Genomic DNA, 72,089 nt, shown 5'->3' with positions numbered 1-72,089 from the left:
AATGTAACTCTTTATTTGAATTACCTGGCAAAGGCTAATTTCTGTCCATAAAAAGGTTTGAATGTTTGGGAAACAAGAAATCAAAATTTAAAGTGCCTTGATTTGATTTTATGCTTTATGTTACTCAAAATGCAAGAAGAATAAATGCAACGGGAAGGAAGGGAGATAAAAGCAAAAGGGCAAACTGCAGCCTTCTTCCATGTAAATGAGTTATTTTTCTTAATGAGTACTGCTCCTGCAAGTAATTAGCTGAATATGGAATCTGAATGAATGAATAATGCTAAATAAAATAAAAATTGACCCCAGTCCACAGCTGTTTATTGAAGTGAACCCAGTATGAACCTCTCTATGGCTGTGGTCTCTCACGCAAAGTGAAATGAATCACCAGTTCAGCTCAGCTAATTCAAACCAAAAATGCAATACTTGATTCAATTATCAGACTGTTTCAGGAGAAAATTATTTTTCTTGTGTTTTCCACTGCATTTGCATATATAGCTTAAAGATAATGTATTCACAGACACATCTCTTTATATATTTTCCATAATTTTCATACAATCAGAGTAAATATTTGAGGAAAAAATTACCCAGAGCTTATCTACATTTTATTATTTGTCATTTCTTTGCATTGAAAGGAAAATGCTCCCTATAGTTTGTTTTCAGTTCTTCTTACATTCATTCATACACTCATTAATTCACTCATTCAAAATCATTTACTAACTTCTTACTACGTTCTAGGTATCTGGATTGCTTCCAAGTGCAACAAATGAATAAAGTATAGATGTAGTGAAATAATTTATCGATATAATTAACTTATATGCTAAAGGATTGCTCTATTTTTTTCCCTTTTCCACTTTGTAGGCAGTAGCCAGACTCAGAGTATTTCCTTGCCTGGGGGATTTTTATTGGCCAGAGGTAAAATAGTAGGTGCTTCTTTTTCAAATTAAAATGGCACCATTCTGTGGGATGTAATTTGTCAGATTACAGTATATATTGCATCTATCAGTAAGGCCTAATCAGGAGACAGAAAGACAGAAACAACATAGTAATTTGAACTGGGAAATTTTAATACAAGTTATAATGACAATTTTTTTTTTTTTTGAGACAGAGTCTCCATCACCAAACTTGGAGGGCAGTGGCACAATCATGGCTCACTGCAGGCTCAAGGGCCCACGCCATCCTCCCACATCAGCCTTCCAAGTAACTGGGACTACAGCTACACAACCATCCCTGGCTAATTTTTGGCACTTTTTGTAGCAATGGGGTTTCACCACATTGCCCAGGCTGGTCTTGAACTCCTGGACTTAAGCAATCCACCTGCCTTGGCCTACTAAAGTTCTGGGAGATTACAGGAGTGAGCCACCACGCCTGGTCAAAAAATAATTATTAACTATAACAATGGAGTGACTATAAAGGAGAAAAGACAACTCTCAAATAGAGGTCAGCAAATTTTTTTTCTGTAAAGAGTCCGATAGTACGGAGCATATGCTTTCTGGACAATTGGGTCTCTGATGCAACTATTCGTTTCTGCCATTACAGCATCAAAGCAGCTAGAGACAAATTATAAATCAGTGTGCACAGCTGTATTCCAATACGTCTTTATTTACAAATTCCAACAGGTGGTGTTGAGGGCCCCTGTTCCAAAGAATTCCCTGAGACCCAAGAAGGGAATAACTTGCCAAGGGGGCCATCTTCCTGAGGCTGGGATTTAAACCTATTCCAGAAGATGTGTTTGGAGCATAATGGATGGTGGAGCCACTGGCTGCATTGCCCGGGCCAGACCTGGTTCATAGTCCATGTACAAACAGGAAGCGCACTTCCTCAAGCAGGGGGATCTTGGCGGGAGCGCACACTGGGGTAGTGGGGCTTTGGCAGGCAGTTTCCTGGCAGGCCTACCACAGGCCTAGGCACCTGGCATCCACATCAGGGGGGCCACAGTGAGGTGATTACTGAGCTAAGATGGGGCCTTGAGTTTGCAGGAAGTCAGGCAGCACAGTCTGGGTGCATGACTGGGACAGTGCAGTTTGGCAGCAACGCAGAAAGAGCAAGAAGCAAAAAACCTGAAACTTACTGGAACCTGGAAAGGAAACTCCTTCCTCCTGCAATGGCCCTCCAGCGCCCTCTACTGACAAACTTAGCATCATGCTTACTACAGAGGAAAAACTTCAAAGTCTTGTCCACTATTTCAGAACAGGTAATAGAAGGGTAGATTTGGAGCTGAAAGGCAATAAACTGATAATTGTCACCATGCATAAAAATTCTTAATAATACCAGAAAAATTCTTCCATGATAAAGCATGTATCTCAGGCCAAAATTCCAGGTGGACTTTCTAAAATTGTACACCTTCTGTTCAACCCTCTCGTTCCTCCGCTGCTGAACACATAAGAAATGGGGACTTCATTTGTTTACTGTAACCAACCCCTTCTAGGTTGCATCAAACATCCAGAAGTTTTACCTTGTGCCAAAGTACTGGGGAGAGGAGAAATCATCTGACCCTCCAGTTATCTGTTCACACAGGTTTCACCAAAAATGTCCAGTGTATCAACCTGCAGAGTCATTCAGCTTCAATGGGACCTGTCTGTTACAATATTTGCCAAAGCTTATTTGTGTCCAAGAGTAGTTCCCCATTTTGTCATTAAATTTTAAGGTTTCAAATCTATGCTTTGAAATATATTCAAAGTTATATTTACGGTTGCATAAACAAATCTATTTTCATTTAGAAAATACATGTTTGAGTAGGCCATGGAACACTTTGGGGAAAGGACAAAGCTAAATCCCATTCGGGAATTATTAGGGTACAGGATGACCTGCTTCCAGTTCCAAAGCATGACCTCCGAATGCCTTGTCTTGCCCCTCAGCTGCCCTACACACATACTAATAGAAGTACTGCCCCAACAGCCACAGCAACATGCACATTTTCTCTCCATTTAACCCCAAATTCACAGTACCTGGCTAGGAAAATTGAGCTCCCTCTACGAATAAACCCATAGTGAGAGTCAGACCAGAATCCCTAGAAACAAAGATCCAAGTAACTTATACAGGGAATAAGAAGAGCAATCACTCTATGTTGGCATGTGTTTCTTTTTTAATGTACCAGGCACTTTCAAAAGACCTTCCATACATTAACTCATTTAATCAGCATAGCATTCCTGTTAAGAAGATACGGCTGTTATACCCATTTTACAGATGAGGTAACTGAGGCACAGAGAGTTTAGGTGACTTGCCTAAAATAAGTAGCAGTGATATATGGAATTGAGGCATCTAAGCTTTAACAATCTTCACAGATGACTCTGATACCCAAATAGGCTTGGAAGACACTTATAATGAAATACGTATACTTGCACTGTACATTTAATTTTATCAACATGACTTCATATTAAGTTCTATCAATATGATAATTGATTGATTTGGTTTTATAAAATTATAAAGATGGAAAAAAAGTGCCCATTTCAAATTTTACAAAATGTTATCTTTAATAACCTTTTGCTTCCAGGTTAAAATGGAAATATCTGTGACGATTTTCTTCTTATGCTAGGTATCCCCTTCACTCTCCAGAGCTCTTTAACTGGGTGTCCTATTGCATGATTCTCCAAAGTGGAATATCCGGGAAGGGTTAGGACCAAAGTTGTTGACAACATTCTTGTAGCCAGTGTCAATCGATGGCAGGATTCTGGGAGCCTAGGATACTATATCAAAGACATCTCTCTATCTACACATATGTGCCTGTGTGTGTGCATTGTTTGTGCTGCTATAACAAAATACCTGATACTGGGCAGTTTATAAGAACAGAAATGTATGTCTCACAGTACTGGGGATGGAAGTCTAAGAACAAGTTGCTAGCAGGTTTGGTGTCTGTTGAGGCCTGCTTTCTGCTTCTAAGATGGCACCTTGAATGTTATGCCCCCACAGCTGAAGCTGGAAGGACAAAAAAAGAACATAATTCGTTCCCTCCAGCCCTTTTACAAGCTAGCTAATCCCATCCATAAAGGCTCTCCTCATGACCTCATCATCATCTCCTGAAGGCCCCATCTCTTCACACTATCATGTTGGTGATTTAGTTTCAGCACACGAACTCTGATGGTCATTCAGACCACAGCATGTGTGTGTATATCTCTCTCTATCTTTCTATCTATCTTAGTGATTACAATTTATTTCCTCTTTAGAGTAAAATTCCTGCAATATCCCACTGTCCAAGTTCAAAATGAATAATAATTCTTCCCTTGTCAAACAGAGATTAATCTTTTAAACATTAATTCTGTATTGCCTCAGATACCACTTAATTCTATTACATTAATTCTGTATTGCCTCAGATATTACTTAATAACGATTGTTTTCTTTCTACTTCTAAACTGAATCATGAAAATAATATATAACTAGTAGAGCCTCTAATACTTTCTGATTTTCTAATGCATAGTTACATGTGTTCTGAGTTTGAGGTAAAAGATAGGTGCTTCAGAAATAAATGTAGAATGATTTTACTTTTCAAAGGGGAATTTGTTTTCTAATAGAGGTACTCCAGGCAAAATAATCACAGACTAAATTTTAGATGTGTATATTTTATCCACAATTATTTTTCAAACAACGTTTGCATATGTACAGCCCTAAATCAAGCCACAAGAAAGCAAGCTCAACATGGTCCCATGGTCTTTGAGTCTACAATTGAAGCCACAAATCCCAGATGGGACAAACATAAAATTGCAATAGAAACTGAGATCAAGCTGCAAAATTCACAAAAGTCAGTATCACCATACCAGTAAATATCCATATAGCAAATGGTTAAAAAATTATGTTTATGGAAAATATAACAAACGAAATAAGTAATGGACTAAAGGTAATAAAAGAGAAGTATAAAAACTATTAATGTATCCTGGTAATTATCAACTGAAATTAACAAGTATTTCAACCAGTAAATAATAGTGTCATCTTGGATCTTTGTTCTTTGAGGCAATAGTAAAGATGTTATGTTCCCTGTTCCTTTTTGGCATAGCTATTATTCGTGTAAGCATCTCTAAAACATGAAACTCCTAAAACACTTTATGTAAAACCTCTGAGATTAGAAAGGGAGATAAAATAACAATAATATCCAAAACAATCAGTTTAATAAATATTAAGGCTGACTTAAGAATTTTATATACATTATCTTATTTGATCCATTTAAATCTCTGTGAAATGAGTATTATTATTATAACACCTATTTTAGAGATGGAGAAGTTGCAGCTAAAGAAATTTAATAACTTGGCCAAGGTCATAGCTAGCAAGTGGAAAATCTGTCACTCAGTCTCAGCTGGTGTTATCCCAAAGCTTGTGTAATCACTACTCTAAGTTTGTACTCAGAATGCAGAACCCTGCCCATTCTTTCTCCTAGGATGTTTCCTATAATGACACTACCATCAATCTAATTCTACAATGAATTGGATTTCAAGGCTGGCAGCCAACCTTGAAAACCTATTCTTCCTTACCACTCCATTGAAACCATCTCCAAGTCCCTCTCTCACTTCTCCTCACTTCCCTGTCCCTCCTGTAGCACCATCCTGGTCCTATGCCATTATCTTGAAAGAGGATGGTGGCCACTGCCTACTGACTGGTCTCTCTTCTTTTCTGCTTGTTTTTCTCTAATCTGTTTTCAATACAGCAGCCAGAGCTCTCTGTCCAAAGCAGGGTAAACAACTCAGCTTGTTTAGAACTTTCTGGTTTCAGTATTGAATGTCCAAGTCCTGGGAAATGCCTCAATCCCAATCAAACCTAGTTCTAAGTATAAATTAGATTATTGTACCTCTCTTGGCTAGAACCCATCAATGGTTTCTTTTGCCGTTGGATCAAAATATTTCATATGCATACTCGTCTTCATGACCTTGTCCCACTCAACAGTCCTCTCTGACCTGGTCTTAGACCCTCTTCCTCACAATGGCTTCCTGGTAAAATCTCTGTTTCCCCTGATCCTTGGGCCTATGCACATGCTGCTCTTTCAGCTTTTAATGTTCTGTCCCTAAATACTCACCTCCCCACTCCCTGCCCCAACATCCATACTGGCTTTGCCTTGTTAACTCCAGCTCCATATTTGGATCTTTCTCAGGGAGGATTTCCCTGGGGCCTAACTAGAATCCTCATAGATAGAACTTATTTCTTGCTTTATTGTCCCCAATTCAGCTTTTTTATGAAGTTATTTGCTTAACGTCCATTTCTCCCACTAGACTTTAAAAGCCATGTGGCTGAGACTATCTGTTGGGCTCAACATTATATCCTAGCACTTCCATGGAATAAGGTATATAAGTAGGTGCTCATTAAACATTTGTGAATGGACTAGGCATGGGGGCTCATGCCTATAATCCCATCACTTTGCGAGGCTGAGGTCAGAAGATTATTTGAATTTAGGAGCTGGTAACCAGCCTGGGCAACATACTGAGATCCCATCTCTACAAAAAATAATAAATGAGCCAGGCATGGTGGCATCCAGTTGTGGTCCCGGCTACTTGGGAGGCTGAGATGGGAGGATTGCTTGAGCCAGTGAGGTTGAGGCTGCAGTGAGCCATGATCGCATCACTGTACTCCAGCCTGGGAGACAGAGTAAAACTCTGTCTCAAAAAAAAAAAAAAAAAGTTACATGAATGATAGGTTACTAGATAATTTTTTAAAGATAATATTCCATAGAGAGAGTACAATTGCATTATGAGAAAGTTTCTTATCATTACCTTTATTTTTAGTCTTCTTCTACTAACATTCCCTGAGTGACCTCTTCTACCCTGTAGCTTCAAAAGCCAGTTACACTGATGATTCTCAAATCTGTGTCTCTAGTCCTTATGCAAGGCTGTGCTAGCCTATACAGTAGCTTTGTAAGAAAAAAATTAACCTTACATATTATTGTACAACATGAACAGCTTGTGGGCACTTTCTACATAGATGTACACATGAGTGCACACACATATGCATACACGCACACACACACACCTGCCCACTCATACATCCTCCTTCCCCAGACGCCAGGGTCTCACTTGCCTCTAGCAGTATGCATACTTCATACACTGTTTCATGCAAATAGGGGAGGTGACAACATCAGGTTCAGTGTAGCAAGGAATGAGAGTTGAGAATATGAGCTCTGAAAGGAATGGAAGGTGGCAAGAGAAGCACCCTAAGGGGGATTCTGAGCACTAATGGGAGAGGGTGCAGCCACACGTACATGTGGTGCTGGTTTGGGCATGAATGCATGCTCTCCTGGGTGAGTTCCCGGCCTGTTGTGTGTGTGAGGGAGGGATGTGTAAAGGAGACAGCTCCCCACTGCTACTCTAGGAGCCTCCAGCAGCTATGTCTTATGATGTGAATGGCGCTCCCTGAGATACAGGACTCTGAGGCAGTAAACAAACTAGGTGCCTGTACGCCAGGCTTTGTGTTTGTTTTTTCCAATCTACATACCAAAATATCACACAGTCTATAGCAGTCTCTGCTTCCATGTATGCAAGGGCCTCAAATGTGATTTCTTTAAAAATGTTAGTTTCCTATAATCTAAATCTCAATACAGGTGCAACCCTCCAACCAGTCTCCTATTCAAAAGCTTAAACAAATCCATTTCCCTGTCTTTCATCATCAACATCTAGTTAGATACCAAATTTAAGTTATGTCTCAGAAAGCACTCTTAAAAGTGTATTTTTTCTATCTTTGCTGCCACCACTTTTCAATTCAAACCTGCATCATCTTCCCAGAACTGTTGAAAAGGTCTCCTGATTTTTTTTCACCTATATGTCTCACATTGACTCCAGAGAAACCTTCCTTCTAATATATTTTTGAGAACTGTTGGTCAAAGCTCTAGTTAGATAGGAAATATAAGATTTTTGGGATCTGTCATACAGCTTGGTAACTATAATTAAGTGTATCATAGATTTTAAAATTGCTAAGAGGGTAACTTTCAAACGTTCTTACCACAAAACAATTATAAGTATTTGCGGTGATGGATATATTAATTAGCTTGATTTAATCCCATTCCACATTGTATACCTAATCATAACATCACTTTGTGATGTTATGGTATAAATATCTAAAATTATAACTTGTCAATTTGTAATAAAATTTAAAAGTCCAAAAAAGCAAAATAAAATATATTTTAGGTTAGAAAATAAAGTTGAACACTTCACTCCTCAAGTAAAACACAGTAACAAAAACAAAAAACAATAACAGCAAACAAAACTTCTTGCTTCTTGTTGGATATTGAATAAAGCTTTATGGTTTGCCAAACAAAGCTCTTCACAATCTAACGCATTCTATCTTTCAAATCTTTTCTTCTCTCTCCCTCTACTGCCTCACTGAATTTTTCTCAAGTCCTGGACATACCAGGTCCTTTCATGATACTGCATAAATTCTTCCCATTTCCTAAAACATTCCCGCTCACTCCATTTTTTTTTTATATAAGCTACAATTTATCTCTCAATACTCAGCTCAAACATTAGGTCCTCAGTGAGACTTCTCTAGTATTGTTGAAAGGACTCTTGCCCTGGTCTCCCTGCTCCCATATCTCCATAATATTATTACACCATGATATCAAAATGTCTGTTTATATCTTTTGCTCAAAATAAAGCTGTGAGTGCCTCAAAAGCAGAGTTGTTAGTGTACTTATTTTTTTAAAATATCTCCTCCCATTCACTAACAATGGCAAAATGTTTCTTCTAAGTGTTGTATAAATATTTCTCAAATGAATGACTTGATGTAGTAAAATCAGCAAAAAAATACGGTTCGTAAGGAAGTTGATGAGGTTGCTTTGTAAAAATATTCATATATTATAAAGCCATCAGAATCTCCAAACACAACACACAACAATCTCCCTCACATACACAACAGGCCAAGGACTCACCCAGGAGAGCATGCATTCACGCCCAAATCAGCACTACATGTGTGTGTGGCTGCCCCCTCTCCCAACAGCGCTCGGAGTCCCCCTTAGCGTGCTTCTCTTGCCACCTTCCATTCTCTTTCAGAGCTCAGATTCTCGACTCTCCTTCCTCTCTACACTCAACCTGATGTTGTCACCTCACCTATCTGCATGAAATGGTGTATGAAGTATGCATACTGCTACTTTCTAAACCACTTATATTAATCCAGATTCCAACTTTTAGCCAATAGTGGCCTATGTATTTTAGTAGGTGTTTATTTAATTTCCTTATAGAATGAAATCTCTCCCTTAAGCTTCTCTGACTTCTTTCCTTCATTATTCTCCCTTTTCTGCTTTCCTGGCCCCTCATAATCTATTTCTGAGGCTCTTGGAGCATTTCCTATTTTATTTCTCAGGGGTTTAGATCCACCCATTCCATGTATGAATGTAAAGGAAGAGAACGCAGGGAGAAATGGTTGCAGGGGTATAGATCAGTGACAATAGGCCAAGATCCCTTGCTAGGTAGTACCAACTGTCTTTTTTCCCACTGCCTTTAATTTGATAGCAGCCAGGTCCCAGGAGCATCATCAAGCCCATAGCAACTCCTTCTGTCCCTTCTCCTCACCCATAGTAGCCATTCCAATCACCTACAAAGAGATATTGACAGCTATGTTAGTAGTCCTTGTATATCTGTTAGATACAAAAAGGAGCTGGACTTGTTCTATGGGGTCCCAGAAGACAGAAGCATCACTGATTTTTGGAAAGTATAGGAAAACAAATTCCCTAATAAACGAAAGCTACCTGACAATGGAAGAAGAGGCTTTGTGAGGAGGTGAATTGCCTTGTCACAAAATTTGTCAAGGAGATTCAGGAAGAGGAGACCTCTGGGATCACCCACTCTATGAATGCTACTTGATAAAAAAAACTTCTCTTCTTTTTCCTGTTTTTTGCTACTTTTTTACCCACATTTCAAGAGATTCAGCTGAGATTATGAAGGCTGCTGAAACAGATAGTATATGCTTCAGTTAGCCAGTCTTTATGTCCCTTAATCAATGTTACTGCAATAAAAATGCCAACTTTAGCAGAGATGGCTAGACAAGTCCATGTTGACTGAGCCCCATGACGTGGAGTACTGATCTACCAGTAGACTTAAACAGTTATTATATGCCTTCCTAAGGGACAAAATGTATTTATTTTAATCATTAACTTTATGTTCTTAGATTAAATGACATATTCCTTTCTTATGTCTGACTTGGGCACAATATTTTCTTTCAACATATTAAGGCATAGAAGTAAAGCCCCACGAAATCACTCCTAGAGTGATTTAAAAATTGAAAATTGTAGTACGTTATTGGGGGAAATTACTTTTTAAATAGATTTGTTTTTTATATAACTTTTGAATTATTTAATTGTCAAGCTTATTCTGAGTTCACATCTCATTAGTGCTAACTGGTGTGGCTTTTAGATTTCCCCAATAGGAAAATTCTTGTTAATTTTCAATGTCTGACACAATAATGAAATATTTCAGAAATTAGATCTGCAACTCAGATTTGTGAGTGAATCCTCAAATGGTACGACATGGGACTTTTTCCTTTGTTTATGAACCACTTGCAGTATTGTAATGTTATATTACCATGAAAATAGTTCAAGTTGTGTTTTTAAAATGAAATCACATATGTGAGAAAGTGGAGACCAAGAGGGTTGTATTCATGAATAAATGGTTTATTGTGCATGATTTCAAATGGTGGGTTTAATGCTTAGAAGAAATATTCACATTTTACCTCCTTCGCACAGTAGGAACTCTTATGAATGCTTGCTTGCAAAAGAAAGAGTAAGTTAAATTTTATACTTGAAAATACATTGTTAAATTTTCAGATTTCAGCCCCCAAAACTCAACAAATTTTAAAGCTGAATTGCTTGTGACAATGTGAGGTAGGATGAATTAAGGGAAAATTACTGAGTTGAAAAGGAAGATCTTTCAATTGGTCCATTTTCACTATTAATTAACTGTGATCTTGCATAAAGCCTTTAGCTTAATCTTTAAAATGACAGAGGAAAAAGGAATGGGATTATATAGACTCTAAGATTTCTTCATAAGGTTTTTTGACTAAATAGGTCTCTAACATCACTCATGTGCAGTCAACCCGTGGGCTTTTATATGCCTCTTCCACTTAATTAATATTTACTCTAATATTCATTTAAATCTGAATTGTAAAATGAAATATAAAACAGTACACAAAAGTTAATATTTAAATAGTGATTCACTAAAAATTGACAATTATTAGTACATCCTTTTTGTACAGTAACATTTTCACCCTCCATGAAAATGGTATCAATGTTCTCAAAGTTATAAAACATGGCATATGTTTTATTCATTTATCCACTTATTCATCATGTATTTATTGTGCAATTGAGAACACCTTGTAAGAGGCAATGTTTGGGTGGTTGTGTTTCTGTCAAGAATAACTGGTTCCAGGGCCATGGTTTGAAGTGTGGCTGTCTTGGGGACCCCTTCCCCCACACCACACTGATGGCCTTCCCTGACCGTAAACACCTTTTCACTGCCAAATCATCAGCCAGGGCAATTTTGAGACTTCTGTTGCCCAACCATTCTGCTTCTCTTCAAAAAGCATTTCAGACCTCTGACCTAGAGCACTGTATTCTAGACAAAGACCACTCAGCTCTTTCTATGGGGATGCCAGTCTTAACCAAAGAAAACATGAATGAGGTTTTAGTCACTAAAAGAATAGGATGTGGAGTCAAGATTGAGGAGTCGGAGCCAGTTCTACCAGTTTCAACAAGTCTCTCCTTCTCTCTAAGACCTGCTTCCCTAATATTCAAAATGGGTATTACATCTACCTTACAGGTTATTGAAAAAAGCAAATAAAATTAATAAAATACATTTTGAAACTGTATGGTGGTATATAATCTTTATTGTCTTATCTTTTCTCCTTCTCAAGTAGTCTCAACAATCATATGCTCTTTTCTTTCCCTTCCTTCCTTCTTTCTTTCCTTCCTTCCTTCTTTTCTTCCTTTTGTCCTTCATCCTCCTTCTCTCCCTTTCTCCTTTTCTTCTTCCCTCCTCTCTCTTCTTTTTCCCTCCATCTCTTTCTCCCTTCCTCCTTTTATTCTTTTCTCCAAGACATTTTTTGATTTTCTACTATGTATCAGCCACTTTGTTCCTAAGTAGAGTATAAAGATGGATAAAACTGGTGAAAAGCATGGACTCTAGAATCAGACTGCCTGAGTTCAAATCTTAGCCCTGTCATTCACTGGCATGTGCCTCAGAGTAGTTAGTTAACCCCAATGTGACTCTATTTCTTCTTTAGTAAAATAGAGATAGAAGTATTTTTCTGTGCAATAGGCTTAACACAGTGCCTAATACATTGTCAGTCTTCAAAAACAAAGAATGCACAGAGATGTTGAGCAGGGAAATAAACATACAACTAACAAACTCTATTTAAAAATATTGTGAAAGTTTTCACAAAAGAGAAACCCTTGGGATGGGTTTTGAGAGATAAAGAAGAGCAGCAATAGACTAAAAGTAGCAATATTTGTTCTTAAATTAATAAATTGAGTAAGTGAGAAGATATTTCACTCATTCATTCATACAGATGTTTACTATGTGGGGACCAGACTGGACACTGAGGATATAAAAATGAATATGTTATTTAGGAAGTATTAATAATGTTTAGGAGTGGTAACAATGTAGTAGTAATGCTATAAAGGATGTGTATGTATATTTATCTTTTAGATATATATACTAAAAGATGATATAAAAGTGTCTAAGATTTGCCTCAGCACAACCCAAGGTGTGAGGAGATCAAGCACATATGAGAGTGTATAGAAGAAACAAGATTGGACAGCAGTTCATGAGCTGCTGCTCCAAATTCATCCTCTATGCTTTTATATATGTTTTAAATTTTCCTTAGTCATAACTTTTATAAAATGAACATGGAACAGGCTCCCTTTACCGTCAACTGTGGCACATATGCCTTGCAATGTGATGTTTGCATAAGGCCATTTTAAAATAAATAGTGGCTGGGAACCCCAAGGTTAATGAAGGATGTTGAGGTTTTCAGTGACTCTCTATATGGATGTTTTTCTTATTCATCACGTTAGTGGCTCCCTTGATAGGGACCTTGGAATACTTCCTTTTTTAGTGTGAAATAAATGAGAGAAGCAGGTAGAGATCTTGTAACATAATAGTAGGCAGTTTCCTCATTCTGGTAATTATATGGCACTTCCACTGAAGCTTCTGGAATACTAACATTCTTTCAAGAGGTACATAATCTATCACTTTTCTGTAGAGGGATTCAAAATTGGAGACACAAAAGTGAGTCAGTCATTATGTTGCCTCTCCATAATGAAATAGCTGATGTGCTATTACCTCACATTGCTGTCTCACAGCCTTTATGATTTCACCTGCCTCCTGAATGTCTGTGTTTAATACCTTTCTCCAGATGTCTTAATCTGCATTTAATTCCTGCTTGAATCTAGTTTTATCTTTTGTTCCGATTTCTAAGGTCTTTAGGCCCATTCATGTAGTTTCTCTCTTCCTATAGTTGCTTGCCAAGCCACCAAATTTAATATCATTAAAATTTTCATTGTTGTGCTACTGTCTTTTTTTCCAGATCATTAAATAGAAGCAAATATGTGGGAGAAAGGGTAGAAGGGAGCTGTAAATAGCATTCTATTAATTCACTAAAAAAAATAAATATTTTAATTTTAAAAGGTATAAATCTCTGTCTAGATGATGATATGATGATCCATCTGAGATTATTCATATATTGCTTCTCATACCCACCTCTTTCTAAAAGAAATATAAGTTAAGGAATATTTACCAAAAGTTTCACTAAAATAGATTAAAAGGTAGAATCAAGGCTATAAAATAAGTAGCAGCAAATATTAATGGTGGCTGACTTCATTGCTTTGATGATTAAGCACAAAATTAGACTACCCTAGAGTTGCACAATAATGTTTGACAATCTTCTTTTCTTAGAACTAGTTATCAAAAAAACATTAGTCTTTATATGTGAAAAGATTAAAACTTTTTACCTCTGTAGTTTACTAGACCAGTATCCTAATTAAAATTAGATACTGATGCCAATTTAATTATTGAATCACTTTATTTTGTCATTCTTAAATTCAATTGAGGTAAAATATATATTGAATAGCTTTGGATTCCAGATTGAAAATGATAAAAAGGGAAATTGCATGTTAGTACTTGCTTTGCATATATTAAAAAATTACCATATATATAAAATGTAATCAACACAATGAGTACTATAATAAAAAGAATATACAAACTCTTATGGGAACAAGGATTAGAAGAGGTATTAATTCTTCCTTGTGCCTGTAAGTGTGAAGAAGGCAGAAAAGAAGCCATTCTGGCTTCTACCTCAGCTGATGCCATGAGGAGAAAAAGCAGAGCCCCACACAGAGTCCCCAGTTGGCCATCGAGCCATAGCTTGCTGTTCAAGTCACCCCAGCTGAAGGCCCAGTCCTCAGACAGCAGAGACAATCCATCCTCCCCACCTTCCATGCTCTGTGCAAATTCCTCACTCACAATCACTATAATAGAATGGTTGCTGTCTTATCCATTCATTATCTTATTACATTTTTTGGAGAGAAGAAGGATTGTTATACAATAATAGATAACCAAGAAACTGATCAAGTTCAGGCCTGGATTTCTCTAAGATCTTCCTCATGTCTCTGCCTATGCTTTGTCTCCGTTGGTTTCCACATTACTCTCTACACCGCAGAGGAATCTTTGAAGATGCACCTCTAATTACATAACTTCCTTGGTTAACAGACCTCAAGGGTTACTCATTGTTGTCAGAATGAACTCTAAATATCTTCATATGACTTCACAGGTCATCTACAATCTCACCCTTTTCTCCATATACCCCCTCAATTGTATAACATATCCCAGTCATACCAACAACCCACAGTTCTGGCAAACATGCTACAGACTTCTCAGCCTGTGAAGGCACCCTTGCCTCTGCCTGAAATATTCTTCGTCCCTTACTCTGGACTTCCCACCTTCCCTTTCATCTGGTTAATTCATATTTATTCTTCAGATTTCAGTTGACATATTTAAATACTTTTTCCTTTAGGTGTTGCCTCCCCAGAAAAAACACCTGCAAAACCTATGTTGTGAGGATCCCTAAAATCCCCCTGCACCTCAATTGCTCCAAAAATACCATCATCATGGATATACTCTTCAACTTTTCCCCATCCCACGGCCAAGACTAAATTCTGCTAGTGGTTGACACCCACAAAAGCTGGCATACTTCTACTATTATATCAACTTCTGCCGTGTTCTTAGTAAAATGTCTCCATGGAAGGCCAAGGAATCCAGTTTCCAACCACGATTAACAGATTGTCTCCTATTTTTGGAGGATACTGCTCAAGAGTATTCAAATTTGTGTGGCAACCCTATTTAATGCATATTTATTAGAAACTAGCAATAAGATAGCTAATTCTTTCTGAGTTGTCATGGAGAAAAGATGTCCAAACCTAGACTGAATAAGAAGCTTTGGATCCCTGAGATTCCTTTCATATTCAAAGCTGTCAAGTTGCCTCTTTATGTGAAGGTGGTAACTCATGATTTCTTCTGAAATCTATAACTGCATGCCACCGAGGAAGAAGAAATGGAGGAAGTGATAGGACAGGATGATGCTTGAAGCAGAAGGTACAGCAGATCACATGACTTTTAGCAGTTCTATGTAACAGGCCTGGACAGAGGTATCAGGTTCGGTCTGCGCTTGTAGAACCTTAGGAAAAAACACTAAGCAGAATCAGGGAGCATCTCTGAGAAACAGCACCAGCTCATGGCTGGCCTGGATTTGTTTCCTCTTGAATTTCCATTGGCAGAATCTGCAGCTCTCCTCACTAAACACCTAACTACTTTTGTCTGGAGAGGTAAATTCTATAGTTTTGTGATTTTTATACTAGGATTTCCAATGAATAAAGCTATAGTTTTCATAGTTAGTCTTTATTTTTCTTATTCTTATGGCCAAAGGTTATTTACATTTTGGCCTTTCTTTGGAACTTTGAATGTTTCCTTTTGGCTAATAAATAACTTTCAGTCTTGTTACCCTTTCCCCACTACCCATAGTTCCTTCAGGACTATCCCTCCAGTTTCTCTTTAGCCTCTTTTCCCCAGATAACATTTTCAGCTTTGACAAATTTACATGAAGTCCAAGGGCCCCCACAGGCATTCCTGGACTCCACTCTGGAACGGATTGCGTTAGGGATCTGGTCTCCTGGCTCCTTGTCATATTGCATTGCAAAACAAGATTACCTGCTGTGACACAGCATGAAGCAAAAGCAGAAAATGCTTCATAAATAAAGAACAAAACTATTGGGAAACTTTGCCATGCCAGTATAAATGAGGAGTATCCAATGAGAATACACTTCTACAGACTGCATTTAGTTGTTTCAGAATTTCTACAAAATGAATTTATTTTTCTTATTATGGTATATCTTTGCAGTTGATGGGTCCTCAGCAGGCAGAGGAATGGTATACATAAACATGTCTCTGCAATCATGTAGAAATGTGAATCATAAAAAGCTACGGCATGCATTCTACTCTACTGTGTCACAAGAATCAACACTAGAGAAATTTTGTTTGAAATTCCAAAACATCAACTGATCTTCTAGTAAGACACACTATAATAATCTTAAATAACAGTAGAAATGAACTTTCCAATTTCTTTACAATAGAAATTATTACATTCAATACATTTTTATGAATCCCTGGTTTTATGCTACATGTGCATCTAATAACAATAAATGTTGTCCATCTACTACGGGCTAGTATATGAAATACTTTGAAAAATCTAGAAACATATTAGACATGATCCCTACTTCAAGACCATTAGTTCCTGATGAATCAAACTGTAAAAGAAATTCTCAGGAGAAAAAAAGAAAAAATGTATAAGATTAATGCTGAAGGATAATCAAAGATTAAATATCTGAGGGACATGCCTGGAATTACACCCAGAAGGAAATAATTTAAGATTCATACCTCTAAAATTAAACAAATTACATGATTATCATTTCTGCCATTCTACAAATATTTGTCAAATGCTTATACTGAGCACAGAGTAAGATTAAGAAAGATAAACAAGAGCTTAAGTTAGACACAAAAAGGTAGGGAAGGCTGGGGTGTTTCTTTGGTTGAGGTGGTCAGGGAAGTCTCCCTGGAAAGGCATGTGCACTGAGAGCCAGCAGCTGCAAAGGAGCTATAAGAAGTAGGAAAGAGGAAGACAATGACCTGTGCCGCATGCAAACTAGTACAGAGCTCCCTCAATGCCACATTGCTTTTGGTTCCTAACACGAATCATGTGTTTTCACTTCAATGCCCGAAATACACGTTCCCCTCCTTTTGCATACCTTTCATTCATCCTCTTAGTCTACACTCACATGCCCTTTCCTGTAGGAAGACTTTCCACTTTTCTTAGGCTGCATTTCAGGGCCATTCTTTTCCCCTCATGACTATCTCTCCAATTTTACATGGCCCATAAGACCATCTCCTCCAGTTAACTATGAATGGTGGGCCTTGAATGGGCTCTTAAAACTGCCTTGAATGGGTTTCTACTCAAGTAGCCTAGCAGAACTCAATAACTACAGTAGACATTTCAGTGGTACCCAATATCCAGTCTTTAATTCATGCAACAATTATTTATTAAGCATGCACTCTACACTACATATTCTCTCTTCTTCTTTGCTCATGGAATCTTGTTTTGTTTTGAGCAGCAATTTCTGGCCAAAGGATTTTATTTTTAATTAATAAAAAATGCTGAACTAAATCTCCCAGTCACTGTTGCAGCTAGATGACAGCATTCTGGTGATAATATATTAACAGAAGGCTGCTGGGGGATTGGGGGGAAATTTCGCTTTCCTGATGTATTAATGTATGGCTCTCTTTATTCTTTGTGACTTCCTTCTTCTATCCTAGAATACATACATATATGAGGATGAATTATAAGGGGGAAAGCTATACAATCAAGATAAAAGAGGAAATACCTACGAATCTGAGTCCTTGATTACTTCCTGAATCAGCCATACAAGCCTTATTCTTTTTCATATGAGAAAAACAAAACCCTACTAGCAAAACCATTTTAGTTGGGTTTCTGTTATATACAGTTTAATGCAACCCTACCTGATAAAGAATCTAGGAGCACAGAGCCAGTATGGACAGGAGGCTGGTAGTTACACCCCAGATTTACAAATTATCAGCCAAACAACCTTTGGCAAAATATTTAGTTTCTCTACGCCTCGGTTTCCTTATTTACAAAATAAAGACAATAATAATAATCAGTTCATAATGTTGTTGTAAGAACTGAATGAGATTACATAAGCCAAGTTTTGTGCACATTGTCTGGAAAACAAGAAACAATCAAAATTAGCTCTTATTATTATTATTCAGTATTTGCTTGTTGAATAAGTGAATGAATAAGTAATTTTTTTCTCTTCAGACTCTCTAATGAAGTCATAACCTTTGGGAAAGAAATAAAAGAAAAATGTGACAACAGAGACATCAAAATCAATAGATGTTTAAATCAGTGTGTTACTGATTTTACAGAGGACTTTTATTGAAAGTAAACTTTTATTTTAGAACATTGTTAGGTTCTTTACCAAAAAAAAAAAAAATTCAAAGATAGTGAAGAGAGTTACCATATACCTCATATCCAGTTTCCTCTATTATTAACTTCTTACATTAGTATGGTACATTGTCGCAACCAATATTGATACATTATTATATATTAACTAAAGTGTATTACATTATTTAGATTTTCTTACTTTTTATCTGCTGTCCTTTTTTTGTCCCAGCATCCCCTCCAGGATAGCATTATGTTTAGTGATCATGTCTCCTGAGGCTCCTTCTGGCTGTAACAGTTTTTCAGACTTTTCTTGTTTTTGATGACCTTGACAGTTTTGAGGAATACTAGTCAGGTATTTTGTATTAATATTAAGTCCCTCAGTTGGGATTTTTCAGATGTTTTTCTCATGATTAGACTAGGGTGATGTGTTTTGCAGAGGAAGACTGCACAGGTAAAGTACCATTTTCATCACATCTCAAGGGCACATACTATGAAGATGACTTGTCACTATTGATGTTAACCTTGATCACCTGGCTGAGGTGTCAGGTTTATGCACTATGAAGTTACTATTTTACCCTCTTTCCATACTGCAGTCTTTGGAAGAAATGCACTAGGCACAGCCCAGATTAAGGAGTCAGGAGTTATGCTCCACCTCTGTGAGTTGCCCTAAGAGGTGGGCATCCTGAGTCTATTACGGTTATGATGAGGTTTTTATAATGATTATAATCACTAAAGTTCCAGATCTTTTTCACCAAGACTGGGGAAAAAAGTAGACTCAAGAAAGGAAAAGTGGGTATTTAACAAGTATTGCTGACTGAATGAATGAATGAATCGATAATACAGCAACTGGAAGTTATTGGTTGGTTCAGCAAAGAATTTCAGAACAAATAATGATCTGAGACGTTTTCTTTTTAGTGCTCCCAAAGGTGACTTTCTAAGAGTTAGAAATAGCCACTGTATTTGAGTCATATGCATCATATTACCAAATGATTTTTAGGGCAGCAAAGCCTACGAGTTAGAACATTGCATTCTGCCACTAGACACACATGTTCAAATCCAAGGTCCTCCTCTTTGCCACTCAGTGTCTCATCTCTAATACAACAGTAGTATCTACCTCCGGGGAGAGCAGTGAGTATTGAATATGAAAACATTTGGAAAGTCTTTGGCATACTGTCTAGCACCTGGTAATTGCTGGGAAACATAAATTTGATCCTTTTTGCATATACTATATTTACAGGTTTTTATATTTCTAAAATTAAAATGTAAAAGGTCTAGCAAGAGGGGTATCTTAAGCCTATGCAGCTTTTAAAAAAACAATTAGAAATTAAAATATATTTTAAAGAATGACAAGCATTTTAAAAGCAAGTGATTTGTTTTTTTTTTTGTTTTGTTTTGCGTTGTTTTCCCTATGGAAACAGCTTATTTTAATGCTGAGGATAAATGGCATAATTTGTGTTTGAACTGTTTCTTTCCTAATTTTGCCTCTTTAGCTTTTTTATGCCTTACCTTGCGCAGAACTTTCCTATTGGTCACTAGTGAGTAAGACCTTTGACTAGACAGCCAGTATATTCACTGGTACACTTTATTCATTTCAAAGTGTTGCTTTTCTCACTTTGCTCCTTTGCACCTAAAGTATTTTAAATTTGATTGCCTGGGAACTACCCTTAAATAGTAGATCCAGTATGGGAAACCGGACTTGTTTAACTTTTGCCATTAAGAACACTATAAAAATGGAGCAAGCAAAAGGTTTCTTTCTTCTAAAAACAGCATTCTCCTGGAGTCAGATAGGTGTTAAATATTTATCATGCTCTCTCACTTACACTTACAACTTCAACTTCACATTCTGCTTCATCATAAGTCATAAAAAGTCCTAACTTTCTGGGCTAAGATTCATTTATGAAGTAAGCTTAAAGAGTTCTACCACCAGATGCTAAAGAAAAATAGGTCATTGTTTGTTATTGAGTACTAGTTGGAAGACCCAGAGGGAAAATTTGGCAGGAATTAGTGCCTTTTCCAAGGTTCCCATAGACAGCTGGAGATAGCGCTGACTCATCATTGGGATCAGAACACAAGGTTTCAAGACCTCCCCGCAAGGCCTTACTCAACAAATGCTTTTTGTGGATATAGAGTGGGCCGAAGGAGAGAATTTACTGCTTCGTGTCTGAGTTATAATCAATTCAGGGATTATCAAATAAAGAAGGATACTAAAGAAAAAATGGCCGGGAGCGGTGCTCAACCTGTCAATCCCAGCACTTTTGGGAGCCTGAGACTGTGCGAATCACGAGTCATGGAGATCGAGACCATCCTGCTAACAGGTGAAACCCTGTCTTACCAAGAAAATACCAAAAATCTAGCGGCGACGGTGTGGCGGGCGCCTGTATCCCAGCTACCCGGAGCTGCTGAGGCAGGAGGGAATGGCGGGAACCGCGGAGCGAGGCTTGCAGGAGCTGAACCCGGCCACTGCACTCCAGGCCCGGGGCAGAGGAGAACTCCCTCTCAAAAAAAAAAAAAAAAAAAAAAAAGAAAAAATGGTATCAATAGATCATCTCTCTCTATTCACAGTCTTTTCAATTTGATCCTCTACCACTTTCTGACACACGACACATGCGAAGATTCATTCATATTTAATACTATGAAGGCCCCAAAAATGTGTGATAAAAAATCTTTGAAGCATGCCTAATCTCCCATGCTCTGACCTCCACACACAGCACGTGTTTTTGTGCCCAGAGAAGCACCTTACTTAAGGTATTTTTTCTCTAATCCAAAGCTATAATGTGGAGACTCTAAACCTAACTGCATTTTAAAAGAATGTATAAATGAATCCTGTAGTTCATTTTGTGGTTCAATCTAAAATTATTGTCATCAACACAATTAGGGCACACAGAAATCTAAAACTCAAGAAATTGATATTGGTACATAGAAAGCCTCAGGATTCATTATTTGTATGTAATGAGAAAGAACTATTTTAGATTATGCTTCTCCTCTCCTAACGCAAAGCCAGCATTCATACTCTCTCCATCATTCAAATGCAATTCCCATTCACACACAGACATACCACATACAACACAAACACACACACATACACACACACCTGCAACACTTAAGAGATGATTTATCATACTCCATTTGTGCAATAAGGACTTGAGCTAGTTTTCAGAATATATTAGAAACATGTAAACCTTCTTTGAAAATATGGTCGATGAAGACTCCATGGAAAATCTGACTTTGAACAAATGCAGTGAGAAGTCCCGAGAATCTTCTGCAATATTTATTAAAAGCCTTGCCCAGGGAAACAACTACTGCATGCCAACCACATGGGGCATAATTGATAAGGGGTGTAAGAGAAGCAGAATAAGACATGCCAAACCAATGGTGAAAAAAGAGAGTGCAGACCAAATCAAGGATATTTTTTTCTCTGATTAGTTCTGGCTAAGGGTATCATCAATTCCTTTTTGAGAAGTTATTAGGAGTTAAGACACAATCTATACTGTACATGTTTTATAAATTATAGCATGGTCTTATAAGGAATCAATGAAGTTTATGCAGGTAGACAAATAGACACATAAGTCTAACTAATCATTCCCATCAAGATTCTAGTGGCTGAAACGTATTTGCTGCTCTTTAGATGTACACATTAGGTTACCTACATATCACAGTAAAAAGGACATTACTAATCCACCTTCACAGCCACAAAGATAATTGGGTTTGCTGGTCAATGGCAGCAAACATCAGTGCTATATTAATTTCCTATAGATTATAGGAGGCCAACTGAGGAAATGGAATAGAAGGGATAGAATTTGAATGATCAGTGTCACTGTTGGTTTACAACCGCCTCATGTGTGTAGTTGAATAATAATAAGAAAAGTATGAACATTGTTTTCACTTGCCACAATCAACTCATAAACCCAAGTGAGTTTTTCCACCCCAGGCACTGCAGACAGAAGGGGGCATTGCAGCTCTATAACATATACTGTGGATTTTTTTTTTTTTTTTAATTTAGGTGTACTGAACTACCACCAACTACAAATTTGTGAGGGTCTGTGGTTTAACTCCAATCATAATAAAAATATGGAACTCTATATTCTACAGAATGAATTGAGTGACAGCAGACAGACACAAGAGCTATAGTTAAGACCCTTTTCTAAAAAAAAAAAGTAAGATGATAGCCAAGAGACCTTTGGCAACTTAAATTTGATTTGGTAATAAACTCCACCTTTTCTATATATTTGGTACCAGTGCTATCTCCTCTTCTGAAATGTAAAGGCAACATTTCTGCCTTGGGCAATTTGAAACCATGATGAATTCATTTTATTCTTCTTGGATATTATTCATTGGGGTGAGAGTTGCAAGAGAGGAGAACAAGAGTAAAATACCCTTAGACAGGCAGTTTCAATGATGTGGTTCCAACAATGATCATGCCAGATGTCTCATGGCAAGTCCTATTATTGTGATACTTCCTGTCCAAAAAGAAGTTTGGAAAGTCAATAGATGCCCTGAAACTATTGCTTCCAAAGCTCAACTTAGAGTTCCTCAATCTCTTTCTGACCCTTGGTTTAGCAGTTTAATCAAATGTATCAGAACAGACAGCTGTGGTTCCCTTTTCATTCTGAAAATAATGAGACCAAGAGACTGTGAGTCTCTCCAACAGACAGGACACCTCCTTCATTGACAGACATCTCCTTCCAGCTGCTTTTAACAATTTGAAATTGATTGGATATGCAGCCTTTGAGGGATAATAGCCCCTCTTAACATTTTGAGAGGTACACAATTTGAAATGTTTCATCGTATTTCATTTCAGTGTTTCACACCGCTCTTCATTTAACCATCCAGGAAATGTAAACAGGACACTGCTTCACACTCCTGAGAGCCTGTAACCTTAAAACTTGTTTGCATGACCCTCATTGAGTAGCCTAATTAATCATCTGTGAGTGGCAGATTACATAAAGTCACATTAGTCAGTTAAGTACGCATTGCCTGTATCAGCAAATACTCTGCAAATATATTTTTTGGAGGCGGTGAAGGTGGCTGTCTTTAATGTTTAAGGTGAAGGTGGCCCTTTAATGTTTAAATATTCAGCATTTATGTTTTATTTGACTGCTAAAATTTCTAATTTCCCATGAGCAGAAGTACACATATAACATGGTACCTGAAGAACAATTTAAATCAGAATCGTGTCCTAATTATAACAAATTTCTGAAAGGCAAAAAGTATTAGCTTAGATTTTTTTTTTTCTAAGGCAATACTAGAATCCATGTTCATCATTCAGACATCCATAATCATCAATGGATCTTACTTGGCTACCTACCAAGAAGTATTCTTTGTGCATTACAAACTCTTTAGACAAGGTTTCCTAAGGGCTGCCTATAATTCGAGAATATTTAATTTTGGGTTTCAGTTCCTGCAGTGTCATTATAATGCCCAGTCTCCTATCTCTCTTACTGCCTTGTATTTATTCCTAACTACATCACGAAGATTAACTGGATAATTATTTTTACATTCTCCCTGGATTCTTCAGGATTAGATTCCATAGAAAGGAAACCCATTAAACCTTTCGAGTGCAAAAGCACAAAGAAGCAAGGAAATAACCATCAGCCCTCCCACCACCCCCAGATCTCTGCCGGTAATTTTATAATATGCGTTCAGCACATGTACATCAGACAACAGGAGCTTCATGGAAGAAAAGCAGAATATCACTCTTATTCTGATAATTAGACAAAAGGAGAGAGAAAACGGCTACACTGGCATACATGACCCAGATGAGAACTATTTTAAAAACTTAAAAAAAAAAAAAAAGCCTTCCAAGTGTACATGTATTTCTGACTTTTTAGAAAGGTTCTAGCTATATGAGATCTGGAATCAAAACCTGATGTGACCTACATAAAAGAAACGCTCTGATTCCCTAATTAAACCAAGCTGTGGCCGCAGGCTCTGCAAAGAGCTGCCAAAAAATCATCCAATCAATCTTTCGACTGTCCTCCAGGAATGTAGCGAGGAGGGTGGAGAGGCCGAAGACGGCCGCGAGGATGAGGAGGCCAGTGAATGTCCTCGTTCATATGCTCGCCCCACAGTGAGGGTCCTGCATTTCCAGCACACAATACCGAGTACAGTACACGGAGCTGAGAAGCAAGGGGACCAGCAGGGGCTGAGCAGAAAAACAGACTAAATGTTTTAACAGCTGCTCTTTTTTTCTTTACCTCTTTGGCCCAAGGATCTGATTTCCTTCTGAAGGGGTGGGCTTTCTACGGGCCACGGGCTCTGCTCAGCAGGCCTGTTTACTCTGAGAAGCAGAGTTCTGGTTCCCTCTTCGACAAGAGCTTGCTTTTGAGGAGAAAAAAGGAGTGGTTAAAAAAAGGAAGGGGGGGATTTTTTACAGCGTTCATATTAAAGCATAACCAGTCACAGAAACTGCAGTTCATCTGAATTTTAAGCAGAGACTGGTAACAAATGAAAAAAAAATCTCACATTCTTCCTTCTGCATGTTTAACAGGAAAACTGTTCTTCAGAAAAGATGGAATGTCATTCCCATGTAACTTCCTCTTCTATTTCAGAGTTCCTCGATGATGCAGAGGGTATGTTAATTGAGAAGGATTAGAAAAATAATGCAGTTGCTAAAAATTGGAGGCAAATAACTTACAGAGAAGCAGTAAAACAAATGGCAAGGGTGCTTTCCATAAGCCAAACTTCTGGGGCTGCCAATATCAGATAAAGGGCAAAAACTCTATTTGAAAAGAGCAGTTATTTATTTTCTTTGCTGAAACTTCTTTGGTTTTGCTACAGAGTATTTCACCACACAAAACATTTGATGATAGATGTTGTCTTTCTCTTTGGCTCATGGCATAATGGCCATTCATTTAAACATGTACTTGCACTGGTAACACATAGGGTGGTTTATTTCATGAGAAGCATATATTATCATTGTGTGAAATTTGAATAATCAAATGTAAATCATAATTGCAGCCACTACTCAATTATTCCAGCGAATGTTGGAAAACCAGACAAAAGTTACTTCCTACTGCATCCTTGTCAGACTTTATTTCAGTTTGTATTTACTGAATCCATTTATTTCTGCAGCACTTCAGCTCACTCTCACCAGCCGCAGGTCAAGCTGCTAAATTCTTCACTGTTTCATACTCATCCCACGTCTCTTCTCTGTTTACCCCTCATCCCTTTCCTCTTGAGTTTCTAAGCTTCTAGCCTTCTGAGCATTACCACTCTAGGCTCAGTTTTGCAAAGAAGCCTCCTCCTTATTATCCTCCTGCCACTCCCAGTTCTAAAACATTGCATCCCTATATTCTGCACCATCAGCATTTATGTTAGATTTCATTCTCTAATTGTCCTGTATTTGGCTTCATGCATCCTATTTCCTCAACTAGATTGCAAACACCTTGTCAAAAGAAACAATATTCAGATTTCTATCTGAAAAGTTGAAAAGTCCTTTAGTATGGTACACTTTTTGGTTCCCTAGAAGTTGTGTCAGTTTTGACACTGAAAGTCCTATGTCCCAGACAACCCTTTCATCTCAGCTGGGCTGGTTGGTAACCCTATCCACTAAGCGTAAATGAAAGATTCAGAAAAAACACAAAGCAAAAAACCTGTGACTGACTGTGGAAACATTAAATAATTATAATGTTTTCAATATTTTATACTTAAATGGAAAACTAAAGGTCATCATCAAGCGAATTAAAATAAGATAGAGAAACCTAATCAGTATATACTATTTACAGAGATCTATTACACATGAAATATAGAAACAGGAGGAAGACAAAGGCATGGTTAATATAAGCTATCGAGGAAGATGGAGTACTGGTTTGTACTAATCTCAGAATTCTATCCTCTCCTCTATTTATTCTACTTCTCTACTAGCCATGCGAACAATGAGAATGAAGAGATGATTATCCTCCAGACTCTCCTGGCCGGAATAAGAATACCTAAATTATCTATACTCTTGGGCCATGCACACATTACCCTGCATCTCAACAATTTGCCTTTGATTTTTCTTCTGCTGCCTTAATCTTAGTGTTGTGTTGCTGTGAGCTTGCTGGGTGTACTTTAGTCCCCATGGCCTGTTAAGGGATTTTATAACAGCTTTCAAGACACAAGAATTTTTTTTCGTAGTATTCCTCTAGGAAGTCACTTGAGCTCGGTGGACTTGATTAATTTTTCTAGTTATATAATTAATAATAATCATAGTACCATCCTACCCATGTCAATGTTTTATCACTTCAACAGTACAATAAATTTGCTAATTATTAATAATATTATATATAATAATAATATATAATAATTAATTAATATAGTCACAAAATTATTCTTGAGTGTTTCCTTTTGAAGAAAGTTTCCTAGCCCTCTGGAAGGTGGTGTGGGAGATGGACAGGTACAGACAAAGATGAGAAAGGCCCTGCCCCTGCCCTTAAGGGGCTCGTAATCAGGTGGAGGAGGTGGATGCAAACACCATCATGGAATGGATCTGAAGACAGAATGGAAAGATTACAGTGAAGGTATGACAAGGATTATGAATAGGGAGTTAGAGATCAATTTTGACTGAAAATCTCAAGAAAATGTAAGAGAAGAGCTGATCAGAAACTTAAAAAAATGCATTTGTGACAAAGAGAACCCCATGAATATATAGATGAATAAAGCCATAGGAGCAGTGGAATGGAAGATACATGTATACAGTGACAGTAGGCACGGAAGAGAGGTAAGGATGTGTGAGGGACATAGGGAGACCACAGTGAAAGAGAGAACTGGAAAGGTGGGTCAGTTCTAAAATAAGGGGGTCAGAAAAGTGACTGATGTTAATTGAGCTTTCCCTAGGGGCCAGACACTATACTAGGTGATTTGCAGAAGTTATTTCATGTAATGCTTATTTCAACCTTGAGACAGTTATTGTTATCTTTATTTTACAAACAACAAAACAGACTTAGAGAAAAAAAAATATATACTCACATTCTCAGAGCTAAAAGCCACAAAGCCAGGATCCAACCCTAGATCTGTTTATCTACAAACTCAAGTAAGTTGAACTCTTTCCATTTTTTCACATGATTTGGATTTTATTACAAATACAAGGCATGATTAAAGATGCATGAATAAGGAAAGAAAAGGACCAAGAGAGATATCTGGATTAATTGTACAAATGTATTGGCAGGTGCAGAGATTAAGATGAAGAGACAAAAGACCATGAAGATTAGCGCCGGGCTAGCGTCACTGAGAAAAGCAAAACATTGGACAGAGCTTTCAAAAGTAAATCCTAAGTTTAAGACATAGTAGATCCATTTGGTTTATTGGTCACATGTCACAAGTGATTTTAAGGAACAGCGCCTGTGAGAACATTGGTGTCATCTATCAAAGTCATAGTCTATCTGCCTTCCCAGAATATGGAAAATGGGGATTAACCTTTCTCCTTGACACATTTGTAGATTTTTTTAAGTACACAAATCAGTATTAGGAAAATTACTTTGTTTCTGTTAAACAGTACAGCAGTGCCTCTCAATTCAATAGTCGTGGGTATTTATTTTGTTCAAGACTACTAATTCAAGTGAGTCTCATTTACAGTGAGTAGTATTTTGGGTTTTACCAGTTTTATAGATGCATTTAATCCAGTCTGTACCTCCATAGCTAATGAAATGCCTGGTTGACATAGAGGAAGGTAGAATTAATGACAATGGATTCAAGATCAAGTTGTGATTCAAAGAGCAAAAATGTGGTATGGCTTCCTATCTATTTTGAACATGTTACTGAGATAAATTGATTTTTGGCTGGAAGTGGTGGCTCACGCCTGTAATCCCAACACATTGGAAGACTGAGGCAGGCAGATCACTTGAGGTCAGGAGTTCGAGACCAAACTGGCCAACATGGTGAAACCCTGTCTCTACTAAACATACAAATAATTAGCTGGGCATGGTGGCGGGTGCCTGTAATACCAGCTACTTGGGAGGCTGAGGCATGAGAATCGCTTGAACCCAGGAGGTGGAGGTTGCAGTGAGCTGAGATCACGCCACTGTACTGGGCAACACAGTGAGATTCCATCTCAAAAATAAATAAATAAATAAATAAATAAATAAATAAATAAATTTTTTAATATTGCCAAAAGCTGATGAAATCTGCAATATAATAGGATAAATTCTTTAAAATTTTTAGCATATTGGAAGGTTCCAAAAGAATAGTAGAATCAGAATTAATTGAATAGACTAATTGTTGAAAGAAGTGTCTTAATATTAAGAACTCTTTATCCATTAGTAGAAACTTGTCAGAATAGCTTGGATCAGTACTGTGGCTCAAAAATAGATCAGATAAAGTAGCAGAAATACTCATAGTATATGTGCCATTGGACAAACAGCAGATGGCTGGAGTGGTCTCCAGTGCATGTCTGCCCTTCTCCATTACCATGTAATGTTTACCTGTAGAAAGAATGGTCTCTTCCAAGCCTAACGATGATGATAGTGATGATAACCCTAATTTATTAAACACCAATTACATGCTAGGTACTATACTAGCTGTATCACATATGTTTTCTCATCTTATCTTTAAAATGATCCTCTGATGAAGACACACTGGCTCCTTACATAGAGTAAGAACTTAAGTTGTGGAAGTTTCAAAAACTTGCCCAATGTCAGTTGGCACAAAAAGTGGCACATCTGGAATTGAAATACAGGCTTATCATACTCTAAAGCATGAAATCCTTGTTCTACTCCAGGTAGGCTGTCAGTCCTAGCTGCATATTATAATCACCTGGGAAGCTTTTGCAAAATTTCAGTGCCCAAGCCTCTCTGCTAGAGATTGATTTAATTTGCTTGGGGTGGACCCGCGTGTAAGCATTTTTTAAAAATCTCCCCAGGTAATGGCGGCCAGTGCTGACAGTCACAGTTGTATATCATGCCAGCAATCAAAGTGTTATGAGTCTTTGGGAATAGTATTTGAAGAGGAAATAATAACCTTCTTATGTCCATTCTTTTCGCTTTCCGTCCACCTCTCAAATGCACACCCCACTTTCAGGTTACTGAACAATAAAAAGCTTTTAATTATTCAGTCTAGTTAAATAACCTAAAAGGTCACAGATAATATTCAAGCTAGATCTTGGTTCCCAAAGAGAAGGTCAAGGTACTAGGCATCAGGTATTTATTAGTGCATCTTCACATTTTTCAACACAGAATTCCAGGCAAACATAATTATGTCTTTAGGAAAAGCATGGTAGTGTCTACATGTCATTTTTAAAAACTCTTTAAGGCATAAAATGTGTCTTAGTATGTCTGAGTCATCACTCAGACTTCCCATTCAAGAGGTGCAAAACCATGAACAAAAAAACAAGGGGGAGGTAGAGGAGAATGATCAAGTGAATAAGACTAATAGGCAGATCAGAATGACAGCAGCAAGTGGCTGGTGAAACACTCACGACCCCAGGGTTCTAGGAAGATTTGACCGCACATTTTGGTACCAATGTTATGGTGAATTTTTCTCCTGTTCTAGAAGGAGAATAGCTTCTAATGAATATACTGTTCTTGGTATTTGTTTTATAACTTTATTTTCCTCGGTGTTGGAGACACTCATATCCTCTATTTGCCTTACTTTTTCTTCAGTCCTTTTCTCTTTTTTCCTTCCTCTTTAAATCTAAACCACAAACATGCCCTGTTCAAACCTGTGCATTTTCAAGAACACAGACACACCCAAGCTGATGAAGAAATCGAGAGACAGGGCTAGGAATGATTTCTTAAGGCTTCACTAGGTGCCTGGTTCTTTCTTCTCCACAGCCGTTTCACTGTCAGACAAGTAAAACAGGAACCTCAAAATGATGACCTCTTCCCCAGCCTTCTGACAGTCAGACTAGGTGGCAAAGACAGTGATGCACCCCAAAAAATCCCCTGGGGTTCTAGGACCACAACAACCCTTCTCCTCCCCCCTGGGACTTTCTTTATCCAGAAGAGAACCAGACATTTTAGTCGTGTAACTCAGATTTTACATAGAATTGCTTAAGAGGAGAACAGAAACCAGAAATCAGAAACATGAAGTTTGGAGAAAGAATTCAATAACTGAACTCAGGCTGATAATTTATCTGCTATATGGACTTGAGAAATTTTTATTTAAATTCTCAAAGCCTCATTTTCCTTATCAGTGAATAGGAATGAAAACATACCATGCTTATATGGGTTGAGATGAAGATTCAAAGAGATATGTCTATAAAACCCTGAGTATACTCCCTGTTCATTTGTACAAAACATATTTATTAAAAACCTAACTAAGCCAATCATGATTAGAGGTGCTTAGGATTTATCACTGGATAAAACAGACAAAACTCCTTCCCCTCGTAGTGCTTACATTCTAGTATAGGGAGACAGCAACAAAGGGAGCAAAGGAATAAAATGCACTAAACGTTACATGGAGAGTAAATATATATTATATGCCTAATATATAGACAGCTTTCAGTAAATGTTAACAAAATAAAGTATAATGCTTCAAATTATTAACACACTTGCTAGGTAAAAATATCAAGTATGTTTTCAAATAACCTCATTCTATAGAAGCTTATGTAACAAATACATTAAGCTAGATATAAGGAAATATTGCATCTTCTAAACTTTTAAAGAAGTGTTTGAGCCAAAAATCCAAAGTTCGGTAATGTTGAATCGGCTCTTAGATTGACGTCATAAAAAAGAACCACATATGCAATTACACTAAAGCTATTCCCCAAAGCTTATATAACTCTTTGGGGTGAGGCCATTGGGAACCAATCCCTAGCTCTAAGAGACTCCATCACTATTTCTGCTTGAGCCACACACAGATGTGGGCAGCTAACACTGTGCGTGTTGTGCTATATGGAATTCCTTGCTTAGTCTCACAAAGACCTCCCACATTTTCAAGGCATTTAAAGTTTCATCGCATCAGTAAGCATTACCTCGTCTCCATCACCTCAGTAAATGGATGAATGTTGCATCAAACACTGTCCTCACCTTTTGCATGATTTGGAAAAGTCCAGTTTGTAAGCTAATAATAAACAATATATTTTCCACTTAAAAATCAAATTTCATTATATCCATGAGCATGGCTGTGTGAACGCAACCCTACAGAGTCAGAACAATGTTTATGAAATGAAATGACCCCTAAAAAGCTATGGTTCAAGGCATCATGGAAACATAAGCTGGTCACATATAAACAAGCCAGGAACTTTTGTTTTTAGGAGGCCTCTACAGGAAACACGAAATCTGCTGCTAGATTTCAGCAGTTGCATCTGGCAGGCTGTAGCATGCATTGCTTTGCTGTTTGGCTTACTTTCTGGCTGGCAGAGCTCTAAGGAGGATGTTAGCAGCCAAACAGGTTTGAGCTGTGAAACTATGAGTTCATGTTAAACATAGAATTTACATAAAATAAACTAAGTCTCAGTAAATAGGATTTATCACTTCTAGAAAGGGAATATGTGTCTTGGTCTTTTTTCCAATATTAGCCTCCTAAATGTTTATAACTTGATTCTTTTCCCATGTACCGTATACCTACTCCTTCTGCCTCATTCCAAGAATACTAAACTTTACAACCTCTTTTGTTGGGCAGGCAATATCTCTGTATTTTTATCTTTAAAACAAATTAGACCTGGGAGGGGCAACACAGCACAGTGATTAAAGTTGAGTATTTAAAGCCAGAATGACTTAAACTGCTTCCTAGGTGTGAGACTTTGAGCAAGTTATTTAAACTCTAAGTCTCGATTTCACCATCTATAAAATGGGAGAGATGATATTATCTATCTCATATCTCTGTTGAGAGAATTATGAGATAATGTAGAAAGCATTTAGCATACTTCCCGGCACATGGGAGAGATTTAAGAGAGCTTGCTTTCTTTTTGGAGGATTAATTTGTGGATAATTGCAGAGGGGATCATTGCATGTGGTTCTAAGTATATGAATACATTTGAATGTAAGCAGCAGTAGGTATATGTATAATACATATGTATCAAATTGAAAGTAGTTAGGTGGTTTTAACATAAAATGGATATAATTCTGATTGAGGGAGTCATTCTGTTCTTTCCTTCCCAGAGCCCCTTTGAACTTTCTGACCATATATTATTTTACAGAGGCAATGACTGGAAATTCCCTTTACATCCTACTCAACCCTCAACAATTCTATCTTCTGTTTTGCTTGTGATTTCAGGAAAAGACTTATCTCTGTGTCCAGGAAAACACTTTAATTTGCATCAGTCCTCTAGAGTGTTGACTTTCCAAACAAGGTTTAGAAGAAGTCAGCTGGTTAAGAAAAATATCTAAGCCAATGAAACATTGGCTTTAAATTATTTTAGATCATGATCAAAGTAGTCAATCACTAAGAAACTATAAAAGTCTTTTAAAATATATGTTCAGGATCCCAGGTACACCTATTTTTGTCCTGAATTACATACGCTCAACAATGCAATTTATTTTTTAAAAATTCATTAAATATCTGTTTGTTCAAAAATATATTTCTTTATGACTGCAAAGATATAATGAAACTTAAGGTTACAGAACACTGTAGTTAAAAGGGAGATGATCTCCTTAAGTCTATGTGAATAAGAACTTTTCCTCTTGCAAATGAAAGAAAGCCAACTCAAACTTGTCTGTAGGGGAGACAAGTGTTTTATTGGATCACAAAACTGAAAAGTATAGCAGTAGATTGACTTCAGATATAGCTGAATCCAGGTACCAAACTCATTGTCATAATGGTCATTCCCTCTCCCTCTCTCTCTCTCTCTCTCTCTCTCTCAGTCTCTCTCCACCCAAACCACATTTCACATCTCTGCTTTCTTTGTTTTGGATTCTGTCTCAAGCAAATTCTCTCCATCTGGTGGCAGAGATGGTCCCTGACTGTTTTATGCCTTCATGATTATTTCAGCTTATGTATTTTGAAAAATACAAAAGGGCTTGCTTTCTCCCAGTTCCATACAGTTTAGAAATACAGACTATTCTTTTTATTTTATTATTTATTTATTTATTTATTTTTTTGAGACTGAGTCTCACTCTGTCACCAGGCTGGAGTGCAGTGGCCAATCTCGGCTCACTGCAACCTCCGCCTCCCAGGTTCAAGTGATTCTCCTGCCTCAGCCTCCTGAGTAGCTGGGATTACAGGCGTGCACCACTATGCCCAGCTAATTTTTGTATTTTTAGTAGAGATGGGGTTTCACCATGTTGGCCAGGATGGTCTCTATCTCCTGAGCTCGTGATCTGCCCGCCTCGGCCTCCAAAAGTGCTGGGATTACAGGCGTGAGCCACCGCGCCTGGCCACAAATACACACTATTCTAATCCTGCATCATTCATATGCTCAACCCAGGGGAGTCACAGACCATCTCTGTGTCTGGGAATAGGAAGTCCTGCAGTAGGGGAGCTGATGGCCACTGACAGTGACTGACAGTCCTTCTGGAATACATTTGGAGAGGGGCAATTCCCCCAAAAAAGAATGCTAGGAAGACAAAAAGAAGATGTTTGCTACTCAAATCCTTTTTTTCCTAGACAAGAATACTGAACTATGGCTTAAAGAGAATAAATGACTTGCCCAAGAGTAAACAGCTGCTGATAATCCAGAAGTAAAATTCAAGTTTCATGACACTTTCCATTACATGACATGCTTCCTTATGATAAGGAGGAGAGAATAGTACACAACTCCTGAGCAGCTGTGTAGAAGAGTGGCTAAATGCACAGCCTAGATACCCTGGTTTTAATCCTGACTCTTACAGCCAGCCAGGTCTGTGTGCTTGGAAAGACAATTTATCCTTCCGTGATTTAGTTTCCTCAGGTGGGAAACAGGGAGAATAGTGTCTGTTTCATTGTGTGGTGAGGAACAAATGAGTTATTAAACATAAAGAATTTAAAACAGTGCCTGGAACGTAAGTATGTACAAGTGTTTGCTATTATTAGGATGAAATGCTTACAGGAAGCAAAGCACTTTGCATACATATTATGCCATGTAATCTTCATGGAAATGTACAAGGTAGGCATGAACATCCTGACCTGACAGAACATACTGTATCCTTGAGAAATTAAATAACACACTCAAGATTTGACAGCTGAGGTGTAAACTTCTGCCTGACAACAAATCCTGTGTTTTTAACCTGATACTAGTAATAAATGTCACAAGATGTGTTCAAGGAAAATGCTGTGTATGTCTAAAGGAGATAGCTAGCACATCCAACTGAAGTGTTAGGAATCTGATATCAAGAAAGAAGAAACTGACCCAGATTTTGGCAGATTGTATTTAAATAATTTAACTCAACAAATGTTCATGTGAGCACCTACCTTGTCAAAATACAGCAGTGGGTTATAACCTATAATAGCTTGTTAACTTCAAATTTGAGTTGGAAATGAGTAAGTAAGCAATTTAGGCAAAAGGCTCTAGATGGAAAGATACCAAAGGAACAGGGATGTGGTGTTGGAGAAGAGATCTGGAATAGTGGTCAACTTGGACTTGTGGGATGTACTATGCACACAATTAGGGAGAAAAGGAATTGGAAAATAGTCCTACATTACGGAGGCATCTGGAACACTAAAGAGAGGCTCCGCCTGGGTGTGGTGGCTCGTGCCTGTAGTCCCAGCACTTTGGAAGGCCGAAATGGGTGGATCACCTGAGGTCAGGAGTTCAAGACCAGCCTAGCCAACATGGTGAAACCTCGTCTTTACTACAAGTACAAAGATTAGCCAGGCATGGTGGCGCTTGCTTGTAGTCCCAGCTACTTGGAAGGCTGAGGCAGGAGAATCGCTTGAACCTGGGAGGTGGAGGTTGCAGTGAGCCAAGGTTGTGCCACTACACTCTCCAGCCTGGGCAACAGAGTGAGACTCCATCTCGGTAAAAAAAAAAAAAAAAAAAAAAAAAAGAGGCTCCAATGCATTCAACCCAGAGGATGGTGACAGATTACTGAGAGGGATGGAGGAAGGAGAGGGACAATAATGCAAACTCACACACACACATGCCCCCAGATACATCCTGGAAAACCGCCCCCAACCCCAGATTAGAATGACATTAGTTGAGCAGCTTATTGAATGATATTTCTGTTTAATAAAAAGAAACAAATTTACTTATGTTAATTTTTGGTAACGTTGCAAGCTTTTCCCAAAACAAATCACTTGAAATCCTATTTCTGTTTCTAGGAAAATACCTTTTCTTAATTTTTTTCAACTTTGCATTTGGTTCTGTTTGCCTCATGGAAAAGATTGTGTTTGAAGTATCACTGAAATATCTGCATACCTACTTACATTGTTATTGTGAGTAAAAAATGAGTAAATGAGGAAGGTTTTACCATACACAGCAGTGCAGAAAAAAAATTGTCAACTTTTAATATATTCTTCTGCAGATTAAAGGTTGCTAGGTCTTGTGGATTTGTGAAAAAGAAAACAGATGTTGTCATGGTTCTTCATAACAGTGGTATGGAAATAAATGAGATTTTTGGCTAGAGTATATTTCTTAACTCACAGATTGAATCCCAGAACACTATTATAGCAATGAAGACACACTATGACCACAAGAAGAATTTTTGGCCTACCAAAGTGTGCATTTAAAGATGGGAAATATTCAAGGGATAAGAGTTGTGGAGTATCTAAATTCAACGTTAAACTCCACACATTTAGCCCCTGTCCTCTCATTCAATCAATGGTCAATAGTAATAAGTGAACAATGTGAGTCCAGATGTGAGAATGTAATGCTTCAATGCACTCATTCCTTTAAAATTTTTGCATGTCATAAAAATGTTTAATCCAGAACAATTCCAGCCCACTTTGCAAATGAAGAAATCCAGAGATGGTTGTTTCAGGCCACACAGTTGGTAGGCACCAGGGTCTAAACTAAGGCCCAGGATCTCTGACCCTCCAGGCTCCTGTACAGTTTTATCAGCAAACATTCATCTTTTCACAAGTACTTATATGTTTTCACATATTTAACATTAATACAGAGGCTGAAAGATCTAAATAACTGCTACTCAAGGTAACCTGTCTTTGTTTCCAGCACTCCAGGAAATAATCAAGAAAGTCTAGCTACGTAAAAATCATCAAATGAATAAACAATGTGCTTAGCAATTCTGACCCCAACTGTTTATCTCATCATCAGGTACTAACAAACAGTTCTGGGGCCCACGTGGATCCTTTGTCCCCACTTGAGCAACACTGATCTAAATTCTTATAGAGTTGGCCATGGAAATCCAAGCACACTAAAGATTTTGCATTATCCAGAGAGAAAGGATAACAATACTCAAATAAGCACTATAAATGATGACTTCAAAAGGTTCCGTGACGAGGATCGACACTCTTCTTATCTATGAAATGATTTTTCATTGTGAGTTGAGGAAAAACACATATTCTAAGAATGAGGTTAATCTTCCTTTACCTGGCATGGGTTACTCCTGTTCAACATGAACCTTTTATTCCCTACCAACTCCCCCTCTTCTCCTGAAACCACTACACACCTTACACAGGTTATGTACAGAGAGCCATGGACATGGATCAAGAGACAGAGACAGAATGCTTTTGCCTAAGCCAGGCATCCCCTACAACATTAAGGTTGGCTTCAAAAAGGGAAAGTTTTATGTTGAATGAAATATTGTTCTTGAGAATTTTATTCTCTCAACTCTTGGGAAAGTTCCTGCGTAAAAAATACAGACATAGCCAGGTCACTCACCTCTGTAAATTGGCATTGAACAGGGTAGGTAAATCACAGGAAGCAAAGCTATGTAAGAAAGGAATACTTAGAGCTAATTACAAACAAAATTTATTCTTTGTCTGCCTAATGCCAGAGTATTCTATCAATTCAGTTTAAAAGCAAAACTAAACTAACACAACCTAAACACCTTCTTAAATTCTTCCTTTAGAGAGGGTCCAGAAAAGCAACATAGCTTCAAATATATTCTTAATGTATATGTGCCCACCCTGAAAACTGTTTTGAAAATCTATGAAAACTTTAGAGACATATTTTCCAGGGAGTATTTCAGGAATTCTTTAAAAAATATATTTTGATAAGATGTAAAATCAAACATGTCTTCTCCCAAATGACCTAGAAACTTTTACCCAACTATTGCCCAGTTGTGATTCTATTCTTTACTGAGACACAATTATGAAGATTTAATTTTGCCTCATTGGGAACATGTACTTTTAGAAGGTAATTAAAAAGGACACAAAGCTTTGGGGCCTAAATCACAGAAGAAACGAGAGCTATACTACTTAAGGAAAGGGGGAAGAAGAAAGGCTACTTCTGTTTGTGATGCATTAATATAAATGGCTGAACTTGAATTACTAGCAAACTGCTGATATATTAGTAACTAAAAATTACTTCTAAGTAAAAGTCAAATTATGTAAATATTTGTTTTATATGTCAATATAAAATACCCAATAAAAATACTCAAATATGGATTATTAATTTAAAAATGAATGAGACCTGTGTAAAATTTCACTCATCCTTGTTCTGATATCAGGATTAATTTATAACAGGTCTGTTTATATCTTCTTTTAATAGGATAAAGATTTAGCATAAGTAATAAAATGATGTTCCTCAGTTTGCTAGCATTTCATATTTTCAATACAAATAAGTTCTGGCATTATTCATAATAGAGAAAGAAAACTTGAAGAGTAGTCAAGTAAATTATGGTAATAAACTTGATGGCATATTATGCAGGTATAAGATTATATTTATGCATAATAAGGATTAATATGCAGAAAAATTTTATAATACTAATTGAAAAGATATTAACTTTGTATCTACTGGATTAAAGCATCATGAATATTTTAATGTTTATGTAAGGTTGACAAGATTCCTATTGTTTTCTATCTTCCTTTTAGATATGTAGTTATGAATTATAATGTGTAATATAAACCAAAAGAAAACACATATTATTTGAACTAATGGGTTACCTAATAACATTTGTTTAAATATATTTTAACCTAATTCACATTTTCTCAATAAGTTGGAGTAGCATTTTAAGAAATAAATATGATTAAGGACTTTTCTAATGAAGCTGTGTTACATTTAAATTTAGCGGGCATTTTATGGCCTGCAATGGCATATGAAGTTTTATTTACATGAAGAAAAGATGAACACTTTTAATGAGTAGTTCCAGTTCTAGAATAACTGAAATTATTCCACTGGCAATAGTGCATTCTCTATTCAACCTTCACTCTGCCAAAATAAACAAGCTGAAGAGTAAAAGCCCTACCCAAAATGCCCCAAAAGCCCTACCCAAAATGCCCCATAGTTAATAGACATACTTTAAATTTACCTACCAAGGACCACAAAAATCAGCTTTTACATCACTCCAAGTAAACACAAACCTATTTTCCTAAGCACTCCAGTTAAACTGTAAAAGACCAAGCAGAGTTACCAAATATTCATTCCAGAAAACAAAGCCCATGAAGAGTGTAATTATTTTGTTCTTTCTTTAAATCTCCTTGCCAAGAATCTGAACTGGATTAAGTATTCAACGCCCAGAGATTAAAGATGTATATCCCTGTAGCTAACACTGCACACATCTCCACATAATCACTGGGATTAACTTTCCAAGGAAGTAGATCAAAGCTTTATTTCCTTGTGGGTATCCGATAATAAAAGCCAAAGCTAAGTCAAACTCTCATCACTTTTGCATCTATCCTTAAACTACTGGTTCAAGAATAATCAGAATATGTAAATGATAAGGTCAGTGAGAAGAAAAGAAAACAAAAACCCACCCTATTTCACATTTACCAGTGACAATACTAGACAGGTAAACAATGAAAAATAAACAGGAAATCATTTGAAATTTTCAGAGCATAATGATGATAGTAGAGAAATAATGAGCCTTTGTAAAATGTGAGTGAACATTTACTGAAATCACAATATAGACCTATGTAAACTAAAAATAAATCATCCCAGCTCTTTTATGTCAAATCTTGACAATGAATTATGATGAATCATTGCAATTAGTATCTTTAACTGCAGAAAGTTTGTTGCAAACTAGATGATATAGTGTTTTTAGTTCCAGCCCATGTTAGGAAAATTGGCTGCTAAACTGAAGAACTTCAATTTTCTCTACAAATTGATTTATTGTACTTATTAGTAAAAAAATTAGGTCTTTTAAAATAAATAAATAAAAACATATAGCCAAACTGTGGAGTAAAAGTTTACTTTGACTGTGTATTCCTGGATACTGCTTTTTCCCTAGTGCTTGAGAGAGATCCATAGAGAATTCCAAGGGGAAGAATCTGGCTTCTTGTTATAAATATTTCTATATTTCTACCAGGAAAAACTCTGGAGCTCTCTGCTGTTAAGTACATCACAAACATTAAGCTATATTTGATGAATCAGCCTTCTGTTACATTTTAAGAAATAGATTTATTTTTTCATTGTTTCTATTTCCTTACTCGAAACAGCTTTATCAGCAACATTTGTGAGCACTAACAAAAATAAACCAATATTGAAGAGACAGAAATATTCCAAGAAGGAACTCCTAGAGAGACAATTGTTTCCTCTGAGCATGTTTAAAGATTTTGAATCTTCAGAAGATTTATCTTTTGCATAGACTAAACAGTCTAACTTAGGAAAAATGACCTGGGCTTTAAAAAATCTCTAAAGCTTAGAGACATTAAGACCAGTATGTATGAAATTACAAGACCTTAAGACAAAGCAGAAAATCTTCCAAACTTTGGCTGTATTTTATCTCACTCAATTTTATTAAAAGATGTTCAAAAGCTATCAGTACAAAATTATTTTGTATGAAAATATTTTGTAATAATGCTATTTTAATGGTCATTCATAAGCATGTAATTACACTTTTCAGTAACACCTAGGATATCCAGAGAAGTTAGTCACTCAATTACATCTTTTCTGCCATACATTAATTACAATATATATATGTATTTTACATATTCAAATATCTAATGTAATAGTGTTTACATTTCCCTCATATTAATCACCCCATTATTTTACTCAATTTAAATATTTCTAAAATTAATATGACTATTGAAAAATATTATATCTCCTTCTCTGGAGGTATATTAACTCTTTCATGCAATGAGGGGCACACAAAAATTTCCTTTTCTCATAAACCTTTTAATAGAAAAATGTGATCTAATTATATATTTTAGAAAACAATCATATTGCTATAAATTATAACTGCTGCTCTGGGAACAATGTAAAGAGAAATTTAATTGTTTGTGACAATGTTAAACTCTTATAATAAGAAAAAATATGTAATCAGTTAATGGTTCATGATTTCTCCAATTATAACTTAATAATTTAATTTATTCGATCAGATTTTTACATGATGAGCCAAACTGTACAAAGTGATGGGGGAAAGCTAGCCTCCAGGGAGCATGTCGGTTACTAAGTTTAACCACATGATCACACATGATCACACAATCATGAAGCTGATCTCAGGGAAAGTAAATCATTCAGTTTCTCAGTACACAGAAAAGAAAGGAAGCACTTGGCTTCTATCTAGGGTTTGATTCATGTCTTATGTCTCCGTCTATTGGCTTGTAGGGGTAACTTGCTGGAAAAGAAGAGCTTTAAAAAAGGCAGTCATATAGAGCTAGGCCAATGTGCTAAGGAAAATGAAACAAAATTGGTGGTAGAATTTCTCACTTGTTGGGTGATGGGAGAAACACAACTGGGCAGTTAAAAGGCACAAAAGTTTCCAGACACACCTTTTATGTTGGTAGTTCAGTCTGGCATTCATGCCTTCTCTAGCCACTATCTACCCTCCTTACAATCTAGATTATACAAAGAAAATAGTAAAGCTAGAGAATGTCTCTCCAGAAAGAAAAATAAGTCTTCCTATCGCTATGATCAGGCCTCTGTAATGATAGAGTTCAACCATGATAATCACATGAAGGACAGATTTCAATTAATGACAAACCCTATTAGCAACACCACCAATAGAACCAACATTGACAGCTACCTGTTACTGAGGGTTCCCTCTATCCAGGGCACTGAGCTAAGCTTTCTCCTCCATTATCTCATTTCACCAACAACCAACCCTTTGAAGTGCAAATCACATTATTTCTCTTTAGTGCAGAATATTGAGAGACTTTGTATAGTTAGACAACTTCCCAATATTACAGTTGATATTTAGATGGAGACCATTGAACCCAGAGGTTCAATGCTTTTGTCACTGAGCTACACTGTCTCTGAAGGCAGTCGCTATCAATTCCATTAAACTAGTGAAACACTAAAATAAACACTTGTAGATTTTGCCATGAGCTTCCGCTAATTGTTTGTTCAGTTGTATGCAGTTTAAAAACTGCATAAATACATATATACACACTCACTTAATTTTGTGTATTAATTTTTGTTTGATTATTCATTTTACCTTTTGGATAGGTCCTCTCAGAATCATAAATTCCCTTATGTATTTAAAATAAAATTTTATTTGCGATAACCACTTTTATGTTATTCAAAGCAATGCTTCCAAGTCCCTCTTTTCACATTGCCTTTTCCCATTTTCCAAATCAGCTCACCTTTGTGTATGCCCTTATAACCGTGTCATTAGCTATAATAATGATTGATCTATCCTCCTTCCAGCCTTTAGCCATCTGTGCAAGCAAAACTTTCAACCGAGACATTTTAAGCATTAAACACATACTGGAGCTCTGTTCAATAGATCTTTCATAAATCCCCAGCCCCCAGCCCCAGAGAGTAAGAAAAGTCAGGTCATGAGCAGGAAGTAATGGAGACAAGGCAGTTTCTGAGCTGAAACTCAGACTCAAAGCTGGTTTATTGTTGTCATGACTACGAGTTCCACATGCCTAAAGTCACTGGTTTCTGAAAAGAATGATGCAGTGTCTAGCCTTACAGCTGGACATATAAACCAAATTAGTCTGCCATGCCTCTACCTGCTTTGTGGTTATTAGTGAAAAGAGCAATATATCACACAATCAGTCATGCAGCAGTTAAGCGCCGCACACACTGCTTTTTCAGATCTGTAACTCATTTTTCTTCCAGATCCCCAGAACAATAACTTGAAATCTGCAGGGAAAATCAAATAAATTTTGACAGATATTTTAAATTTTGAATGGAAGATAAACCAAAAGCAATTTTAGTGATTTTTTGTACTAACACCACCTTAATTTTAAATCACGCAAATAGTAAGAGGATTTCATAAGTTCTTTATAAAGGAGCTCAAAACTTCACTGATTTGCAAAAAGACTTTAAAAAAAAGAGAGAGAGAGAGTGTTTCAGAAAGGAGAACCCTAGTTTGCCTGCTCCAGATGTGAAATGCGAACCTTGAGAGCTGGATTCTATTCCTTGCTCTCCAAGTGATTAATTGAATGACCTAGGGGAAGTAATTTAACCCAGCTGTGTAAAAAGAAAATATGCATTTACCCACAAGAACAGGGTGTCTAAGTTGGATCCACACCTGCACCAGTGACATCACTGCCTCTTGTGAAGCACTCTTAAGATGCCCTCTCTTGCTCGTACCCCTCCCTCCAGTCTACCCTCATTTGTCTCCACCTCGTGCTTTAAACTCTTCCAGTCTTATCAAGTTCATAAATATTTTAGATTCCCTGCCTCCTTCCTCCACCTGGTTCTGTTCTATCTCTGGTGTCTACTCAAAGAAAGCTCAAAACTGTAAAAGGTTCAGTCTGTCTTTGGCATCTCACCCTCCGGCCCCGATCCATTTGGGGCTCCTTTTTCAAGCTCTTGGCATATTCATGCCATCCACATGGCTGTTGGGAGTCTCACTCTATAGTATCCAACTTGGACTTGCCCTCACTAAGCAGGTATCTGTGTTGTAAAACTTCCCTATATCCTCTCTCCTTTCTCCTGTTTTAATCATCTCTCCCTATTTAATATGCTTTGTATGGCCAGTTCATCCTAGGTGGAAACAGATATGAGGAGTGACAGTGGAAACTATCACACCAAAGAGCAGTCAAAGGTAGCAAGACTGGAAGCAGAGTTGTTTCTTAGGCAGGGACACATAAAATTAGGTGTAGTGGCCGGGCGCGGTGGCTCAAGCCTGTAATCCCAGCACTTTGGGAGGCCGAGACGGGTGGATCACGAGGTCAGGAGATCGAGACCATCCTGGCTAACACGGTGAAACCCCGTCTCTACTAAAAAAAAATACAAAAAACTAGCCGGGCGTGGTGGCGGGCGCCTGTAGTCCCAGCTACTCGGGAGGCTGAGGCAGGAGAATGGCGTAAACCCGGGAGGCGGAGCTTGCAGTGAGCTGAGATCCGGCCACTGCACTCCAGCCTGGGCGACACAGCGAGACTCCGTCTCAAAACAAAAAAAAAAAAAAAAAAAAAAAAAAAAAAAAAAAATTAGGTGTAAATGAGTGGGTGCTGCCCATACTATAGTATCATCTCATGTTGATAATAAATTTAATATGCTAATTTGTTACCCTTTGCAGGTAATATACTCACACTTTAGAGGAGCCATCAGCTTATACTAATAGAATGAGTATAGTGATATAGTGATAGAAATTTCAGGAATTATGACAGCCAGTGAGTGACACCTTTTTGAGCCTGGAAAGTTGTTTCTTGGGCACTTGGTTCTTAGGTAGTTGGACTGCATCAAGTCTACAAGTATTTGAATCCAGGTGAGCCAGAATTATTTGCGACTGAGAAAAATGCAGGATAGAAGACAATATTAAAGCACTGTGCACGGAGTCAGCTAAAATATGAGTTCCAACCATATCGCACAGTATAATCTGTAAAGTCTCTTAGAGAACATTAGGTAAGTGCTCTTTGGGCAGTGGGCACGGTATAGAACACCAGATCCTTTGAGGATCCCTATACATTGTTGATCATATAGTATTGAGGATATTCTGCTAGACTTATTTACATATTAGAAAAACTTTTCATTAAAATGCACAATGACCCATCTGATTTAGATTTGTGTCAGTATTTTTCCCCAAGTAATAAGAAACAACTTTAATTTAAATAACAACCTTACGATGCCCCCAGGCAACTGCAGCACATGTTTGGTTATTGATGGTCCTGTAGAGCTTTAACCGGTTATAGAACTCTTGAGAATATATTTGTTTCAGCAGCTTGGCTTTCCATACAAAGATAAAGATCTTGAAAAGTGCATACAAAGTTTTTAATATCTAGTTAGATGACCGGTTGAATACTTCTAAATATAAATGTGAACATACATATTTGAAAAATCTACCTATATGACATTAAAATACAATTAGATTTTATTTGAAATAATTAAAAATTAATTGGTCACTTAACAATATTAAGTGACACATAAGGAAAATGAGTTAAATAATGTTTCTTTTTAATGAAAGAATATTTATTCTTAACATTAATTACCCTAATTATGGCCTTAAACATGCTTTGGAAGATGGCTGGATCAAAGAGATCGCCAGAGTTAGGGAGCACAGTAGTAAGGAAACACACCTGCAAGCATCAGGAACATTTTGATGTTGACTTTCACTTATGGAAAATGAACAAACAAAAATTCAATAATTTGGAAATACCCTGAACAAGTAAAATTAGCAAACCTATAGCATATTCTTTGTTCAGGGATGGACCATTGTACTATACCCCTAAACAGTCCATTATTATATCCCTAGATTACTTTCTATGTTAATGGAATGGAAGTCTTAAACTTCCATTCTTCACCCTAGTCTTCTACCTACAAGTATATCCCATCCCTCTTAACAGACCTCATAGAGGAGCATAAGACTTAAGAGCCAGAAAGTAACTGATAGATCAACAAGAAGTAAGACTGCCTACGAAAGGCAGGAGTTGGTGGAGACTGCCAAGAACATTAATCCATCTTCATTTCCCTAATGTTCATCTTTATAGTCAATCTCACAGTATGCTATGAAAGATAAGACAATGGTTAGGTTTTTTAAAAAACATTTTTAGGTTAGGTAAAATTTCTGCTAATGAATGAGAATGGTCATTGTTTCATCATCATTTTCAGAATCAATATACCACTCACATCAGCATCCCTAGACGTGCAAAGGTCTTCCAGTACTCCGTGGCTGTGCAAACACAGAATCTGTGATTCCGTGGTTCCCTTCCACCAACTGAATCATTAGGACCATAGTTCTGCAAGACAGGTACCTTGAGGCACCCAATTGTCCTTCAGCTTCATGTCCTCTTTCTTTGTGTCAACGTGGGTGTAAGAAGGCCAGGTGGTCTGAATAATGTCCATAAAATTCCATCCCCTATTTTTCCACATGACCACCTTGCTTTCTGGTTGCTATGGCTTTTATCTGTGATGTGTAGTGTCTGATTCTTGTTGATCCATTTGTATACAACACCATGAGGAATATGTGCAAGTCACTATTACATCTGAGTAATCCACAAACCTCAAAATGTTTCTCTCTTTTCCACCATGGTCAATTAACCCTCCGTTGCAATACTCTCTGCACCCGAGAGAGCAGAAGGAAGCATATTTTACACAACAGATTGAGGTTCCACACAACCATCCTCTCATCTTCATCAAGAAACTGTGATCTAGCTTTATTGTTGCTGCTACAGTTGGTTTCTCATAGCTCCTTTTTTTTTTTCTAAAGGTCTCCAACACAGGTGTAAAGAGAACAGAGTCAGAAATTTTAAACCCTACCTTGAGGCACCCAATTGTCCTTCAGCTTCATGTTCAATATTCAAGCAACTACTTCTCAAATCTCTCTCTGATTAGACTGAAAGTTGTTTCCCAACAGCCGAAGGATCATACTCTTCTTGTGCCAACCTAGACAAAAGCCAGTCATTTATTATTCCTGTCAAACTCTACCAGCCCCAAGATATGTGATATGAACCTAAACTGCAGGGTACACAGCTTAGACCTCAATTTAAGAGCCTAATATGACAGGCAGAATTAATTGCACCTAAGTGGAATGGAAAGAACACCAGAATTAAGAGTCAAAAAACCTGAGCTTCCTCTGCCAAGTCTGCCCATAATCCTGCATACAAGCCAATTCACCTCCCTATCTCTGCTTCTTAATCCAAAATTGAGACTTTTGTCTAAAATCTTCAAAATATTTTGAACCAAATTAATTATTTAGAAAATGAAGATAGAAAAATATCCTGCCTATCTCAGAGGATTTACTAAAGTATCAGATGAATTAGCTATATAATAGCTAAGCTGTATAATAGCTAAAAATGTTAGTGAACATCTCGTGACCTCTGATCACATACTTGGAAAAAGGAGGAAAATGGCACCATACTAGATGTTGGTTAAAGTTTCTTCCTAACCTATAATTCTGTGGTTCAATTAAAGTAATAAATATGCAAGCTCCTTGAAATTTATACTATTATTAAAAACATGCATAGTAAGTTTTATTTTGAATTGACTATCTGAAAATCATCAGTGTGAGCATAAACTAAATTTTCAGTATTTAAGGTATATTTTTTAAATTTCTGGAATAATAAATTAAGTGACATTCCCTATTTAGAGTATGATTATTTCCATTTTAGAGAAATGAGAGTATAAAATTATCCATTTTAGTAATCCTCTAATTTTCACAGAGAAGATGTAAAACTACTGCCATTTAATATATAGAGAGCACTTCACATTTTCAAGACTTTTAATTAGATACTCCTCACATAAACCGGAAGAATCAGAGTTAGTCACCCTCAGCTAATAGATGAGGAAAGTAGAATATAGAAAGTCAGGGGAATTGCCCAAGATCATGAGGCCTTTTAGTAGAAGACAAGATTGCAGAGGAATGTCGACTCTCAGGATTGTGCTTAAAGCCAGTCAGTGCTTCCCACCACAAATCTTTGTATTTCAGCCTCCTCCTATCACACAACACACCCAGTAACTGAAACAAATAAACAAACCACTGCTCCCTAATGTTTAAAATTTAATATCTAATTTTGTTCTTATGTATAAATGTAAGATATAAGCGTCATCAATTCATTTGCATTTAAAAATAAACTTTAGTTCTGAAGTTAACTTAAAATTTTAGTTTAAAATCTGCTGTCTTTATTCATGTAGCTGGTTTGTTAAGCACAGTGCAAACGATAAACTTAAGATTCTAATTTTTAAAATTGTTCCCCATTTTCATATAATTCTACTTCATGGAGGGAAGTTTGAGATTGTTCTATTTTGATTTAATTTGCTTAGTTTTGTTTCGTTTTTTATTAGTTGGAGAGATAGGGAAAAGTGTTTGCCTCACCACTGGGTCTGGCAGGCTCCTGTCTTTTCTGGTCACTTTCAGGCAATAAACATCCTTATGATCACATTACATTGCCAACACAATCTCGAGGCAGTAGTTTTAGGTTATCCAGTTCCAGATAATAATCAGAATTATGAGCACCAGTAGATGTCCATCATCTCCCTCCTTCCAGCCAAGGTTTTCTAGAATTTTGACAGAGCTAGAGTAATGAAGGAGCAAGAGAGGAGAATTCTTACTGGGCTAGTACCGGGCCCCAGTTTCTAGGACTGGCAGATTTGTCAAGCTGGGCCTGAGGAGTGCTTCTGGCAGCCTTTGGAGGTTCTCACTCAATGTCCGTTGTGTTGATTAGGATAGGGTAATTATGCTGTGGTAACAAGAACCCCTAAGAATCAATGGCTCAAAACAACCAAGTTTATTTTCTGTTGACTCAACATGTGCCTCCAGGGTGTCAAGCAGGCTGTGCTTACTGTAGTCATTCCGAGACTTAGGCTAACCAGGATTCCACCTCACAAGATACGATTCTAAGATCACAGTGGCAGAGAAAAGAGAATAGCGTGCATGTGCTGGCTCTCACATGAAAGCCGAACACCACCTCTGCTCACCTTCCATTAACCATGCTGAGTTCACCAGGGCAGATATTTATAATTCTCCTGAAAGGTAGGGCACTGAATACACAAAAATAGCGCTGCAGACTACTACAAGTCTGGTTTCAACTCCCATGGTACAGGATGTTTTCTTTGGCTAGACATCTTGATCGTCTCTACAATTCTGATTTCCCAATGCCCATCCTCCATAAACTCTCACTTTTCTGTTCTTTCATCCTCTGGCAGAAACAACTGTAGGCCAAAATTCCTTCATGGACTCTATACCTATGAGCTGGATTTAAAGTACTTTTGGCCAGCCCTCTTAGAGGACTACCACTAATTCACCAAATAGCAGCAACTTTCTCTCTTAATCTGTCCTGACGGTAGGAGAGCTCACCAGGCAGCCAGCAGCACAAATAAATACCCCCACAACTTCAGGTGTCACATACTAAAGTTCTTATCTATCCCACCTTGAGTGGGAGGTATAGATTCTCAAGGCAACAGTTCTCCCCAATAACATTTCCTTGGGGATTTCCTGGAAATTCTCTTTTCTTGACTTTCTTTAGACTTCTGTATTCATAAAGGCTTTGATGAGATTAGAAGTTATAGAACCTGGCCAGGTGTGGTGGCTCATGCCTGTAATCCCAGCACTTTGGGAGGCCAAGGCAGGTGGATCATGAGGTCAGGAGTTGGAGACCAGCCTGGCCAATATGGTGAAACCCTGTCTCCAGTAGTCCCAGCTACTCGGAGGCTGAGGCAGAGGAATAGCTTGAACCCAGGAGACGAAGGCTGTAGCGAGCAAAGATCACGCCGTCATACTCCAGCCTGGGCGACAGAGCAAGACTCCGTCAAAGAAGGAAGGAAGGGAGGGAGGGAGGGAGGGAGGGAGGAGGAGAAGGAGGAGGAAGAAAGAAGGAAGGGAAGAGGAGGAAGGAAGGAAGGGAAGGAGAAGGAAGGAAGGTTACGGAACTAGTTCTTGAGAGTTTTCTTTGACAACGTTGTGTATGGTCTGTCACTCACTGAGTATCTGATATCCATCTACCATGTACTGACTTCTCTGTCAAAATTTCCAAATCAACAGTCTACCCTGCCCTCTTATCTTTATCACAGAGGCTCTTTGGCTCAGAACAATTGTTGATGGTCATGTCTGAACTATCATATCGCTCCACTTTATTTCTGGTAAAATTCCTACAGCACCCATCCACCCACTAGTATGAACACTTGTCCCAGTTGGGGTCGATCACGGTGTCTGAGTCCCCTGGTCTTAGTGAGTGGCTAAGGGATAAACATATGTCCTGACCAGTATGAAGCAGGGCTTTTTTTTTTTTTTTTTTTTTCTCTGAAGGGGAAGGAGAAATGTTTCTCTTCCTCCTCGGCTGTCTAGAGGAGGAAGAACAACTGCTCTGCATGGGAAGGCAGTGTTGGAGGGAGCACAGCTACTGTGCCCCCATACTACAAGAGAAATGACCACTCTACCTGGTCAGAGCTTCATGCTCACCGGGCCATGGGGTCAGATGACCACTCTTAAAAATAAGTAATAGACTCTTGCACCTAGTCCTGTTTTCTGTCTTCCAGATATCTAAGAAACACAATGGTCTCTTTTTCTTCTTTGCTGCCATGCAAAGTTAGGGTCCATAAGATCTAATTTCTAGAGATAAGCCTGACCAAATGTCTCTCTCTTTATCTCATTTCTGTTAGCCAAGAAGTGCATGAAGCAGGCCCTCAATCCTCTGTAAAGCTGAGTAGATAGGTAGACAGTTAATTATGTAGAAGCATAGGCAGTTCTGAGACTAAATTTGAGGAAGGAGTAAACCTGTTCTACAGTCAGTCCACTGTTTTGCAGTGGTTGACTTGATGCACTGATCCCAGTTGTTCTAACAGTTGTTACCAGTTATTCTCTTTCAGGTAGAACCCAGAAGTTAGGAGGTGTGAGTAACTGGCTTAAAGCACCAGAGGATTTGCTAACTAGAGCTGGAAGAGAAAGAACTACTTTCTTTTCAAACTATGAAACTGGAGGAATGTGAGTGTGGAGTTCTACCACACACAGAGAAAACCCATCTGCATCAGTAAAAAATAAAGCCAAACCACACATACAGGCAGGGAGGCTCAAAGGTGATGACTTCCAAGGCCTCCATCATCCCTAAGGCCAGCTCTGTGCCTATACGACCTGCATTTGCATTACAAGAACCTTTGTTTGCTCATGCTAACTGGAATTGGGCTTTGACATCAGCAACTGAAAAAAAAAAAAAAAAATTATGATTGATACAGTTCCTGACTGCTTCTTAAGAATACTGACCCCTTCCTCTGTATCTTTTCAGCAGCCTATTCCATTGGCCCAATGCACTGGGGATCTAACAAGAATATCATTTAGAGCCAAACTACACTGGGAAGGACATGTACTCACCTCTGCCAAACACATGCTTACTGACATTTCCTAACTAGTAATAAAATAGAATAAGTAGATGAACATTCTTAGAAAAATAAAGTGGAAATGCATAGGGAAATCTACTCATCCAGTTCACAGCTGTGGCCCATATCCCCAGCACTCAGCAATATTTGGCTCCATTGTTCCCTTTATCACATTTGCTTCTTGAAAAAAAAAATTTATGTTTCATGTCAGCTCTTAGAAGTAAAGCCAAGGACCATATTTACACTAAAGCATCTTTTTCTGAGGATTCAAGTGTAGGGGAAAAAATCTTAATATAAGTAAGGAAAGAATTATATGGATCTTTATTTACCAGAGATAATTATTTTATCACACATTCAGAATGTTCATATTTTCCTTATGCTGCAGATCCTGGTGTAAAATCACAAAACCATTATATTTGGTAAAGAAAATGAGAAATTTTAAGGGCTGTTAGCCCATCATGTTTTTATCACAAGGAAAACCTGCATAAAGTTATGTCCTTCTGTAGTTATGATGCACTGAGAAAATATGTAGTAAGTGGAGGTCCAACCTGGTACTAGCGAAACACAAAGTGGGACAGGTAATCCAGGACACAGTGATATTATTTTAAAATGGATGTTTAGATGTGGGAGAGGCAATGAATAACGTGGGTCTCTGTAGCTCTATTTCTTTGTTTTTATGTTAGCTAAAGAGTCTGTTTATATACATAAAGTATATAAAGAAGGTAACAGCTACAATGCTTTGATGCTTTGGCAAAAACTACCCAGAGTGTAAAAGCACCCTGTAAAAAAAAAAAGCCTTACCTATGGGTTGCAGGTGCTTACTTTACCTTAGGACAAATATGACAAAATAAATAAGTAATGTGCATATAACATATAATGACATTCTGACGAATGTATTTCCCTCAAGGCTCTTTTAAGCACCTGTTGCCGTACAGTGTATGTTTCTTTGTTCTGGGTGCACTAAACAAGTAAATCATTTAAGGGGTCTGAATCGAAAATTTCCGGTATTTTATAACAATATTTTATATGCTATATAGATGCCAAGTCATATTATTGAAGGAACAAAGATGTTTATTTCATAAGAAGGACAGAGCACCTAGGCTATTGGAGGTAGCAGTAATCTGACATATAATAAGGCTGTGTCCTCTTCGTCCTGTTCTCTGCTCATGGTTCTCCCTCTGTGATTATACTGGCATGTGTGTTTTCAGACACAGCAGAAGACAGGAATGAATCTGCTGGAATTTCAGGTCCACCATGTACAAAATGTGGCCAGTCAGTGTCACAGCCTTCAAATTGAGTGGTGAAAAATGAGGTATATTTTGAGTCACTTGATTTTAAAACAATAAAGATAAAATGATTGGGTTTTAAAATATTCTTTGTAATTCCTACTTTTTGTGAAACATATTCTTATCTGTAGAGACAAGATATTGAGGTAAGGGGTCATTTAAAGTCATTTAAAAGATGTACTGCTCAGAAACATTCTAAGACCAATAGGACTCGCTTTAGTAAAAGAGAAAATAAATCCTAAAAATATTAAATATTATAACTTGGGTTCTAATTTAAGACAACATAATATTAAATATCTCATAATATTCATCACTTTGATTAGAATTAAGGCCTCAAACAGCCAGAAACTCTACATAATATGTGAGCAGGTTGTGGGTACATCAGTACCCACAGAGTAAATTTGTTTTGTCTTGTTTTTTCTTTCTTACCAACAGCAGAAGAGAGAAAACTACAGTGAATTTGTATCCTAATCCAACCTAATTCCCTTTCTTTACCAGTAAACTGTATTAATTGGTTTTCTGAAACCGAAATATTAGGACTACCAAGTGGAAAATAATTTGTTGTAAGCCTTCTAAACACTGTGATTGTCTCTAATGATTTTTCTTGCAGGAGGAAGAGCATCCACGAGACTGTCTGCACCCTGAATACAGCCTGTAAAATTACCCTGTCCTGGCCAATGTAAGAAGGACAATCAGCAAGTGGTCATGATTATCAACAAGAAATAAACAATGAACAGATTAGAGTCTACAACATTAATCAGTCTTACTGCAAATACACTGCACTTTGCCACTCCAAGATGGCACACATTAAACTTTCCATTGTGGATGAATTCACATCTACAGCTTTAAAGGAAGAGTCTGGAGAAGCATAGCAGCTTCTGGGGCCTCTCCTCTTGGGTGATGCTTTCCATACACTTACATGCTAGGCATTCAAAAGAGAAGAAAGAAAGTGACAGGGTGTGAATAATCCTGGCAGGGATTTTCCTGTGGCCCCCAGATTTTGTAAACATAACAAAATTGTTTGGAAACAGTAGCAGCAACCACTAGCCCCAATCAAAATCATTTCTGGCAGCGAATCATTTCAAAATATATCTGTTATTGATGACCGGTGCTCATTTTAAAATTGTTTTCAAATTTTAATTAAACATACAAATTTCTGTGCAGTAGGATAAAGAATAGTAGGTTTCATTTGATCAATGCCTATTATACATCAGACACTGCTCTAGAAACTTGATAGGAGCTATCTTAATCCTTGTAAGAATTCTATAAGCAACTGCTATTTTGCCCATTTTATAAACAATGAAACTGATAACCCTACCATGTTAAATAGATTCCTCAATATCAAGCATCCAGTAAGCTATGAATATTTAAGCTTAGGATGCTTGAATTTCAAATCTTGTGATATTAAATTTCAACATTATTTATATGTCAGCGATTAAGAAGATAACATGCACTTTTTTTGTTTTCGTTTTTGTTTTTTTGAGATGGAGTTTCACTCTTGTTACCCAGGCTAGAGTGCAATGGTGCAATCAGCTCACTGCAACCTCCGCCTTCCAGGTTCAAGTGATTCTCCTGCCTCAGAGATTCTCCTGCCTCCCAAGTAGTTGGGATTACAGGTGTGCACAACCACGCCTGGCTACTTTTTGTATTATTAGTAAAGACGAGGTTTCACTGTGTTGGCCAGGCTGATCTCAAACTCCTGACCTCAGGTGATCTACCTGCCTCGGCCCCCCAAAGTGCTGGGATTACAGGCATGAGCCACCACGCCCAGCCAATAACATGCTATTTCCAATGAAATATTTTTTCAAAGAACCTGTTAAAGATACCGTTGAGTCTGCCTACAAATGTGAAGAAAGGATCTCTTCTTTTGCATCTTGAGGTTCCAATGTCTGTGCCCACACTCACCTAGTACTTCTCAGTGCACTTACCTCCCTGAAGGTGAAACCGAATGACTCTAGAGCTGTAGTTCAGGCCAGTTACCTTCACTAGTCTATATTATACAGATTTCTTCAGAGAACATTCGTTCTCCCACCCTGGAAAAAATAAGGAAGTTAAAACATAGGCTAAATATTACAAGACAAATTTATAAAGTTGTATATGGTGCAAGATTTTTCAAACATTTATGAGTGTATTTTTTCTTGTAATTTTTCCCTGTAAACATTTATGGCCTAAGAATAGTTTAAAGAATCTTTTGAGAATCACAACTATATATTTTATTTATTGTCACAATACAGTGAGAATATGGCAATAACTGTTAACGAATTGAGCAACATCAGAGGCAGATACCATTTTTGTCAGTTTGGAAATGAGTGTTTGAATGTTCACAGGTAGGTCTAGAGCTTGATATTCAGCTCCCAGACTGCATACATAGTAATGATATCTTGTTCCTAGGTTACATAACAGTGACTAATTTCACTGCAGCTGAATCATTTCCTTTAGGATTGGAACAGATTACTTTCTCTTTGGTTAGGCACAGGTATATTAATGTGTTTGAATTTGAGAACAAGGTTTTATTAGATATAAAGGTGATAAAAGAGAGAGAGACAGACAGAGAAAGAGAGATGCTTACACTGTGAGAGGATGAGGAAACATGACTGATAAAGGACCACAGATTTGTGTTTCAAACCCAGAGTTTATTCTGAATGGGATACATGCTCAGTGAATGGTAATTATATTATTTGTTAACACTTGAAATTATCAGTTTTCTCTTCTATTTTTTTTTTTTTTTGAGAAATTGAATTTGATTAAATCAAATGTACTTATAATGGGGTTCCATCATGTTGATATGACAATCGTTAGAGTACATGGAGAGAAAAATAATTATTGGATTATTCTCCCTGGTTACTAAAGACAAGAGTCAATGTCAGAGGAAATCCACTGTGACCAGGACCCCGCTGGATTAGTTTCTTAGGGATGCTGCAGCACAGTACCATGAAAAGGAGCCTTGAAACAACAGACATTCATTCTCCTGGATCTCTGGAGTCTAGAAGTCCAAAATCAAGTTGCTAGCAGGGCCATGCTCCCCTCTGAAGGCTTAGGGGAGATGATTCCTTGCCTCTCCCAGCTTCTAATGGTCCAGTCTTTCCTTGCCTTTGGCAGTCTACCTCCAGCCTTTGCCTCCTTCTTCCTGTGGCCTTCGCCCCTGTGCATATGTGTCTGTGCTCTCTCCCCTAAGGACACCATGAGCCACTGGATTTAAGGCCCACCATAAATCCAGGATTATTTCATCTGGAAATCCTTAACTAATTACATCTGTAAATACCTTACTTCCAAATAAAGTCACATTCTGAGGTTCTGAGTGAACATAAATTTGGGGGGACACTGTTCAACCCACTGCACACCCTCAGACTTAAGCAGGAGATGCAGGCCCTCACTCTGTCTCCCACTCTTCAGACAGTTTCACAGATCACAAACACAAAAATATGGCCACACACACCAGGGGCACAAACAAAAATGTGTATGTAATAAAGAACGCAGAAGCACCTCTGTGTCTCAGGGTCTGGCACTCAGCACTATCACAGCACAATCTGTAAGCCTAAACATCTACTCTGTGACTCAAACAAATTAAGCTCCAAGGAAATGTTTTTCTTAATCTACTGCTCTATGTTCCTAGGACAGAAGGCATCTATCTACAAATGCCATGATTATATGGGTTATTAGAGAGTGGTTCTGAATGCAAAAAGACTGCAAGTGGCAAAAACAATTAAGAAAGAGAAGAGTTTCCCTCAGGGATAGGACCTAGACGTGCAGTAAAGTCAGGCTCTCTGGCACTGTAGCAGTAGTCAGGGGCCCAAGTTAGAGGCCTGCTGAGAAGTCTTCATGCCTCAGACTCGTTGACCCACGGAATGCTTCGGTATCCATATTTTTGTAGAATGTATAAAGAATGTCTTTCATGTTGGTTGGAATCTAGCATACCTCAGTTAGGTGTCTAGACAAAAAAGAATACATACTATAGCAGAAAAATGTAAAGAATATGAAGCCTAGAAGCAAAAAGATCAAACTCAAGCCCAGGAGTTACACAGATCTCAAGATAGAGATTTTGAAACTACAGCTAAATTACATATTCCAGTAATGGTGGATGAAGTTGTTCATTGGTTGTCACCAGAAAAGGACAGATTTTCTAGATACATTTGGTTAGGGAGGGCGCACAAAAGCCATTCTACAGGAGTCAGATATTGTTCTGTGGGCCTTGGACAGAGACCCGACAGCTTCTGCATTCGCTGAACATCTTTCAGAGTTGTATCCTAAACAAATCTGAGCTATGCTGGGCCAGTTCAGCCAGGCAGAAGCCTTGTTAATGAAAGCTGGAGTGCAGCCGGGGACTTTTGATGGAGTTCTTATGGATCTTGGGTGTTCTTCCATGCAACTCAATACTCCTGAAAGATTTTTCCCTTTGGAAAGGCGGCCCCTTGGACATGAGGATGGATGATAGCAGGTACCCTGACACGCCCACTGCTGCTGATGTTTTCAATGCTTTAGAACAACAGGCGCTTGCATGTATCCTGAGAACATACAAGGAGGAAAAGCATGCCAAGAAAATTGCTTCAGCAATTGTTCAGGCACGCAGCATCTGCCTCAGCAGCTTGCCAGCATCGTCGCAGGTGCATTTCCTCTCTCTGCTATTAATGCACGAAAAGACTTGCTACAGCGATCTACCCATATTGCCACCAAGACTTTCCAAGCTCTTTGCATATTTGTGAACAATGAGCTCAATGAACTCTACACAGGACTGAAGACAGCTCAGAAGTTTCTGAGACCTGGTGGTCACCTTGTTACCGTCTCTTTCCATTCACTACAGGATAGCATCATCAAAAGAACTTGCTTGGAATAGCATGACAGAAAGGTTTAACCTAAATGTTAGACAGCAAGTGATGAAAACATTGCTTTTAGGTTCAGATCACGAAAACATGGAAGAAGACTCTATGAGAAGAGCTCCTTTAATGTGGGAATTGATATACAAGAAGGTACTTAGTCCATAAGATCAGAATGTACAAGATAACCCCAGAGGGCGCTCAGCCAAGCTTAGAGCCACTATCAAATTATAAGTTACCATCATCTTATTCTTCAAATTTTTCCCACAATTTCTCTAATGTTTACTCGTAGTATGTTCCTGAATGTCTTGATAGAGGTTTAAGTGTAGGACAGTCTAAAAATTGATAACATTTAGCATTTTTTCCCTCAAAAAGAAACTGTAGAAAATGTTATCATGACAGAGAAAGTTCCACTCAAGGAGCAGCAGCATCTCAAGACCGGAAAAATGTGTTAATCTTTGCATCATATTGGACTCTTGAAATGCAATCCTTCTTCTGGCCAGGAAATTTTTTTAATAATACTATGTTGTGTTTATCTAAATATGTAAACTCAAGCTGTCAAAGAGAAAGATATTATAATCATATCTGCATGTCCTGTATTTTGAATTTAGATGTTTTAATTTGCAACAGTCTTTCTCTGGCTCAAGTAATGATGATTCTGGAACGGATTTCAGTGTCCCTACTTGTGAATAATTACTATAGTTTTCTCCAATGTAGGCTTTTTACAAATTTCATATTTTAAAATATTCATTTAAATATGTGTTATGCTGATAAAATTTCATTTTCAAATTATAGTCTATTATTTTAAAAGGATTTTCAGTATGATATGGCCATTTTGTGCCTATATTGCAAAGTAAAAATGTAAAATCCTTACAGAGAATTGTTTCACAAAACTCATATTTCATGTCAATTAAATTTAATAATAGATCACAATGCCTTTAGTAAGCAATAAAGTCTCTTATTAGAATCTTGTATTTTTAGGCCGGGTGCGGTGTACAAAGATATGGTAACTGTAATAAGGGTAAAAGTTTATTCAGAAAAAGGGTACTTGGTAGAAGATTCTTTAACAAATTGATGAGATTAATTCATAACTCACATGTCAACTTTTTATATCTAATATGTACTTCTAATTTATTCAGTTATTCAGCAAGCACTGAACTTGTCATTAGAAAAGCAAAGGTAAGTACAACATACATGGCCCACAATACATGTACTATTGAGGTTAGTAGAGGAAAATTATGTTAGTTATAATCACAAAAATCCATACAAAATGGACACAGTGGTAAATACTACAAACAGGTCATACATGGTACTGTAAGAGTATCTAGTAAGGATTTTACCTGTTGTCAAAAAACGGGTGTGAGAACATCATGCTTGAGTTGTGACCTGAATGATGAGTTGGAGATAATTAGTCAAATGGCACATGGGGTGTGGAAGGGGGCATGTTGATTAATGATACATATAAATAAATATTCTCTTAAATAGTTATCCTTGAAATCATATCTATATACTATTAATGTGTTCAGTAAACTTTTTCAATTACAGAAAAAAGATTCTCCATTATGGTTACAAATTTTAAGTTGGTGAATCCAAGTGAATGAAATATCAGCATAACTGTATGGGCAAAATAGATAAGAATTAAATACATGAATTTACCTCAGACTTATTTTATCTACCTCTGTAATATTTAACTTTAGTACCCAGGCTTGTTTACTACTTCTGTTTTACAGGCTTTATTTAAATCTGAAAAATCCTACAGGGAAATGAGAATTAGAAAAAAAATCTGGAGAACAATATACTTGAAATAGAAACGAGAGAATGCACCTAAGTTAATTCCCTGAATCCTACTTGAACAATGTATGAATTTCTCTTTGCATGTAACTCATATTTGTGAATGAGACTTATTCCCAAAAAATTCTTATTCCTGCATGTGACTGGAAAATAAAAGATCACATTTGTATATTCAACAATCATTCACCTGTATCACAAGTCATTTGTTCGTCTTTTATAGCATGGGAATTATTTTTTATGTTAAATAGAAACTGAATGTACTGGGTTGAACAGTGTCCCCCCAAAATGAATGTACTTCCTGAGCCTCAGAATGTGACTTTATTCGGAAATACTGTGATTGTGGTTATAAGTAAGCTAATATGAGGTCATACTGGAGCAGAGCAGGCCCTTAATCCAACATGACTGGTGTTCCTTATAAGAGAAGACAGGCCGGGCATGGTGGCTCATGCCTGTAATCCCAACACTTCGGGAGGCCAAGCCGGGCGAATTGCTTGAGGTCCAGGCATTCAAGAACAGCCTGGCCAACACGGTGAAAATTCATCTCTACTAAAAGTACAGAAATTAGCCAGGTGTGGTGGTGCATGCCTGTAATCTCAGCTAACCAGGAGGCTGAGGCACAAGAGTCACTCGAACCTGGGAGGTGGAGGTTGCAGTGAGCTGAGATAGCCCCACTGCACCCCAGTCTAAGCAACTTGAGTTTAACACAGAACAAGACTCTGTCAAATAAAAAAGACAGAGAGAGAGAGAAGAGAGAGACACAGTGGAGAATGCCACATGGAGCTGGAGGCAGAGATTGGAGTGATACATCGTGGCAACCTTCAGAAGACAGGAAAAAAAGCATGGAAAAGATTCTCCCTCAGAGTTCCAGTAGTTGCCACCCTGCTAACATGATATTGAACTTCTAGCCTCCAGAACAGTGAGATAATATATTTCTGCGGTTTTAAGGTACCCAGTTTGTGGTAATTTGTTACAGCAATCCTGGGAAATTAATACTCTGACAGAAAAAAATATTGGATAATATGCATGAGAAAAATCCCTCAATAAACACAAAATTCGTTTCAAAACGTTTTCATGTAAAAATAGATTAACTTTTCAGTAATTAGTCGTGTTTTATAGTCACTCTTGCCTGCTTCTTAGTCTTTGTTGTAGGATGCATATTAAAGTACATGAACGAGTTTTAAATGGTTAACTTTGGAGAACGGTTTTGAAAAGTTCATACAGTATATAGAAATAAAAGCTGATGTTACAATGAAAGTGCATCACATTTCCAATAAAATATTTTTGAATCTCAAAAAAAAATAAACAGAAATCAAATGTATTTGTCAATTATTTCCTCTCAAATAGATTGTTACATAATAAAATGTCGCTCCCCAGTAGTGCTGAGGCTCCATTTACTTGCTATTTTTTTTTTCATCTTTTTTTTTTTTTTTTTTTTTGAGATGGAGTTTCACTCCGTCACCCAGGCTGGGGTACAGTGCAGTGGCGCAATCTCCACTCACTGCAGCCTCTGCCTTCTGGGTTCAAGCAATTCTCCTGCCTAGGCCTCCTGAGTAGCTGGGATTACAGGCGCCTGCCAGCGCGCCCAGCTAATTTTTGTATTTTTAGTAGAGACAGGGTTTTACCATGTTGGTCAGGCTGGTGTTTAACTCCTGACCTCCAGTGATCCACCCTCCTAGGCCTCCCAAAGTACTGGAATCACAGGCGTGAGCCACTGCGCCCAGCCTCTTCATGGTATTCTAATTTGCGGATTTGGTTTATGATCCAAAATGTGTGTAAATTAGCATGGTATTCACACAGTTTTACCTGCCAGCTGGGGAACATTTGCAATATTAAACTTCTAATATTACTCTTAAGCGTGTATATATATGTACATCTATCTATGTCTAAATCACATACGTATTAAGTGTGATACTCTTTATTTGGGCAACCAGGTAAACATTGACTACAAAATTGGGAATAGTTTCATTTAAAATATTTAATTAGTTAATTAATTTTAAGTGTTAGCTTTAAATAATTGAGATTTACAGTTTTCATTTTTACTAGTTATAAGTTGTAGTCTACATTTTAATTTTAACAGATGATATTGCATATTTTAGAAAAAACTTTATAAAATAATTTTTTTTTTTTTTTTTGAGACGGAGTCTTGCTCTGCCGCCCAGGCTGGAGTGCAGTGGCCGGATCTCAGCTCACTGCAAGCTCCGCCTCCCGGGTTCACGCCATTCTCTTGTCTCAGCCTCACGAGTAGCTGGGACTACAGGTGCCCGCCTGTCGCCCGGCTAGTTTTTTGTATTTTTTTTAGTAGAGACGGGGTTTCACCGTATTAGCCAGGACGGTCTGGATCTCCTGACCTCGTGATCCGCCCGTCTCGGCCTCCCAAAGTGCTGGGATTACAGGCTTGAACCACCGCGCCGGGCCAATAATTGTAATATTTTACATTTTCCAGTTAGTTTATACTTCTGATGGTAATATATCCAAATTGCATACACACTGAAAGTAGTTATATTTTATTTAATTTATACTATGATGAAAGTATATTCAAATAGTGTACACTTTAAAATTAATTACAGTAGAACATAAATCAGAAAAAAGTCTTGAGGATAGTTATACAATTAATGGTTGTGACTAAATGAAGACAAAGTAAAGTTGATGAAATTAATATCTAATGATAGTGTATATTTTTGTTTTACTACCCCAAATTTTGCCAACTCATCAGTGGAACATTCATATCTGCACAATAATAATTAAATTCGTTTTCCTGATATTTTGCTTACTTTCAATCATTAAAACCATTAGTGAAAATATTTTTAAGTTATTATTATTACAAAACTATTACAACACAAAAGGATAAAAGATGTGTATAATAATTTGTTAGACTGATTTATAATTGTTAAATACTTAAATTACTAAGAAGCACTACTTCATTAAGGAACAATCTATCTTATGCAAAATGGAAGAATAACTTGATACATTTTAATTAGGATTTTATTTATCTTAAGTGGCCTCCATTTATTCTCATTTCCCGGGCCATGCAAACATTAGCAGTAGGCAGGGCCTGAACCTGCTCTCAGAAGATAGGGGGCAAGTGATTGGTACATAGACAGCTACTTTTCAGTTGTCGCTATTTAGTTTACTACGGCTGCCATAACAAAAGACTGGTGCACAGACTGGTGACTTACACTACAGAAACTTACCATCTCACAATTCTGGAGGCTGGAAGTCTGAGATCAAGATGTCAGCAGATTGGTTCCCTCGGAGGGCTATGAGGGAAGGATCTGTTCCAGACTCTCTTCTGGGCTTGTAGATGGTCGTCTTTTCTCTGACTTCATATGTCGTTCCCTTAGCACGTGTCTGTGTCTAAATTTCCTCTTCTTACTGGATTAAGGTCAATCATATCCTTTAGGCCTCACCTTAATTACTTAACTTTAACTTAATTATCTTTTAAAGACCCTGTGTCTAAATACATTCTGAGGTCATGGGAATTTTAAAATCATATGCATTTTAAAATTCAGCACATAATATCCATACACAGACATGAACATGTTTACACATTGGTTTCTTTCTATAGGATTTAACTTTATTGTCCATAAATGCTTGGACATTTTTTGCAAGACAATTAACATATGTCACCCGGATTTTAGCCACAAAGGACAAAGGCTTTGTAAGTATGATCATTTTTCTGGATTTAATTCTGACTCATTACCTTGAAATCATTAACAAAATTGTATATGATAATAGCTCAGCTAATAGATATAATGTGGCATTCTCCCAAAAATCTAGTTTTGCTGTGTTTGACAGAGGAAGTAGTCCTCTTCAACTTTATTAAGGTTTAGCAATGCTTCATTATTTTTGTCTTATGTAATTATTCTTCAAGGTAATAAACATGAGTCATTCTTTTATGATTGTTAATCTATTTTTATGTATCTGCATAATATGTACTTGATGGACTTTAATAAAATCTGAAGCGAGGTCCCCTTGAGGCCATTTCCAGGCTGGTTTTGCTGCAAACTGCAGTGAGTGGAAATTCAGTTAGCTCAGCATACAGTGTGTTTCCCTTTAAAATAGATGGGCTAATGGGAAGCATGTCTGTGCCGGCCTGGTATTATGGTTTGGCCTCAAATACTGGTTGTTAAAACAAACTACACACCATCCAAGACCTAACTGCCAATAATTCCATGGTGTAACGTAACTTAGCTGAATATGCTTTTAGTTTGGAAAAGGTAAATAGGAAACAAGGTAGCAAGAATAAGCATGTCTGCAAGTATTCCATCTAACTCTACTTCTGGAAAGAATCCAGGAGATTACAGAAGGACTAAACTAAATCAGATAATTCTGTCAGTTTTCTGTTATGAAGAAACGTTCTATCTGAAATAATCAGTAAATACTTGAACTATTTATGGGTTCTAGCTAGGATGTAAATATGAGACATCAAACTGACTGTCTGGTAGCATGGAAATTTTGTCTACACACAATGGAATTCCAAATATTTCTTTTTTCCGTAAGGGCATTTCTTAGGGTCTTTCTCTTCCATACCTCTGCCAAATGTATAATTGCTCTTAAAATCATTGTTTCTTCCACATCACCACATTTTATTATTGCATGTGTCTATCCTTCCTATTTATTGCAAATCTCTATGGACCAGAAATGCTTTTTCTATTTTCTTTTAATTCACAATCATATTGTGTTACACAGTTTAAAAATAGAATAAGAATAGAATAAAATGAATTTTAAATTTTACAATCAGAGAATGAAAAGGGTCTTCAAAAGTCACTGCCGAATTTCACATTTTCAGGGAACTAGATGTCTACATTAATGATGAACCCCACACAAACCCACAAACATATCAGAGAAGAGCTATGAACCTTAACATAATTTTTTAATGCATAAGCGAGTTCCTAGTGCCATGCTTTATATCAATGATGACATTCACTGCCAGCCACACGGTGACAATATGTATTTCTCTCACAGCTGGAAAGTGGAGAGCTGGTTGCTGGATGTCAGTTCTCTGTCATTTGGTGCCCACATCACACAGAAACCCCAGCGGTGACATAGTCCTTTGCATCAGTGACAGATGTCCGGAATATAATATTGATAAGCATTTGTGTTTGGAAATTAATATATTTAAGTGTTCTTCTCACGTGACTTACCGTCTTCACAATTACTGAATATTACTACAGGCTCATGCTGATTGAGACATATATTCAGATTCAGGTTAAAATTGTGTTTGTGTGTGTCAATTTTCTGTTGACACTTGGGATTTCAGGAAATACTTTCATGCCTCCTTAACGCAAACACTGCTCTTCATCTTATCTCCAAAGTCCCAGAAATGGTCTGGCACATAATAGGTGGTCTTATTTATTTACTTAGTTAATTATTTAAATTTGGCCGTTCTTTGAAAAGCAATGATATTCTTGATGACACCTCATCACAGCTAGTTTATTTTCTTACTGTGAGGGCTTTATATTCCAATTTCCCAGTTTTATAAGTGATTCTTCTTTATTTATTTACCTCCAACTGAAATCCCTCTTGCTTTAATATAAGCCATGTTTTTTTCATATTCCTGAACAAAGAAAATATTAATTAAGCATCTTTATTTATGCATAATACTTTTTGCCCACCAATTCTTACTTCTAGAGTTTGACCTTCCCTCTATAACTCTGCTATCTGCTTTTGCCAAAATAGAGCTTCATTTGCAATTGCATGTGCAAGCCTGTGTTTGTGTGTATGTATGTGTATACTGTGTGTGGTAAGGGTGGCTGTGCTAATTGGAGATGGCAAATTGGTTATTATCCTAACTCTTCTCAAGCAACTCGTGAGTTATGCATGACCATTCTATGGCTAATGCAGGCACAGGACATTCTTAGGAACAGAGAAGCAGATGCTGGCAAATTGCAATGCCCTGTAGTAAACTACATTTGAAAAGCAGTAGCTAAAATACATATTTTTAAATACAGGTAGAAAACAAAATAGGGGCATAAGACAAAATGAACTTACACAACTGTAAACCAAATAGACATGTGTAACCTATTTTTTGTGGTTAATATAACTGGATGCTGGAAAAGTATACCAGGAATCATGGCGGAGATGGGGGAAATTGGAAATTTCTAACAACTGAGAGGACCTACGTTTGTTTGATGCCAAGATATGCTTTCCTACTATACTTCCTCTTAATTATCATATTCTTAAATCTTTTAAAATATACCACCTTCCATTAGAAATGTTGTTTATTATCAACAAAGGACAAAATACCTTTAAAATTCTCTGCTACTTACTAATTTTGAGAGCCCAGTTAGAATCTCCAAACCTCAATTATCTCATGTCTTTTTTTTTTTTTTTTTTCAAATCAACAGGTCTTTTATTGCATCATTTAAATATCACAAGTAGGTCTTAGGAGTCATCTGGCATCTTCTTTCTGTAGCTGGATAACTCTTAGATCTTATTCATCAGGCTGCTGAACAGTTCCTTTTTCAGAGACATAGATACCATCCAAAAATTTCCTGATATCCTTGCTTTTAACTGTTGTGGCTTGCTGAATCAAAGCTGCTGAATTTGAAACAAGTTCAATGTCATTTCCTTCAAGGATTAATTCATCTTTCTGGGCTTGAGATACTGAACAAGCAACACCTGGTCTCATCCGAACCCTGCGGATGTATTTTTCACCCCAGAAATTTCAGATTTCAACAAGAGACCCATTCTCCTGGATAACGAGGTTGATGGGGAAGTGAGCATACACAGACCTCATCTTATAACGGAAGCCCAGTGTAACACCCTTGATCATGTTCTGTACATGACTACAAATAGTCCGAACAGTAGCCAGTTCCTTTCTGTTACCCCACCATTTATCAACCCGAAGCCTCTTTTTTTTTCTTTCCAAGAAGACTGAGTTCTACATTGATGTGATTGAAGTCCCTCCGCAGGGTTCCTCTGGGGGCCTTCACGATAACTGTGCGTCCCTTCAGAGTAATGTCGACATTTTCTGGAATGTCGACAGTCTGATTGCTGAGAATGGTCTTCATTCTTGCAGTAGACGCAGCAAAGAAAGCTATCTCATGTCTTAAAGGAATGTATCATACCTCCTAGGACTGCTTTAAAGATTAATTGAGATAATGTCTATAAACACCTGGCGAGCAATACAAGTTCAGTAAATACAGGTTGACATTTTCTTGACACAGTACTTTTGGCATTGTAAACCCTGCCCCTCCCCCAAATATTGGTGGAGTATATGCTTGCATAACAATAAACTGGAGTAGACTTTTAAAAGAAAAAATACTTCAAAATAAGCTTTCACATAGAAGCCATTTTGAAAGAGCTCCCAATCGTCAAATATACAACAATTTGAGCAATAAAATAAAAATGTGGTTTTAGATTATAACCCAAAATATAAAATGAATATGAATGGGTCTATCCTGATATAAATTGGTAAAATAAATAAAAAAGGAAGAGACAAATGTCTCTTACAAAAGGATTCCGATTAATATATGTAGATACTCCCTATTCCGGTTTAATCGTCTCTCCTATCTTGAGTCTGGGCTGCATTTAGGACTTAGTGACCCTCTTACAAAGCATACAGTGGGGAAAGGAGAAAAACTTTACGGTGAAAAGACCTGAAAAACACTACATGAAACAAGCAATCAAGGTTAACGTCGCCAGTGGGGTAGGTCATGGTACTTCATACAACTACATAACCCCAATCTGACCATGAGAAAAACATGAGACAAACCCAAACTGGGGGGCATTCTTCTAAATATCTGACCAGTACTCTTCAAAACCACCAAGATCATGAAAACAAAGAAAGTCTCAGACACTGTCACAGACCCAAGGTGACTGAGAAGATGTGAGGATTAAATGCAATGTGAAATCCTGGGTTGGATCCCAGAACACAAAAAAGACATTAATGGAAAAACTGGTGAAATCCAAATAAAGTCAGTAGCATATTTAGTAGTAATGTACCCATTTAGTAGTAATGCACCCAAAAACTTAAATAAATGAGGGATTATGAACAATTCTATAAGGTGTTAACATTAGGAGAAACTGGGTAAAATGTATTAAAACTATGTACTACTTTTGCAACATTTTCTAAATCTAAAATTATCCCAAAGCAGAAACTGTATCTTTAAAAAAAAAAAAACTTTATATGTAGCATCATGCTTTCTTTATTAGCTAATTTCAAACACAAAGAAAATCCACCCAAGAAACTGAAATTCTGCCTCTTCTGTTGATCTGTAATATTATAATACAGCAGTTAGTGAAGCTGTGAGGCTTAATCAACTCAAAACGCAACATCATAAAGCTCTTTGAAATCCCAAGATGAAAGAAAATCACATAACTATGTAAATAAAGTCTAAGTTTGACCATTCAAAATGTTTCTCGGTACATACCTAAATAAAGAAATGAATCTGTGAGCTGTTTTCTCTAAACAAATATATTCTGTCTATAATGATGAGTGCACAGAGCCAAAATAACTTATGGGAAGCTGCAAAATCCAATCAACTTAATTATTAAACATCATGTGTCATGCAGTCCCACCTCCCAAAAAAGTATTCTTGCTTACCACACGTGTTTTGCTTTTGCTTTTAAGGTATTAAAATTTAGACTGTATTCAGAAGCAGAATGGTACTTAACTTTCTCTTTGAAAACTGTCAGGCAGCACTTTTAACATATTGTGGGATGAGAGCCATTGAGTGGTTGCTATTCCATCAAAAATACCACTCTGCAGAAATGATGCAATTCAGTTAGAGTAGCTGAATTGCCTTCATGTGAGATCCATATTTTTCAACACATTTCCCATTGTCTAATACTCAAGGTCATAACTGGATAATATTAATATTAAACAGGGACTCTGCTCTATTCTCTGTGGATCTAGAGACTCTCTCAGATATCTAACCCCCTTAGCCCCAGCCTTTGACCTTCCACACCATAAAGTTTAAATTTTTGGTTTCAACTGACAAACATGTAATAGACTGTCATATTTTTGGTTAAACATGGCTGTAGCTATTAATACATCCACACTACATTATATTTAATTTGGTCAGTGCAAATTAATGGTCAATCTGGTGAACAAAAGTTTTAGTTCAACTGTTGACCGAGCTGTGAAGCTTTTATTGTTTGCTTCATTAGAAGGTTGATCTCACTAATCCAAAATGAACTTAATTAGAATGTCTCTTTTGCTTGTTCTCAAAACATGTATTTAAAATTCAGGGCATATAACACAGAAAGCATGGACTTTAAAGTTATGCAGATCTTCCTGACAACTTTATTAACTAGCTGTGTGACCTTGGCAAGCCACTTGACCGCTCCAATCCTCAATTTCTTTTTCTGTAAAATGATTATAAAAAAATATTAACCTTACATAGCTATTGTGAGGACGAAATAGATTAAAATGTGCAAAAGTACTTAGCATGATGCCTGACTCAATAAGTCTCCTTTCAACACCAAAACGATGTTAGAGACTGTAGTTACATTCCAAGTAGTTCACAAAAACCAAGACAGCCACACTATGTAATTGAAATATGGCTATCTCAATGGAAAAAATTAAATCATATTTTTGCCACATGTCTAATTAATGCAACATAGGAAATAAAAAATTAAATAAATGAGGAATTAAAGTTGTGTTCCTACATGCAACTTAAATATCTTGATTATTGGTGCTTGAAAGAAGGGTATATTTCATAATGAAAGTTAAAAGTACCTGAAGGTTTTCTAGTGGTTTGTTTGTTTATCTAATAAATATTATCATTTTCCAGGCACTATACTGAGCACTGGAAAAAGGAAAAAAAAAAAAATTATGCAGTGAGCAAATGAAGATGGGAACACTTAACTCTTGTTGCTTACAGTCTAGTGAGGGAGATATTTAAGAACAGATTTATACTTTCAGGCTGAGACAAGGCCCCTGATGATGCAATGAGTAGAATGATGGAGATAATGATTTCCTTGGATGATGGAAAAGGAGGAAGGGCATGGTAAGGAATCCAGAACCAACTGACAAAGGCAGGGTGTTTATATGTGAGAGTGACCTATGGGATAAAACGTTAACTGACTTGTAATTGGTGAAAACAAGAGTGAGGATTTGTTGGTGCTTCCCCAGGGGAAATGAGTCGGGAAGGGAAAGAATGAAATGGTGAGAAGATAGTGTTTCTCAGATATTGTGGCTAAGCCTGGGAGGGAGCTAAGTGCAACCAGTTGTTAAAATGTAGAGCTGTATGTTTGCGAGGCTGACATTGGCCACTAAGAAATGAATACAAAGGTAGTTGATCCCAGAACAGTAGAGAAGACCTGTTTTGGAAGAATACAAATATACATAAAGCATGCCTGGACAATAAAAGTATTAGCAAAAGGGCTGTACCAGAACCACGAGCTTTAGAAAGGATAAAGTCAACAACCAAAAAAAAAAAAAAAAAAAAAAGATGTTTTCTTTACATGAAAAATGCTTCAAACCTGTGTGAGTAATTCTGGAATTTTCAATGAGCCCAGTTGTTATAAGGAATGACTCACTCTTGCCTAATAAGTGAAAGAATGAAGGTTTAGAAACAAAATCTACTGTTCCCCAGCCGGAATGGTTTATTTCACAACTGAAAGTTTAACATTAAACAAATATAACTTAAGTCACAATGCAACGATGATTGATGTTTTTCATCAACATCCAATTATCATTCCATCAAACACTGTTGTCTGGGCCAAGTAAAACGTAGAGTATGCATCTAGAAAAGGTTATTCTCTACACCTTTTCAAAATCACTTGCAGGATATAACTACACTTACTGAATTTCTGACTTGTTAGAGCATGTCACAGGGAACTTCTCCAAGTGAATTTGGATGTTGTGTTATCACGTGTGCTTTCTAAAGAACATTAGTTGCTTTTGCTATTTGAACTTAAAAAGAAAGCCCCTTTCATTTCTTTAACTTACTCCTTTAGAATAATCTGCATCTGTGTATTCTTTGTCTTTTGTTAGCTGTGAAGGCAGCCACTTAGGTACCAGGCATCATGGCAGGCTGTGGTGTGAGGTCTTGTAAGAGGTGAGGGAAACTGATGGGATTTCAGAAAGACAAAAACAAAATAAAAACATCCCTTTGACTGAGCTTCAAAGGAAGCCATCACATTCGGAAACAGCTCTTCAAGACAACACAATCACTTCCCATTTTGTTCTGTGCTAAACCAGCGGTTCAAAAGAGGAGTGATGGATGGAGACTGTTGTAGTTTAAAAAAAAAAAAAAAAAAGGCTCACATTCCCAAGGATGCCTTTTGTCCCAGATCACTCTGCAAGCAGCTCCCTCAAAGAGGCAGGAAGCTTTCTCACCAATTCTCAACCTTCTCTCCTCTGGGGAGGCAGCAACAGCTGCTTCACCATCAGGAGTGACTTGCTGAGGAAGACAAAGAACGTACCCCTCCTGTCTGAAACTTCAGAGAGGGCTGAGCACTGAAATGTAATTAATTGCTCAAACTGGAACTTGGCCAGAACCCCAAGGCTAACAACGTACACTTACAGGAGGGGGAAAAAAAAAAAAAGCTTTAATGAACTTAGGAAGAAGAGATCTAAAATTATATCAAAACAGACAACACAGCTTTTCCCATCATGGCTTATTTCAGCAGGGAATGACTTGGAAGGGAGGTGGGAGGAAAGAGTCTGGGTCTCCTGGTATTCTGGCTATCCACAATCTGAATGAAATCATTGACCTTGCCTCACTTCTAAAAACTTGCTTCAACCTAGAGTGATAATTAGGAAGCAGATCTGTTTTATTGTATTATTAATTTAATCTTAACCTCAGTTAAAATTTATAACTTCCTTTTAAGGACATGGCTTCCTTTGAACTGGCCTATTCCAAAGCTTATGAAGAATCTGTAAGATTGCACACAAGCAGTATGCAGAGGCCTGAACCTAGCCCATAACAGGTTCTTCTCTCATCTCATCAGAGGCCCTCTGAGCACCGTCCCTGAGAACACAGGGAGGGGAGCACTCAGCCATGCAAATTTAAACGCAATTCCATTCAGCCAGCACTGGTGGGCCAGTTGGGTGCTAAGAGATGTTCAGTATCAAAAAGAGTATCACAGACAAGAGAGGTTAATGAACCACTTTGGGCTTGGGGAACAAAGAGATAGGTAGCCTGTGATTTGAACCCAGAACATTAGAGGGAACCAGTACTGACAGCACTGACTGTAGAAATTGGCTCAGAAAGCACAACCAGATGCACCAGATGCAGCACACAAAGTTCAGAGATGGTCTGTGTGCATGTGCAGGATGCAATATTTGCCAAGTGGGATAGTGGTTTCCCAGTGACTGGGTATGGCTGATGACAGAGGACCCAGAGCAGGAGATGTTTGGCAAACAAGAGCCCTGGAGGTTATCATTCACTCTTTCAACAAATACATATATTGAGCATCTACTCTGTTATAGACATTGTGCTTAACGCTGGGGATATAAATGATCAGCATGGTGGACACTGCTATCTAGTTCACAGGGAATAGTAAGCCAGCAAAGGATTTGACTTTGTGGGACAGATTCTAGTCTCCTCAGCAAGTAAACCAGAGGCCAGCCTTCAGATTGGAGTTCCCCATTCTAGATGGTGATAGGTTACAAATAAGGAACTAGAAAACAGGAAAATCAATCTGCTAGATAACTAGTAGACTTTCAAAGTAGGTTTCTCAGAGCTATCAAATGCCCCTGCATTGGCAAAGAACAGAAAGAAGAAAGAGGAGGTCTTCATTTGGACCAATATATCTATGCACTTTCATCTGGCTTCCTTGTAAATAAACGTACTTTGTCCTGGTTGAAGAATAAATTCCCTAATGGAGTGATTAAAATATCAAAGTAATACCATTCTCCAAGTTTGTCATTTAATAAATGGTAAATAAATTTATTTTAAAATTAATAAGTGGCAAATAAATTTTATTTGCTATTTAGTAATTTTAAAAATACATAAATTTTATTTATTCTATAAACATTTATCAAACATTTATGATGTACTAGGAACTGTGCCAGGTCCTCTAGATGCCAAGATTAAAATAAGAAAAGTCTTGCCTTCAAAGAACTTGTAGTCAATTGGAGAAGACAGGCAGGTAACTAACTAGTATAGCTATGCCTTAGCTGCCTTTTCTACCTCCATCCCTATCCTACTGGGATTCGAGTAGATCCAAGGTAGATTTAGGTGCTAGAGGTCAGAGTTCAGGCTAGACTAGGAAATCACAATGAAGGTGGATTGAAGCAGAAAGATCCCCTTCAGAGTGAAATTGAATTAAATGCATCAAGCGATTCAAAGGCTAAATTGAACATTAAGATGGAGCAGCAAGCCCAAAGTCTGCAATACTGGTTAGATCTAGAAGAAAGTGAGATGAAAACTGCAGAAGGAAATTGTGTGTGATAGTGACAAAGAGAAGAAGGGTGATCAAAAACTGAAAATACAGTTTATGGCTTTATAGCGGTGGGAGGCCAGGCAAGTTTAGAAAAGTCAATACAGGGAAAAATAAAGACAAGTGTATAAAGTTCTGGGAACAGAAACGAAGAGGACAGACCTCATTTGTGATGCAGCAGAGATGGGGAGGGTGGGCTTGCGGAGGTCTTTATAGAGGAAACAATGATGATTTGATTTTCTAAGCCTGAGCAGGAGTTAGCCAGATAGAGGAAGAGAAGGACATTCCAGGCAGGGGCAACCTCCTACAAAATCATGGCAGCTTCGGAAACCTTGTCACAGTTGGCTTGATGGCTGGGCTTCTTAGGAA

The 72,089-nt window shown here is 37.4% G+C and overlaps 2 pseudogenes across 1 annotated transcript; one reads left to right on the top strand and one right to left on the bottom strand.

The window, feature by feature from the left end:
* Window positions 1–55,625: 55,625 nt before the first annotated feature.
* Window positions 55,626–58,432, top strand: LOC108517074 (probable methyltransferase-like protein 15; annotated as a pseudogene).
* A 6,268-nt stretch (window positions 58,433–64,700) lies between these two features.
* LOC108517073 (60S ribosomal protein L9 pseudogene) lies at window positions 64,701–65,416 on the bottom strand (annotated as a pseudogene). The gene has a single exon (XR_001881997.1). The product of XR_001881997.1 is annotated as a 60S ribosomal protein L9 pseudogene (transcript).
* Window positions 65,417–72,089: the final 6,673 nt, after the last annotated feature.

The sequence above is a fragment of the Rhinopithecus bieti genome, unplaced genomic scaffold, assembly GCF_001698545.2.
Source record: "Rhinopithecus bieti isolate Rb0 unplaced genomic scaffold, ASM169854v2 scaffold_39529, whole genome shotgun sequence".
Classification (NCBI taxonomy): domain Eukaryota; kingdom Metazoa; phylum Chordata; class Mammalia; order Primates; family Cercopithecidae; genus Rhinopithecus; species Rhinopithecus bieti.
Note: the sequence above shows the minus strand (reverse complement) of the source record. Positions and strands in the feature narration are given on the sequence as shown.